The following is a 71,394-nucleotide window of genomic DNA, read 5'->3' as shown; positions in this document are numbered from 1 at the left end:
AGACCCTTGACCTCTGTCATCATTGTCTACTTCTCTCCCGTGAGAGCTTGCTCAGCCTGTGTCCAGGGCATCTGGGACGACGCCAGGGAGTCAAACTTCCAGCGAAGCAGGATGGGCCGCTCCGTATCCCTCAGATGGACGACACTGGGGTGTGTCGACCCTGCCCCTCGGAGCACCGCAGGTGGAGTGAACCGCAGGTACCCCTGGGTGACCAGCCATCGGCACGCCCTTTACTGACTTTTCCTGCTCCACTGTCCCATTATCCCCACTCCCTCACTTGTGCTTCTTGGGATCACCTCTCCAATAAGGGACTTGTCCTCAGGATCTTGCCTCAGATTCTGCCCTTGGGGACCTAAGCCACCCAGGGAGCAACACGAGCTAGGAATGCAGCTGGTATTAGAACCCAGGCCCCTTTGACCCCTCTGCCGGTTGCAGTGATTAGAGCAAATACATGCAGTGAGCTTCTCACAATCCGTCTCTGCAACCAACCGAACAACCAACAAGCCAGCTAAACAAGAAAGCGGGGGGCACCTGGCTGGCTCAGTCCATACAGCGTGCAACTCTTGACCTTGGGGTCATGAGGTCAAGCCCCGTGCTGGGCATTGAGTTCACTTTAAAAAAAAAACAAACGAATCTGGGCGCCTGGGTGGCTCAGTCGGTTGAGCATCTGACTTCGGCTCAGGTCATGATCTCACAGTTCGTGAGTTCGAGCCCCGCGTCGGGCTCTGTGCTGATGGCTCAGAGCCTGGGGCCTGCTTCAGATTCTGTGTCTCCCTCTCTCTGCCCCTCCCCTGCTCATGCTCTGTCTTTCTCTCTGTCTCAAAAATAAATAAAACACTAAAAAAAAATAAAACAAAAAACCAAAAAAAACAAATCAAATCAAAAACAAACAAGAACAGCAGTGTAATCTGAATCCATCAGAGTTTCCATGTGGAAAACTGTAGGGATTGAACTCATGACTTCCAAGTTCAGGAACATCAAATCCAACAAAACAGAGCGCACAAACCTGTTACAGCTGAGCGTGTGCTCTCTCCTTGTAGGGAGACCTACTATGTGCTTTGGGCCATGCCCCTGGCCAGGCAGTCCTTTGCATACAGTCTCCAAGGTTCAAAGTCCAGAGTCTCGGTTTAAAAGTCCAGAAATGTCCTTTTATCCTCCGCTTCGAGTTGGTGAACCTCTGGGGGACAGGCTCACTAGCCAAATTCACGTGCTCAGATTGGCAGGCCACTGCTGTCCTCAGAATGAGGGGTGTTCACAGATGGACAACGTGGGCAGCTCCTCCCTGGGACACTCCAAGGGGTGAATGGCTCAAGACGCCAGCTCCCAGCTCAGAAGCTGTGCTTTGAGCACAAAATTAAAGCAGGTGGAACAGACAGTTACCAAGGGACGTTTCTAGCCATTCCCAGCAGGCTGAAGACATGCCCTTCTCTCTCCCGGGGGCATTCTGGCTCAGGAACAAGAGTGTTCTGGAATTAGAACACCCTCCCCTTGCCTGGCAGAGGAGGACCCACATTCTGACACTCAGCCTCCCGATTTCTTTCATGTTCCACATGCAGATCACCCCTTTTCTTAGTATGTCTTGTATTCAGATCTGGAATCACCAAAATCAATTAGGACACATATTTGGCGTTATATTCCAGCCCTAAGGATATGAGCTGCTCATCGTATCGGATGTTCCTGTCTCTTCAGTGGCCTAGAAACTTCTCTCAGGGGGCACGTGGCTCCTGTATCATGGGTGTGTTGCCTTTTCACCTGTGTCTTTTCAAATGGTGGCCCTTTCTCCAAATCCTAAGAGCTTCTCCTTGTGGGGTCACCACAAATGTCTTTTGAAATATAGCACTGAGTAGGAACTATGTAAGAGAGAGGAACATCCTTGTTTGAGAACACTGTAATGAGAAAGAGTAAGTTTTTCTTTTATTTTAATGTTTATTTATTTTTGAGACAGAGAGAGAGAGAGAGAGAGAGAGGAACCAGGGAAGGGGCAGAGAGAGAGGGAGACACAGAATCCAAAGCAGGCTCTGAGCTGTCAGCACAGAGCCCAATGCAGGGCTCGAACCCACAAACTGTGTAATCATGACATGAGCTGAAGTTGGACGCTTAAACCGACTGAGCCACCCAGGTGCCCCATGAGAAAGACTATAAAATAACGAGATGGGTTGCCGAGAACTGGGAGGACCTTACTCTGTGTCCTCACATCTTTCTGATTCGAAAAGAAATGTCAAAAGGCTCCTGTGAAAGGCAAGGAGGAGGTCACTCAGAACCATTTGCTTTTATAAAATAGTTTCTTGAGGCAAACACCCGGACGAACTGGTCTGGTTGGCAGTGGCTGTGAGTCTAATGGTGGATTATTCACTGGATTATACAGATGCAACTTTCCTCGGCCTTCTTTTCGGCTGTAGCTGGGGACAAATGCAGGGTTGGACTTTGTCTGATGTCCCGTAGGACGAAGCTGTACTTTTTGTGCTTCTTGGAGGGGCAGGCACAGCAGTGAGCCTCTGGAGCTGGAGACATTCTGGGGGCATCTTGGAAATTTGCTAAACCTGTTTATTTCGAATATTAAAAATTTTTTAATGTTTATTCATTTTTGAGAGAGAGAGAGAGAGTGCAAGCAGAGAAGGTACAGAGAGAGAGGGAGACACAGAATCCAAAGCAGACTCCAGACTCTGAGCTGTCAGGATAGCCCGACGTGGGGCTCGAACCCACAAACCGCAAGATCATGACCTGAGCCAAAGTCAGATGCTTCACCAACTGAGCCACCCTGGTGCCCCTAAATCTGTTCATTTTGAAGAAGCTTTGATCCAAGGTAAAATTACGAATATGTGTGCTTTTGGCATGGAAAGGTCTGGATCACTCCTACGTCAAAAACTCAGAGATGTGAAATTTGCTTTGTTCCTTAACATGGGAGATCCCCCAAATTGAATTCAAATTAATTGAATTTCATTAAATTCAATATCTTTTGTATTTGAGAGGCATTTAGATTGTGTGAGGTACACACACATGAAAACACACACACACACACACACACACACACACACACACAGCGTGGAGTGATTTTCCAAGCTGCCTTTCCAAAGGAAATTGGGTTTTAAAAGGTCTCATCCGGACTCACATCAATCAAAATGCCACAGAGCAGCTGGGCCAATTCAGCCGGGCACAATACCTGCCAGCGAGGTCCCGTCTTCCAAGTGGGCGTCTAATGGGAATTTCTGGCTGAATGGGAGCCCAGGACCGAGGGCAGCTCGAGGTCACCAGCCCCACAGAGCAGTGTGGGGACACATGGAGCAGGCTCCATGTGCAGGAAGCTGGCAGAGCCTGGCAAAATAGGGAAGGAAGGAGAGAAGAGCAGGGATGTGTACATGACAGAGGCCCCGGTGAGTTGCTTGGATGGTTTTTCCCTTTAAGAATGTATGCATTCCCTCCTTCACCAACTGATGCCTTTTACGATGCCCTGACGGGACCAATGGTGATGTCTGCTACTCCAGTGCAAAATGCCCACCAATATTATTCTCCTGGAGGCCTTTTCCCCCTAGATCTGTGGGTCAGACCACTGAATTCGGAGGTTTTAAGGGTAGAAAGACAAAGGAAACCATGTGATGCTGGTAGCGATTTTTATTAATGCAGCACTTCCGTTCCAGGACCAGGGAGCAGACGAGTGAGAAACTGAGCCTCTAGGTTCTCAGGAGCCGAGCACCGTCCTTAATTAGAAAGCATCCAGAAATTCTTCTAGGAGGGAGGGTTTAACTGCCTTTATTTTGAAGGTGACCGGATAACTGGGCTCTTCAATTTCCGTGCCTTTGTAACACTCAGCTATTAATCCATACGGTGTGACCTAAATTGGGCTTTGTGCATTTTTTTTTTTTAAAGAAACACGTTCAAGAGATAAAGTTATTTCCCTTGGACGTTTATTTTCCTTCGTTTTGGCAGCTACACTTGGAATTGTGAAACAGATACCTGTGTTTATGTCTCTACATCATACCTCGATCTGACAAACGCTCCAATAATGATAACCATCAGTAATTGAACAACTGAACCGTGTTGGCTGTGTCTTCTCGTGGAGTTTCCACGATTGCAAATTAAGCATTCCTAACCTGATAACCTGATTTTATAGATGGGAAAAGCAAGGCAATCAGTGAACTGGGAAAAAAAAAACAACAACAAACAACAACCAAGGAGCAATTGAATAACTTACCATTGAATAGAACTAGCAACTGAGGACGTCAAAATTTGACCCCGGTGTACTCTCCTCCACCCCTTGCCTGTCACCTCCACAAAATCTGCAAGGTGTCTTTTCTGTATCACTGGGCTCACTCGTACCTACACTCCATTCCGTTTTAAATAAGATCCCTTCGTGATCCCAAATAGAGCGCAAATGTGTTCTCCAGCGATCCCAAAGCGGAGCGGTCTTTGTTTTAGAGGAGGCGGAATCTGCCTGGAATCTCGTGGTGACCCCAGAGCCCGCGGGGGGGACGTGACACCCCCACCTCCCCATGCACCCGGACATCCAAGCAGAGACCACTGACAAGCCCGTGCTCGCTGCGCTTCCAGGAGAGCGGATTTCACAGACACTGAACACAAAGACCGGTCACCGCTACAGAAGAGCAGGCGACGATTTTTGTTTGCATCCGGGTGGGTGATAACCTGACACCCAGCAGGGCCCAGGTGGGGCTCTGTGGGGACCGGGGGGGGGGGGCTGCACAGTGTTGGGACCAACCTCAGACCACTAGAGTTCAGGAAGGGCAGGTGCTCAGCTTGAGCATTTGTGGGTCCATCCTGGCTCCTCCCGTGGGGGTGGAATTCACACACGGGATTTATTTCTCAGCCCTGCTTCCTCCCCAGCAGCACCTACCTCACAACATTGATCCAAGGGTGGCGTGAAATAATAGTGTCCAGCGCAACGCCTGCATAACTACTCAACACAGTGAGTACTGCATCACTAGCGAATGTCGTTTTCAAAACAGACATAAAAAAAAAAAAAATTCTCCAAGGAGAAAGAAACAGAGAAGAACCACAGCCCCACTCTACGCGCACGCAATACGGAGTAAAATTTGGCTTAGAAAACAGTGTTGCTCACCTACCCTGCTTCCGAAGCTCTATGTCACTGTCACGGCTGCCAGCCGTGGTCCTCAGGGTAGCTCGGCTCACCCCAGTGTGGTCGGAGAAGAGGTCCTTCCAGCCTTCCACGGTAGTCACTGATGTGCAAGATGTAAATGGTGTGTAGGTAAATTGTAGCTTCCCCCTGTTTTCACAGGCTCCTTTTGAAAACTCTTTCTCTACTGTGAGAAGTGTTTCAAACTAAGATGAGTGGGTGTCCATACCATAGCAGGGGCATCCTAAGAGCTGGGGTTCTGGAAACTGACTGCTTGGGTCTGAATCCTCCTCGAGCTATCCACCTGCCTGCCTGTGTGAACTTGGGCAAGTTCCTTAACTTCTCTGTTCCTCTGTAGTTTATTACATGGACAATAAAACTATCTATCTTATGGGGGTGTCTGGGTGGCTCAGTCGGTTGAGCATCCAACTTTGGCTCAGGTCACGATCTTACGGTTCGTGGGTTCAAGCCCCGCGTCGGGCTCTGTGCTGACAGATGGAGCCTGGAGCCTGCTTTGGGTTCTCTGTCTCCCTCTCTCTCTGCCCCTCCCCTGCTCGAGCTCTCACCCCCTTCCTCTCAAAAATAAATACACATTAAAAAATTGTAAAAACATGTATCTATCTTATAGCTCTAAAAGTTAGATGAGACGATGTGCAAGAAACCAAAGACAGTGCCTGGCACACGTCTGTTATTATGTATTCCACAAATACTCTATGCCAGGCACCGGAAGAGATCAGTATCTGAAAAAATCATCATCACACAGTGTGGCAGGTGCTGCTTCGCATACAGCATTGGATTTAGGCGAGAAAAGTGGGTTATATACCTAGTGCTATAGGATCACATAGGAAGAAGCAGGCAGACGTGTCTGGGGGAGTGGAGGAACGTGCCACAGAAGTTGACATTTGAGCTTTGTCTTAAAGACATGTAGGAATTCCCAGGCAGAGAAGGCGGTTATCTTAGGCAACCGTTATTGGAGCAGAAATGGATTGGAATAAACGCAGGTGAAATTGCAAAGTGAAACGGGAAGGGTGGAAGGAGCGCAGGCAAACCTGGGGGTTGCATCGGGGCCTCGGAAGCTGGGAGACAGTATCTGCCTCTTGGCTCCGCGGTCTTCGCGTCTGGACAGCCTCGCAGTGGAAATGCCCTCACTGTCCTTTGTCTTCAGCCCCCCGCCGGCTCATTTCCGCCCTGCCTCCCCATGTGCCACTGACACTGTTCTCACTAATCTGTGTCCTCTCTGCGCCAACTCCAAGGAACACTTTTCAGTCGGGGTAGTGTAGCAAGTGGGGGTGAAGGCGTGTTTCCAATTTATCTGAAAGCAATGTCAGATGCTTATTATAGATGTAATGAATTGGCTTATCCATGTGGAAAATCACATTAATTAGATTTCTCATTTTAAAACAAGCTTGCATTCCTGGGAGAAGAATACATAGATGTAGTTAAGCTCATGGCTGGATTTTGTTTGCTAATATTTACTTTTGCCATTTTCATTTCATGAATGAGAACCATCTGTAATATTCTTTCTCTGGACTGTCTTTGTCTAATTTCAGGATCAAGGTTTTGCTGCTGTCACAACACGATGTGAGAAATGTTCTCTCCTTTTTTTGTGTGTAAGATTGACATACCCTGTCTGTCTTTAAATGAGAAAATTTGCCTATAAATATCTGGGTCTGTAATGGATTTTTTAACTACAGTTTTAGTCCTTTCCTGATAATGGCACAATAAAGATTTTCTATTCCTTTTTGAGTCATACTTGGTAATTTGCATTTTCCTTGGCATTTATCTATTTCATCTGAGTTTTAAAATTTATTGGCATGAAATTACTCATATTGTATTTTAAATCTATGCTGCATTTATTGTCATAACCCCTCTTTATCACTAATATAACTTATTTGTACTTTCTTCTTTATTTCCTTGATTAATATTGTCAGTTTGATCTATTTTATTAGTGTTTTAAAGAACAAATTCTTAGCCTCATTAATTCTTTCTATTTGTGTAATTGTTATGTTTTATGTAAATCTCTGCTACCGTTATTATTTTCTCTTCTTTTTAAATGTTTATTTATTTATTTTGGGAGAGAGTGTGTGTGTGTGTGTGTGAGAGTGAGGGAGGGGCAGAGAGAGAGAGGGGGAGACATAATCCCAACGCGGAGCTCAATCCCACAGCCTCGAGGTCATGACCTGAGCCGAAATCAAGAGTTAGACACTTAACCCACTGAGCCACCCAGGCGCCCCTATTTTCTTTCTTATTCTTGGGGTTTTTTTCTACTATTCTTTTTTTACACTTCTTATTTGGACGTTTAGCTCAGTCGATTTGGGCTTTTCTTCTTTTCTTTTGGAAACATTTAAGACTAAATGTCCTTCAAAGTATGGTTTCTGTGACTCCATCGAGTTCTTATGTGTGCTATTCAGCACTAATTTTTAAATTTTCAATTATGACTGCCTTTTTGACATTTGAACTGTGTGTTCTTTTTTGGGGGGGGGGGGGACAGAGAAAGACAGAGCATGGGGGAGGGGCAAAGAGAGAGGGAGAGGGAGACACAGAATCGGAAACAGGCTCCAGGCTCCCAGCCATCAGCCTAGAGCCTGACGCGGGGCTCGAACTCCCGGACCGCGAGATCGTGACCTGGCTGAAGTCGGACGCTTAACCGACTGCGCCACCCAGGCGCCCCTGAACTGTGTGTTCTTTGCTCTCCTTTATAGACTGGAGATTTTTTCTTGGGATCTTTTCTGTCATGGATTTAACTGAACTGTTGGTACACCTGATCTGTATGAGTCTAGTGTTTTGAAATTAGTTGAACTTTGCTCTATGACCTAGCCCGTGGCCAGTTTTTGAGAAATGTGTGCTTGAAAATAACTTATATCCTCTAGTTATTGTGCGTAATGTTCTTTATATATTCATTAGGTTTATTAATGTGCCTGCTCAAATCTCCTATATCCTTATAGATTTTTTTGTCTGCCTCATCTGCCAATCATTTAAAAAACATTTTTTTTAATGCTTATTTTTGAGAGCGAGAGAAACAGAACGTTAGCGGGGCTGGGGCAGAGACAGAGGGAGACGCAGAATCCGAAGCAGGCTCCAGGCTCTGAGCTGTCAGCACAGAGCCCGACGCGGGGCTCGAACTCACAAGTCGTGTGAGCTCATGACCTGAGCCTAAGTCGGACACCTACCGAGTGAGCCACCCAGGCACCCCTAATCTGTCAATTATTAAGAGATATAGTTTCCCGTTTTTCATGACAGATTTGAAGTTTTCTCCCTACTGTTCTGTTAATTATTGCTTCACAAATTGTAGTGTGATTTTAAAATTCACACGTGTTTTAGGATTGTTATATCTTCCCGATGAGTTCAATCCTTTATTATTATGTTGTTTCCTTTTGTATGTCCACTAATGTCTATTTTGTCCTTATATTTTTAGGTCTATTTTGGTTAGAATTTGCCTAGTATATACTTCTATGTCTTTTTACTTTCAGGATTTCCTTCTGAATTTTAAATAAGTCTCTGGAAAACAGCATACAATATATAGCGGGATTTTCAAAATTTAATCAATGTTTGCCTTTTAATTTCATAGTCTAATCCATTTTCATTTATTGTGATTATTGATATATTTAAATTTATTCATGCTATTTTTCCTTATTTTATTTATTTATTTATTTATTTTTGGGACAGAGAGAGACAGAGCATGAACGGGGGAGGGGCAGAGAGAGAGGGAGACACAGAATCGGAAACAGGCTCCAGGCTCTGAGCCATCAGCCCAGAGCCCGATGCGGGGCTCGAACTCACGGACCACGAGATCCTGACCAGGCTGAAGTCGGACGCTTAACGGACTGCGCCACCCAGGCGCCCCTATTTTTCCTTATTTTTAAACTTCCTTTTTGTTTTTTTTTTCTTGCCTTCTTTTGCATCAAATGGCCTCCTCTATCTTTCCTTTTCTTTTTATTATTGTATTTATTTTTACTCTAACGGTTTAGAAATTTGCCGTAATAATATCATTAAAGTCGAATTGCCTAATTAAGTAGCCAGTAGCCACATGTAATTATTAAGCACTTGAAATATCCAGTCCAAACTGAGATGTTCGGTAAGTATAAAATACACATTAGGGTTTGAAGACAAAAGAATATAAAAGTTTTAATAATAGTTTTTATTTTAATTACATGTCAAAATGATAATATTTTAAATATATGGGGTTAAATAAAAGATATTATTAAAATTAGTTGTACCTGTTTTCTTGTTTCCTTTTTTAATGTGGCTACTGAAAATTTTTAAATTATGTGAATATTTGTATTTGTGGCTAACATATTTCTGTTGGACACCACTGGTTTAGAGACTACACAGAATTATTGGACATACGCATTTCACTTAACAAAGTCTAAAGTAAACAAAAATCCTTACTTCTTCCTCAAAACAGAAAGGCCAGACTGATTTAACTCAGCACGGACCTTCCCAAGCGTATGCTGAGGTAGGCCTGTATTTTAGTTCTATTTTATTTATTAATATCATATATATTAGGTATTATTGTTGTGGCTTTATGGAGATCAAAGGAAAAAGTATATAATGATCTCAATAGATACAGCCAAATTATTTTATAATATTCATACTCATTCATGATTAAAAAAAAAAAAACATGGTAGCAAGCAAGGAGTCAAAGCATCTTCCTTAGATTGATTTTGTTTTGTAAGAAAGTAGTTAAAGACACAGCAAACATTGTACTTAAAAGTGACATGTTAAAATGATCTTGTTAAGACCAGGAACAAGATGCAGTTAACTTCTTTGCCCGTGCGGTGAGGCCAGCCTGGGTGTGCAGGGACACAGGGACTGGACAGGGAAAAGCAAGCTGTCATTGTGTGAACCTGCTACGATCGCCTATATCGAAAACCCCAAAGAATCTACAGGTACTAATCTAAAATTAGTAAGAGGTTTAAAACGATGTGCTTCCTGCAAAATCTTAAAATGTGATTTCCCCTCAAATCAATCTCTGTTTTAACACAATTCCAATAAAAACTGCAACATGGTTTCCTTTCTCGCTGCTTCTCTCTCTTCTTTACCTTCTTCACTCCTCCTCCCCCTCCTTCCAACTCCCTTTTCTACCTCCCGCCCTCCTCTTTCTTCTCTTCTTTCTTATTTAAGAAAAGCTGACAATCTTATTCTAAAATCTATATGGATGAACAAGGGTCAGGAGTAGCCACAGCTCTCCTTAAAAGGAACAAGGTAAGGAGACCTACCTACCAAGTATCATAATTAAGCTATAATTTTCTAAGCTAGAATAATTAAGACTGTAGTACTGACTCTGAATATACCATGAAAAACGATGTTTTGAAGAATATAATATTCAAAACAACAAATAATCCAGTCAGACAATGGGCAGAAGACATGAATAGTGCAAAGTAGACCTCCAGATGGCCAACAGACACATGAAGAGATGTTCAATATCACTGACCATCAGGGAAATGTACATGAAAACCACAATGAGATATCACCTCACACCCGACATAAAGAGTAAAATAAAAAACACAAGAAACAGCAACTATTGATGACGATGTGGAGAGAAAGGAATCTCATACACTGTTGGTAGGAATGCAAATTGGTGCATCCACTGTGGAAAACAATATGGAGTTTCCTCAAAAAGTTAGAACTGCCATATGACCCACTAATTCCATATTGGGTATTTACCCAAAAAATACAAAAGCACTGGGGATCCTGGGTGGCTCGGTCGGTTAAGCATCCGACTTCAGCTCAGGTCATGATCTCACAGTTTATGGGTTCGAGCCCCACATCGGGCTCTGTGCTGATAGCTCAGAGCCTGGAGCCTGCTTCAGATTCTGTGTCTCCCTCTCTCTCTCTGCCCCTCGCCCACTTGCAGTCTGCCTTTCTCTTTCTCAAAAGTAAACATTAAATAAATTTAAAATAATAAGAATACAAAAGCACTAATTTGAAAAGACATATGCATTCCTAAGTTTATTGCAGCATTACTTATAATAGCCAAATTATAGAAGCAGACCAAGTGTCCGCTGATCAATGAATGGACAAAGAAGAAATACACACACACACACACACACACACGTATGTGTGTGTGTATATATGTGTATGTGTGGATATATATAATGTACATGCATGTGTATACATAATGTATATATTATACATATATGCACACATGTATAATATGTACATGTACATAATGTGCATGTATATATAATGTATATGTGTGTATATAATATATACACACCTATAGACACAATGGAATATTACTCAGCCATAAAAAAGAATGAAATCTTGCCATTTACAATGACATGGATGGAGCTAGGGGGTATAATGCTGAACAAAATAAGTTAGTCAGATAAAGACAGACACCATACAATTTCACTCATAGGTGGAATTTAAGAAACAAATCAAACGAAGAAGAAAGAGACAAACAAACAAAAAAAGACTCTGAACTGTAGAGAACAAACTGATGGTAACTGGGGGTGGGGGGGGTGGGGGGGGAGATGGGTGAAATGGATGAAGGGGGTTAATCATGATGAACACTGAGTTAGGTACGGAAGTGTTGAATCCTTTATTATACATCTGAAACTAATATAACAACGTATGTTAACTATACTGGAATTAATTTTTTAATGTTTTTTAAATTTATTTTGAGAGAGAGAGAGAGAGAGAGCACAAGCAGGGGAGGGGCAGAGAGAGAGGGATAGAGAGACAATGCCAAGCAGGCTCCACGCTCAGCATAGAGCATGACTCAGGGCTCGATCTCATGACTGTGAGATCAGGATCATGACCTGAGCCAGATCAAGGGTCAGACGCTTAACTGACTGAGCCACCCAGGCACCCCTAAAATGTTTTTAGAAGGAAAAAAGGTTTTAAAAAAGAATATAATGTCAAGTTAAAACGGCTAAATAAAAACTAAATAGCAGTGTAATCTTAGTTTTATATAAAAATATATAAGTGCCTCCATATATGGACACAGTGTGCACATTTAAATGTATGTGCATCCATGTATGCTCACAAACTTAGGGCACTAACATGACTTCTGAAAAAAGACTGGAAGGAAATACACCAAAATGTTAATAGCTATGTCTGAATGGTGAGATCATGATTGGTTTCATTCTCTTTCTTCAAACTTTTCTGCAACTAATATGTTTTTATTTTTACTGATTTATATTGTGTAAAATACACAGAGCATAAAATTTACCATCTTGACTCCTTTTATTTTTTTATCTCATTTATTTTTTATTTGAATTCCAGTTGGTTAACATACAGTGTTGTATTAGTTTCAGGTGTACAATATAGTGATTCAACACTTCCATACATCCTGACTATTTTTCAATGCACAGTTCAGGAGCATTAAGCACATTCACACTGTTGTGCTCACAAACCTAAACTGTATCCCCACTAAACAACAGAGCCCCAAAACCCCTTCTCCCAGCCCTTGGCAACCACCATTCTGCCTTCTGTCTCTGTGAGTTTGACTCTTCCGGGTTCTTCGTAGAAATGGAGTCATATGGTATTTGTCTTTCCGTGACTGGCTTATTTCACTCAGCATGATGTCCTTCAGGTTCATCCATGCTGTATCGTATGTCATCATTTCCTTCCTTCTTTTTTAAAATGTTTTAATGTTTATTTATTTTTGAGAAAGAGAGAGAGAGAGAAAGACACAGTGAGAGCAGGGGAGGGGCAGAGAGAGAGGGAGACACAGAATCCGAAGCACGCTCCAGGCTCTGAGCTATCAGCACAGAGCCCGATGTCGGGCTCGAACTCACAAATTGTGAAATCATGACCTGAGCCAAAGTCGGACACTTAACCCTCAGCACAGAGGCTCGAACTCGTGAACCATGAGATCATGAGCTGAGCTGCAGTCGGACACTCAACCGACTGAGCCACCCAGGCACCCCATAATTTCCTTCCTTCTTAGGGAACAACTTATCTTTGGACTTTCCGCTTTATGAAGAGACCTACTAAGGACCATGCTGTTTGCAGTTTTCACCATCTTTTCAAAAAAGTAATGAGTTTTTGGCACTAAAAACAATACACGGAGCTTCCCTTGTGAAAAACAGTATGGCAGTTCCTGAAAAGATTAAACACAGCATTACCATGTGACCCAGCAATTTCACTGCTGGAAAATATCCACAAAAGAATAGAGACACTGTTAGCCAGGATGCAACGGGGAGTTACTTAAGAGGGCTGAAAGCTATCGGCAAAAGGGTGCGGGGGAAGGGACAAAAGCAGGGGAGGGCTGTTCTGCTTTGCAGAATCAACGGTTCCAGCCGAGAAGCTCAACTAGGTATTTCACCTGATAGCCCTTACATGAGCCAGTTGGAGCCAGACGGGAGCAGAGGACCTGTGCAGAAGCCCCCTGAGTTGTCCTAAAGCTACCTTTAGCTCATTATAATACTAAGATCTCCTCCTATGGGCAGAGTTTTCCACTAATTTATGAACATACGTGTATGCATTAGCACAGGGACGTGTTAGGCATGAGCAACTAAACGAACCAAAAGTTCCTATACAAGCTCCTTGCCCCTGCTCCCTAATACACTGAATAAAAGTGGGGCGCCTGGAGGGCTCAGTCGGTTGAGCATCCGACTTGGACTCAGGTCATGATCTCTAGGTTTGTGGGTTCGAGCCCTGCATAGGAGCTCTCTGCTGTCAGCGCAGAGCTCGCTTTGGATCCTGTCTCCCTCTCTCTTTGCCCCTCCCCAGCTTGCTCTCTCTCTTTCTCTCTCTCTCAAAAATAAATAAACATTAAAAAAATTAAAAGCTTCTGTACTAACCCCATGGGGAGACAGTGCTTTGAGAGCTATCATCCTGTCTCCTTACTTGTGACAAGTAATAAAAAATGCTTTGCATCCAACCTTTCCTCGGGTTGTGCTCAGTTTGATGTGCCCCAAGCAGCGAACCTCTTGAGTTCAGTTACAACGTGAGTTCTTAGCACATAAAGGGGAAAGTGGGCGTCAAATTTTGACAAACCACCCAGCAAACCAGTGACTCTGAATTATTCATGTCTTGAAAGCCTGGTGCTAAAGACTCAAAGAGAAGACTTTGTCTAAATGGAGCTCACATTCCCCTGGGACTTTGGTGGAGAGAGATTGTCTGCTTTGAAAATGGGATCAGATATGCCTGTGTCTGAGAGGGTTATATGGACGGAGGTAATTAAAGTGAATGAAGGGTTAAGGATTTGGGTCTACCAAGGAGAAAAGACTGAACAGTTTGACAACCAAAAGAAGAGGTTTTTTTTTTTTTTTTTTTTTTTTTTTTTGCCATCTTCTCTTTAGAAAATTGATCCACTGAATTATGGTGAGAGAAATTATTGGATCCGAGCCAAAGAGACAGGCATGGGCTGTACATTCTGAGGGCGGTGCCCTGTGCTGTAAAGTTTGGGAAGTAAGTTTCCTAGACATCAATGAGAACCTCACATTCCTACAGCCTCCTAATTCAGGCCTCTGTCATTCAAAGTCCACCCTCCTCTGTCCTTATCACCCTCCAGCCTTGTTGTGACATATACACGAAAGAATTAGTCCACCCTCACCAGGGGAGAGTTCATGCAGATAGTAATGACATAGTATTTACTCCCATTAATCCTCATAGAGTTATACGCTGTTTATTTGCTAAATTTGTAAGTGGCCAGATCCCAGATTGAATCCTGCAGGGAAGACCCAGGGTCTGACAGCCTCATTTTTGACGTTGCTTCTGCCAGCTCACAGCTGCATTCATCTGTCTCAGCCTCTGGGTGCCTAGGTCCCGGCCGCAGAGGTTCTGACAGGAGGGGTCTGGGGGAGGTCTGGGCATGGGGGGGGGGGGGGTTAGGGCCTTCCAGGAGGTTCTAGTGTGTAGCCAGGGTTGACAGCCACCACTTTTGTCTTTCCAGGAAATCAGTCACCCACAGGCTGCTGTCTTGATTCTGACAAAACTCATGTGTGGTCATCGCATACTTTCAAACTGTATTTACTCAGTATGAGTGGCCTACGCTGTGTAACATTGCTTTCTCTTTCTCCTTCGTGATCAGAAAATGTGGTTTGCTTTTTATAACCCTAACTGACGTCTAAGGAGGAATCAGGAGACGACAAACACAAGTCCTTCGTTCTGCTAAGCCGCTCGATGGCTTCGTGAACGCCAATTCGAGGGTGAAAGCCAGAGAACTGAATGTGCACGTGTTAGCAATAACTCTGAAGGTTTTTGAGCCAAGTTGGACTCTGGGCAGGAGAAAGAGAAATCTGGGGCCTGGTTTGGGGGAACGACCACAAAGAATAACCTTCATTAATCAATTTATTCAGCTTGAATAAATTGAGCTCAATTGAGCTGTTGTCATATCCAGGAGCTGGGGCTATGGCAGTGTTGAGAAAGAGAACCCCAGGCCCAAAATGGCTTCGTTCACGCCATCTTGCGGAACAAGGCCTGAACGCCTCACCTAAATCGCAGTTTCAACTTCCCCCAGAAACGTGAAGTCTTAACTGGTCAGTCAGGAATTTCCTGGTCAGCACCAGGGAGGCAATCCGTCGCTGGAGTGCTCTCCAGTCCCCCCAAGGAAGATGAGGTCATCCACTTAATAAGACCCCCTTGCCTGGAACAATCCTTTGTTTTTCATTTGTTTGTAACTTTCTCTCCGCCCCCCCACCCCCCCCCGCTTCCTTCCTATAAAAACCTTCCATTTTGTACAACTCTTTGGAGCAGCCTCCAAGGATGAGATGCTGCCCCATTCATGAATCGCTTAATAAGACCAATTAGACCTTCATGTTTACTCAGTTGGATTTTTTGTTCTTTAACAAAAGGTAGTGAATCCCAATAGGACTTTAGGAGAACAGAAATATCCACTACCATATAGATTTTAAGCCCCCTGTCATCTCCTCTTCTAAATCGTCTGTGAAATCTACGTTCTACTTTTTTTTTTAATTTTTAATGTTTTTTTTTTTTTGAGAGAGAGAGAGACAGAGCACAAGTGGGGGAGGGGCAGAGAGGAGAGGGAGACACAAAATCGAGCCTGCTTCAGATTCTGGGTCTCCCTCTTCTCTCTGCCCCTCTCCCACTCTCTCTTTCTCAAAAATAAATAAGCATTCAAAAAAAAAGAAGCTGAAGCAGGCTCCAGGCTCTGAGCTGTCAGCACAGAGGGTGACACGGGGCTCAAACCCATGGACCCTGAGAGCATGACCTGAGCCGAAGTGGGACTTTTAACCGACTGAGCCACCAAATCCATGCTGTCATTACTCCTCCTGGTCTAGAGCTGGGAACGGGAAGTGCTGAGTCTCCCAGTCCAGTGACAGTGATCAAGGGGGCCACCTCCGGGACGAGCCAGGTGCAGCCAGGACAGAGGTAGTCCCTGGAAGCTTGTAGAAGGCGGACCGAGCACAGGAATCCGAAGGGTGGGGTTGAAAGCAATCCTGTCTAGATCTCTAAGGCCAGGGAGTACCCCAAATCCAGGTTATTTGTTATTTCCCACCACTCCCCTCTTTATTTGTATTCAGCAGAGTTCTCACCTCACCCCTCTTTGCTCAGCCTCCGTGTTTTTCCAAGGAAATATCCTCCAGACCTGCAGCTTCCGCAAGCACATCTCTAATGTGAGAGCCCATTGGTTCCTGCCTCACTTCCGAGTTCAGTCCCTTATTTTTCAATTCAGTATGGAACATGGTATGCTCAAAATACACGGAACCAGGTGTGGTCAAAATACACAAAACCTTCATCCTCGGCTGTGTTGGTCTGAGTTCCCCGCCTTGGCTGGTATCTCCACACACTGCTGAGAACTCCTAATTCTTCCACTAGCCAGGCTCCGAGTCCTGTTAATTCTATCTCTTACACATTTCCTGAATTGATCTCTGCACCCTCTTTGTGATCACCGTTTGTATTCAGCTTACCCTGTCAGTTACAAAGGGTCCCGCCTGGGACCTCAAGGGACGGTGACCCACACCCTCCCCCACCCTGGTCCCAGGAATTGGGATCATACAAGGAGCATCCCATCTCCATTGTCAGTGACTCGGTAGGAATGGGCGTGTGGCTGATTCTGCCCAAGGAAGCCATGAGAGAGACTTGCTGGAAGCCTCTAGGAAACTGCTTCTTTTTCTTCTTAAAGGGCCGTGGGAAACCACCCAGCAGATGTGAACAAGGGAGCATTGAGTCCCAACTGGTACTGGTAGGCATTCTTCAACCACGAAAAGAGCCAGCTCTACAATGAAGCCAACTGTGGATGGCAGAGGGAAGAGACAGAAAGGGCGTCTTCGGCAGGATTCACAGACCTCTGTCACCTCTGGACGTCTTACCGCGCGAGGCGGCAGATTTCCTACGAGTTTAAGCCAATTTTAGTTGGTTTCTGTGTTACTTGCAGCCAAATGGACTCCATCAGAGACACAGCAGGAGTTAAACTAAAAACCCGGTTCTGTAAATCTCCCACTTACAGCCTCTCCACTCTTGGAGACAGAATCACTCCTCAGTGCAGACCGCGCTGGAGCCCGGCTGCATGGCCCGTGAGAACGATGGCGCCCACCCTCCCCCGTTCTGTTCAGGGACATCAGGGTAGCAGTTTGAAAACAGTCGCGCGGGAGCATTTGCACGCAGAAAACCAGCAAATGCTACAAATCAGAGCCTTTTCTCCTGCCGACACCAGTTGTGAAGCATTAACCGGTACACTGCTGTGTAGCGTTCTAGACCTTTCCCAGCTGGCCCAGGTTGGCCTCTCCAGCTTCTCCTCCTTCCCTTAGCTCCCCTGTAGCCCTAGCCACAATGAAATTGCAATTCGACAAGTGTGCTGTACTGTCTCCTGGCCCTGAGTTCTTAACAGAAAAATGCCTTTTCCCTCACCTCGAAGGCTGACTTCCACATCAGGGCAGAGTCACAATGCCTAGAATCCATAGTATCTTTCGGGTACTCTTTCAATTTCTTTAAAAATTGTTTTAAATGCTTTTATTTATTTTTGAGAGAGAGAGACAGAGACAGAGCGTGAGTGGGGGAGGGGCAGAGAGAGAGGGAGACCCAGAATCCAAAGCAGGCTCCAGGCTCCGAGCGGTCAGCACAGAGCCCGACGCGGGGCTCGAACTCACGGACCGCGAGATCATGACCTGAGCCGAAGTCGGACGCTTAACCGACTGAGCCACCCAGGGGCCCCTGTTTTAACTTCTTTCAAAATCAAGAAAAAATGATCAAAGAAAATGTTTTAATATGTAATATGTGTCTTTACCAGTTCCATTAGTGAAACATAACAAAAAATTTTTGTGTGTGGAGAAAGGAGCCCATAAAGGCACAAGCGCTTAGAGCCCGTTAAACTTATAAGGTGGCCCTAGCTCATCTGTCTATGAAATTCATCTCTGTGAAGATTTCTAAACTCCTCTGGGTTCATCGTCCTAGTCTCCACAATACTGTTTATACTTTTGAAATAATTTTCAGAACGACGTGGGGTGTAAATAAACAAGGTATTGGCTCCTCCTGGGGCCTCTCTCCTTGGCGTGCCAGAGGGCCGTCCTCTCTCTGGGCCCTCACACGGTCTTCCTTCTGTGTGTCTGTCTAATCCTAATCCCTTCTCGGAAGGACACCTCATTTTGACCGGATTGCTTCCTTAAAAGCACTTTCTCATCCAGTCACATTCTGTCTGAGTGACTGGGGGTTAGGACTTCGGCACATCAGTTTGAGAGGGACACAAAGTTCAGCCCACAGCTATGCTGTCATGCGTCGTGGTATTTATTTGTCATCCAGCTCCCACGCTGGGCTAGACTGTGAAGTCCTGAAGGGCAGAAACTCTGGTTCTTGGTGTCTCCATCGCCCAGGGGAGGAACACAGCTTTTGCTGAGCGGACGTGTTAGAAGAGCTGTGGAAGAATACACGTGCTCAGGAAGGAGGCCAGGGTCCTGTGGCAAACCCATGGGGCTCCAGAGACTTCTAATGAGCAGTCAGCAGCGCCGCGGGGGGGGCGGGGGGGGTGCTGGTGAGGGGTGGCTTAGCAGCTCTGCCTCTAGATGGAGTAGCTTGTGTTGAACTGCTTTCTTCTTGAGTTTGACAGCAGCTTCAGAGACGAGAGTTAGAAAAGCAAATATTCAAAGGGGTTCAGGCTCTTTAAAAGTGTATTTATTAGCAGTGACTTGCATAAAATCACCTTTTTAAGGGGGGAGGCAGCTGTTTTCTTTTTTCCAACGTGTTTATTGGGACATAATGAATCGCAGAAATGCTCTCTGCTTGCATCATCTCAAAAGGGCGATGTATATACATCTGGTGGGAATAAGAAGGTTTTTGTTTTTTGTTTTTTGTTTTGATTGGAGGATGGGATAGAGTCCCAAGCCATGTATTTCTATACAGCTCCACTTCTGTCCCTTGGAAAAATTGGAAACCAGTCTAAGGTTCCAGGATGCCAAGATGCCCTGCAGTGGGGTACAGATTTCTCAGTTCATACCCCATTTTTTTAAACCCTTGTCATTTTGGCTTCGTATCTCAAAGCATTGAATATTAGAGCTGGAAATGCAAATTCCTCGTTTTCTAGCTGAGCAGGTCACACAGTGGTGAGTGGTTAGACTACACGCTGAGTTTCTTTTCTTTTTTTTTTTTTAACCTTTCAAAAATTTATTTGAGTAATCTCTACACCCAAGGTGGGGCTCGAACTCAGGACTCTAAGATTAAGAGTAGCATGCTCGGGGGGGCGCCTGGGTGGCTCAGTTGGTTGGGCGTCTGACTTCGGCTCAGGTCACGATCTTGCAGTCCGTGAGTTCGAGCCCCGCATCGGGCTCTGGGCTGATGGCTCAGAGCCTGGAGCCTGCTTCCGATTCTGTGTCTCCCTCTCTCTCTGCCCCTCCCCCGTTCATGCTCTGTCTCTCTCTGTCTCAAAAATGAATAAAACGTTAAAAAAAATTTTAATAAAAATAAAAAAATAAAAAAAAAAGAGTAGCATGCTCGGGCACCTGGGTGGCTCAGTCTGCTAAGCATCCAACTTCAGCTCAGGTCATGATCTTACAGTTCATGAGTTCTAGCCCCGCATCTGACTCTGTGCTGACAGCTCAGAGCCTGGAGCCTGCTTCGGATCCTGTGTCTCCCTCTCTCTCTGGCCCTCCCCCACTTGTGCTCTGTCACTCTCTCTCTCTCAAAAATAAAGAAAAACATTTTTAAAAAAATTAAAAAAAAAAAAAAAGAGTCACACGCTTTTCCAACTGAACCAGCCAGGCAACCCTATACTCTGAGTTTCTAAATCTCGGTCTGGGATTAGTTCCACTACTTTCAACTTCCCCTATGACCCCATTCTCAGCCATCGCTTTAAATCCTTCCTGGAACAGAGTGGAATGTGAGCAAGTAAGTAGAAGTCAAATAGGCAATAGAGAGCGAAATGGTTAAAATACCCCAGTCTATCGACAATCAGGCCTCCGGGGAGACCAGTGTGAGTTGTATCAGTGAGAGAAGGCTAAAGGCAAAAGCAGGAATTGATGCGGTCTTGCCTCCATTCGAGAGAGCGGCTGCAGTTAAACTCTCCTCAGTGGGACGAAGGTGCACCTAAACGTTTGCCCCTTTTCGAAATTCAGAGAAGCTTTTAAGGAAGACCTCATCTGACCTCGCAAGGAAAGATACAATTAAACCCGGTTACTGGAGCTTTCTATTGCTTGCGCGCCCAGGGCAAATGAGCTAGGATGGCCCTGGGGAGCATGGTTTCTGATGTTTCGGGCCTGGCACTGGGGGGCGGGAGGTTAATACACACTCACATGAGACACTCACCACCACTGAGGCCTCTACACAAATCTGAATGGGCCAGCAAGAGGTTCTAGAGGATTCCAGAAATCGGGGAGCCCCTGAACTGGATCCCGAAGCTCCATCCTCTCTACCCTCCAGGTGATAGAACACCTGTAGAGACGTCCAATGACTCTTGGTAAAGCTTCATTTAGGAGTCAGCAGTCAAGAGAAAGGAGGTTATAGTCACGACAAAGGGGCTACGGGTAATGCTGAGTTTTTCTTCTTATTTCATTAGAAGGAGGCGAATTCTGCGTACAGCCTTCCCAGCTTGTCTCTGGAAGGATTTGACCTGACAGCAGTCTATCTCATTGCAGGCTTACAGTGCGTGTTCCTAATGTTTTTTTAAAAAAAAATTTTAATGTTTACTTGGGGAGAGGGTGAGGGGCTGAGAGAGAGGGGCCAGAGGATCCGAAGCAAGCTCTGTGCTGACAGCAAAGAGCCCAATGTGGGGCTCAGACCCACGAACCACGAGATCGTGACCTGAGCTAAAATCGAAGGTCAGATGTTTAACCGAATGAGCCACCCAGGCACCCCCAGTGAATGTTCCTTTTTTTTTTTTTAATTTTTAAATGTTTATTTATTTTTGAGAGAGACAGAGCGTGAACAGGGGAGGGGCAGAGAAAGAGGGAGACGCAGAATCGAAGCAGGCTCCGACATGGGGCTCGAACCCACCAACTGTGAGATCGTGACCTGAGACGAAGTCAGATGCTTAACCGACTGAGCCACCATCCCAGTGAATGTTCTTGAACGCACCCCTGGCATTCTGCACAGCTGGCTCAGTCTTGACAGCCATCTGGCTCTTTCTTGCCCTCTGTGGGGCATAGCCACACCTTCAGGGAAGCCAGGGTCACACTTTTGCCTTTTGTAAGTGAAAGACACTTTCTGCAGCGGGTGGTGACGATATGTTTCCTTCCTCTACCCTCTGTCTCTTGTCCCCACGCTGTGCTATCTGTGCCCCCAGCCCCCTCCCCTTTCCCATGCTGCATCAGGAAAGCTTTTCAAGCATTCTGGTGTGGGATTGGTGGGGTTGGGAACAGTAGAGGTGACCGGTGGTTCCCTAAGGCAAGGCCTAGAAAGGCCTGGAGAGAGTCAATTTCCCTGTCAGCTAGGACACTGGCTTTCGCACCGCATCAGGGAAGCGGCAAGTCTCACACACACCTAGGGACAGCTGTCTTCTCCCATCTTGAGGGGGTCGGGGAGGTCAGAGGAGTGAGCAGGTGGCTGATTTTATGACCATTCTCTTCTAATCATGGTGATCTCCAAGGTGTTTGGCATGGTGCTTGTTATCTTTGACCCCCAGCTTCAACCCCGTGTGGCTCATGTGGTTTTGCTGTGGCCTCACACACCTGTGAGGGTGAGGTGGTGATGGAGCTTTGGTCTGAGTGCATCACCCTCAGCCGCAGAGACATGAACAAGCCCTCCTGCCGAGCCCTGCAGACGCTGCTTCTTGAGGTGAGACCCACACACCCCCAATAAATCCTGGCTTTGCTTAGCAGCCTGAGCGGGTTTCTGTAGCTTTCAACCAAACAACCTCTACTAAGGCCTTTATTGAAATAAAGTCTTATCTAGAGCCCAATACACATAAAGAAGAGATGGGGCACTTGGGTGGCTCAGGTCATGATCTCGTCGTGCGTGAGTTCGAGCCCCGCGTCCGGCTCTGGGCTGACAGCTCAGAGCCTGGAGCATGCTTCGGATTCTGCCTCTCCCCTGTTTTGTGCTCTCTCTTTCTCTCTCTCTCAAAAATAAACATTTTTTAAAAATTAAAAAAACAGAAAAGAAGAAATGACACTGTGGCTGTTCCGTTGAAGCCAGGGACATTCCATCAGCCCCTGTGTCCTCTGCTTGGGTGCCTTTGAGGGGTTCCCTTGGAAGCAGTTTAAAAACCACTGCAGAAGGCAGTGACTCTACCATCAAGGGGACTTGGTGTCCCAGGTAATCACTGGGCTCCTTCTGGCGGCTGAGCCACAAAAAGCAGACACAAGGGTTACAAGCGAGGGTGACAACATCAGCGTCACCAAGGGGGCACAGAGAGGTCTGGGGCTCTCCAATCCCACCAGCCTGAACTCAAAGGACCGGGACATCCTCTGGTTTGGTTCAGCGGTAAGTCAGCTGGGAGGTACCCAGTGATCCTGTTCTCTCTACCTGTGTGACGTTGACCATTAGCCTGTGCCAGATCGTATTTGGCTTGAGACTCTTCCTAACATACCTGGGCTAATACCTACCCGACTCAGTGGCGTCGTCGCCTGGAAAGCACTCTCACTCCATCCACCAGCCCCAGATATGTACACGCTGGCTGTGTACATAGTCGTATTTGCAGCTGGGCCCGGAAGACAGACTTCCAGGGGATGGCCGAGGTGGGGGAGGGGTGCCGTCTCCCTGGTGTTTGCGCACTCAGACCCTGCTCTTTGGTTAGGTGCTCACAGCGCCCTTGGGTCCAGATGCACGATGGTGGTGCGAAGGCTGTCACACGATACTTACCTCTACAGCAGGATTGTGGCTTCTGCTGTCAGATGAGATCCCCACGGTCTCACTGGTGGCAAGTGGCAGCACGAGGACTCAGACCCAGGACCTTGAATTCCAAGGAACGGCTCTTGGAGCCCAGCTCCTCCAGGAAAAGCACCCCTGGTCCCCGAGGCGCACCTTTTGCCATAGAACTTTCTGGAGCTGGGGGTGACTCAGTGTATTTGCTTTCTCCATCGTTTCTTGCCCCTTCGCTGTCTTCTCTGTGCCCCCAGCCTCCTCCCCTTTCCTGTCCTGCATCCGGAAGGCTCGGGAGCTGTTTTCCCTCCCTCTGGAGCTGTTTTCTTTGTTCTTAGGCACAATAGGTGACCCACAGCCTTTCCTCCTAGGTCCCCTCCCCAGTCTTGTGGGATTTCCTCTAACAGCTGGGTCTACATTTCCAATGCTTCGGGGAGGTTGGGGTGGGGCAGCCCCTGGGGCCACTTCCCCACCACTGGCCCTGTGCCTGGTTAAAGAACGTGATCAGAGCAGCAGACTTTCCAACGATCCCTGGGGGTGGCTCAGGCCCAGGCAGACAGGTCTGGGCCCAAACAGAAGAATCATTTGGCCTTAGACAACAGCATTGACGTCTACAGGCTACGGGCATTAGCTCAGATTAGACCAGAACACCACCCAGGACAGTAGCTGGTGAAGAATGTGGATAGAGGATGGTCAGAGCAAAAGCAAGGGGACACTCGATAGATATTCCTCGGTAGTCACTCCCTCCAATTCCCTCGTTCCTTACCATCCGTGGGTGAATGATTTCTGTGACTTTGGGGGGGCCCAGGAGACATCACATTTCAACCCTCCTGTGGGAGACCCCGCATCTGACAGTCTATGGGCAAGATTGGGGTTTACAGATAATGTGGCAAGAATCTGAACTATGCAGTGACTCTTGTGTCTTTTGATAAGCATGTTAAAGATAGCCCCTGTTTAAATGGTTTTTTTTTTTAAGTTTTACTTATTTATTTTGAGAGAGAGAGAGAGCATGAGCAGGGGAGGGGCAGAGACAGGGAGAGAGAATCCCAAGCAGGCTTCGCACTGTCAGCACAGAGCTCGACGCGGGACCTGAACCCACCAACCGTGAAATCATGACCTGAGCCAAAACCAGGAGTCACAGGCTCAACCCACTGAGCCACCCAAGATAGTCCCTGTTTAAAGAGAAGGGAAGGGATGGGGGAGGGAGAAAAGAAGGAGAAAAAGAAGAAAAAGGAAACCAGTCCACAATTACAACCCATAGAGAGAACACATGGTATAACCCAGAGAACCAAAACTACATACCTATCCATCTTTTTCAAAATCGGCTCACTACATTTGTCTGTAGGAAACAAATTCAAAGAGAGACGAGGCAGCAGATTAAAATTCCTTCCTGCCTACTCGTGAAAGGGCTTTAATCTTAGCACGGGCGGACGATAAACAGAGCTCTCTTTCAGCCAAGTCTGGTGAGAGAAATTGCCTCTTTTTCAAGCAAAGGCCTATGGACGGGGCCAAGCAGTGAGCATCTCGGACCCGTCCGTCATCCACCATCCTGCCCCCCCACCCCCTCACCTGTCTGGGATGTCTGCCTCTCCCTGTTGCCAGCAATTGCCCGTAAATGGCACACAGAGATTGTACCAAGTTACCAAGCTTTGACCAAAGAAAATTCAGGCAGAAGGCAAACCGTATTGCAGACACATCTGCTTTTATTTGTGGCCTTTGCACAGCCGGGGTTTCAGGTTCCCGCTTCCTGCCCGCCTCTGAAAGCGGCTTTGTCTTTTTTTTCCTGGACTGAAGCATTGCATTTGCAACAATCACACAAGCCTCAAAAGCTGCCATTTCTAAGGTGACATCCACTTCTACGGCTCGCGTCACAAAACCACTGCAGGCGGCCAGAATTCTTCACTTATGTCCAGCCCTTTGTTGCTTTTGTAGTTGTGTAGGGAAAAAAATAACTTTCTTTTTTTTTTTTTTTTTTTGGTGTATTCGTGTGCTGGGGGCTGTCGGCTGCCATAACAGAGTGCCACAGACTGAGCCACTTACACAACAGGAGCCTATTTCCTGACGGATCTGGAAACTAGAAGTCTGAGATCAGGGTATATCGGCGGGTTTGGTTTCTCCTGAGGCCTCTCTCTTTGGCTCGTGGATGGCTGTCTTCTTCCTGAGTCTTCACATGGTTCTCACATGGAATGTGTGTCTGTGCCCAAAGTTCCTTTCCTTTTTTTTTTTTTTTATAAGACAAAGAAAAGAGAGAGAGTAAGAAAAGGGGGGAGGAGCAGAGAGAGAGGGAAAGAGAATCCCAAGCAGGCTCCAAGCTGTCAGCAGAGCCCAACGTGGGGCTCGAACTCATGAACCGCGAGATCATGACCTGAGCTGAAATCAAGAGTCAATTGCTCAACTGACTGAGCCACCCAGGCGCCCCCCCCCAAATTTCATCTTCTTAGAAAGACCCCAGCCACATTGGATAAAGGCCCATCCCAATGACCTCATTTAAACTTAATGACTCCTTTAAAGACCTTTCTCCAAATACTGTTACATTCTTAGACACTAAGGGTTAGGGCTTCAACATATGAATTTTGGAGGGATGTAATTCAGCCTACAACTTTTGATAAAAATTGTACTGGTCTTTTGACTTTCACATTCCAGAACATTCCAGAGTGCTGGGAAAAAAAAACCCATCTGACCACCTCTACCTATGCCACTAGAGGACTCTTTGGCCTGTTTCCATGGGAAGTTGTTATCTTGCATAGCATATTATGGGAAACGCTGTGGTAAACCCTGAAATGCATTTTCTCTTTTGATGCTTACGTAATGACCTCATAGGACTTCATAAATTAATGCATGGAAGTGATGAATAAAGGCTAAAGAGATCCCTTAAGCACTTAAGACTTCTGTTAATAGACTTGCATATGGGGAAGACCATGTGATGGGCTTCTGGGTCAGAGGTTGCCATTTATGGGTCTGAATCGAATGTGTGTCTTGGAGCAGCTCATTCTTCCATGTCAGGGACTGTTAATTTTGTTTCTTTCTTGACGAGACTCTTCCATTGGGTTTTACGAGATCTTACAAACAAAGGCATTAAGATCATATAAAGCAGGATTATTCATTATACCATAAGAATTTCTTGTGTGGGGGCACCTAGGTGGCTCAGCCGGTTAAGCATCCAACTTCGCGTCAGGTCATGATCTCACGGTTTGTGGGTTCAAGCCCCACATTGGGCTCTGTGCTGACAGTTCGGAGCCTGGAGCCCGCTTTGGATTCTGTGTCTCCCTCTCTCTCTCTGCCCCTCCCCCGCTCGGGCTCTGTCTCTCTCTGTCTCTCTCTCTCAAAAATAAATAAACATTAAAAAAGAAAAGAATTTCTGTGTGACCCACTCTAGGAAGTAAGAAATTTGTAATCTCATTGAAGAAAAGACGTGCGGCTCACCTCTGCATATACTAATGGAAATTCAATTCCTTAGACCGTTGTCTAGGAAATCAACAACGCTAAGTATTTCTGCCTTGATGACAAGGCCCAAGTTTGTCACCAGCTTTCTCTTCGCATGCTATACCCCCCTCCCCATCTGGCTTCACCTCGCACACCCAAGCTCACATTTCCCTCATCTGCTTCTCTAGCTGGTGTCTCTCTTCTGAGCTTTGACCCCAAGCCTTCTGACTACAACACTTTCCACTTAATTTTCCCACAGGTAATTTGAACTCCACGTGACCCAAGCAGAAACCATCACCTTGCTCTAAATCCTGCTCCTCCTCCTCTCTAGTCCCTGTTGGTCAAATGGCACCATCGTCAATCTACCGTCCTCCCTTTCAATTTACCGATTCCTGCAGATTCTACTTCATTAGGACATCTTGAATACACTCCAGTCTCTCTTCCTTCGTTGGTACTGTACTGGACTCCACCCTCCAGTGTTCCCCCATGGGGTCCTGAAACCCATGGGTGCAGGGCAATATCGTGGCGAATATCATGGGTGAGAGATAAACAACATCGTGCTTTGGGCTCTGGAAGGTCTGGATTGAAATTCCAATTCTGCCGCTTAATAACTATGTGACTTTGGTCAAGGTGCTTCATCTCCACAAGTCTTGGTTTTCTCATTGGTAGAGTAGGGGAAAGGTCTAACTTTGGGAGGTAAAGTAACTTAAATAAGAGAACACATATAAAGTAGTGAGTACAGTGCCTGGAATACGGTACTCAGACATCTGATGATTTAATTGCTCTGATTGCAATATTTCAGTTACCCTCAATTTCCTTGGCAAGGCACACACGGCCAGCACCCTTGTTTCTCTGACCCCATCTCTTGACCCTGCTCACCCAACTTTCTTCGTCTCCACCATGCTGAACTCGTCAGCCGAGCCAGGCTTTCTCTGCTCACTGCTCCTTTATGTAAGCAAGATGGCTCCCACCACCTGACCTCATGCCTCCTCCTTCCCACCACCTCCCTCTGTACGATCCTAGGGCTCATCTTTCTGGGAAAACTCTAGTCCCTTCAGAGGTCTTCTTCTCCATCTAGCAGCTTCCTTCTATCATTGCACTGATCACACTCAATTGCATCCATTTGTCTACTTGTCCCCTTCCCTTTTCTTCCTAGAACTAACTTTATGCTTTGTATCGCTAATTCCTAGGCACCGAGCCTTACGTATGATGGGCATTCGGTGCCTATTGAATGAATGATAACAGCCAGCATTTATTTAGCCCTTGTTATGTGTCAGGATAATATTGGCTCTGATTTCTTTTTGTGGAGCTGCTGAGTTTGTTTTGTTTCCTATGAGTAAAAAACCCTTTTTAGAAGTAATCTTTGGTTATCTGGTCAGATTTGGAAAAACTTTAACCTTGGCAGAAATCTGCCTTATCACTAATAATGTTGCTATTTGTCTCTGTCTTTGGTGTTTGTCGCATGACCATAAGAAGAAAATTCAAAGGGAGGATAGATTCCAATACGTACATTTTTCAAGTCGGCCCTGAGACAGAGAAATTCAGAAGTCTTCAACTTATGCCGGCATCCTTTGGACAAACTGTCCTTGGTCACTCATCAAAACCTTATGAAATGAGACTCGAAAGCATTATGCAAAGTGAAAGACATCAGACACAAAGGGCCATATATTATATGATTCCATTTATATGAAATGTCCAGAATAGGTAAGTACACAGAGACAAAGGTAAATTTTTTTCTTAATTTGAGAGAGAGAGAGAGAGAGCCAGGGAGAGAGAGAATCTTAAACAGGCTCCATGCTCAGCACGGAGCCTGACATGGGACTCAATCCCATGACCCTAGGATCACAACCTGAGCCAAAACCAAGAGTCAGACACTCAAACAACTGAGTCACCCAGGTGCCCCAGACAGAAGGTAAATTAGTGATCACCTATGGCTGGGAGTGGGAACAGGAATTGACTGCAAATGGAAAAGAAGTTACTTAAAAAATAATAATAATAAATAAATTAATTAATTAATTAATTATTTTGAGAGACTGAGAGACAGAGACAGAGCGTGAACAGGAGAGGGACAGAGAGAGAATCAGGCTCCACACAGAATCTGAATCAGGCTCCAGGCTCTGAGCTGTCGGCACAGAGCCCGATGCGGGGCTTGAACTCACAAGCCATGAGGTCATGACCTGAACCGAAGTCAGAGAATTAACCGACTGAGCCACCCAGGCACTCCAAGAAGTTACTTTTCAGAGTGATGGAATGTTCTAAAATTGGACTGCATGGATGGTTGCACAATTTCGCAAATTTACTAAAAATATCAAGTTGTACCCTTATGATAGATAGACTTTGTAATATATCATCTGTACCTCAATAACACTGTTTATGAGAATCCTTATGAGAACTTTCCCGAGTCTTACCTTGTTTTCTCCATGACAGTCTGGTTCTGGGAGAGATTTCCTTTCCAAATCTTTCACCCTCTGGGAACTGCTGGGAATATGCTGGGATTGTCGTTTTATAGCTCGGCCCGTCGCCTGGAGAACCTGTGACAGATGTATAAGTGGTAATTTGGACCAGACTCTGCTGGGCTCAGCCTATGTGCCCATCCCCTCTAGGCCATATCTGTATTTGTGCTATAACTCAAATTCATGTACATATCATTCTAAATGGCATCATTTCACCAATAACTTAGCATTACGGGAGCCACTTTAGGGAATTTTGATAGTCACAAAATCATTTGAGAGATGAATGAGAAGGAAATCTTTCTAACTAACTACCCAATGTTTTATATATACATATATATATATATATATATATACATATTTTTTTTTTGATTGGTATGAGAGAGCATCTGAAAGAAATTTAGGTTTTAAAGCTGCTTCCTTAAGAGATTCCTTGGCCACAGGGGTGCCTGGGTGGATCAGTTGGTTGAGCTTCTGACTTCAGCTCAGGTTATGACCTCACTGTGGGTTCAAGTCCCACATCGGGCTCACTGCTGTCAGCCTGTCAGCCTGTCAGTGCGGAGCCCCCTTCAGGTACTCTGTCCCCCTTGCTCTTTGCTCCTCCCCCAATCATGTTCGCTCTCTCTCTCTCTCTCAAAAAAAAAAAAAATAAATAAAACATTTTAAAAAAGAGAGAGTCCTTGGCCATGGCGAAGAAAAATGTGAAAAACATAAAAACGTGTCTCTTTTTAATCCTTTAATCACAACTCATATCGAAGAGCCTTGATTCTTCCTATTCCTTTCTCCATTCTCTGTTCCATCTCCTTCTGCCCCTCCTTCTCCCCTGATCTGCCTGCTTCCCTCCTGAACCACCAGAAACTTTCAAGTTCAATTATCTTTTCTTTTTTAATTTTTTTTTTATTTATTTTTGAGACAGAGACAGAGCATGAACGGGGGGAGGGTCAGAGAGAGAGGGAGACACAGAATCTAAGCAGGCTCCAGGCTCCGAGCTGTCAGCACAGAGCCCGATGCGGGGCTCGAACCCACAAACTGTGAGATCATGACCTGAGCCGAAGTCAGACGCTTAACCGACTGAGCCACCCAGGCACCCCTATCTTTTCAAATTAAATCCTCCTTGGAACAGAGAAAATCCCTACAGTTGATGTTAAGCCCCGTTTTTTGCCCACGCTGAGAGCGTTGTCAAAATTTTCCCAAAGTCTTTGGAGAAATATGACTCGATGGATGCAAATTTACAGAGGAGTTTAGAACAGTCTATGAATATGTCATCCAGAACTCACTGTTCTATCCCAATTAGTTCAGACATTAGTAGGAACCTCCTTTGCCAGAACAGTGGGTCACCAAGGCCAGAACGGGAAGAACCGAGTGTGGCTTAAGACGGTGGAGGAAACCAGAGGGATTGAGAAAAGTTGTAGATGTTGGACAAGATCTTTTGGAAGCTATCCCCAGATCTTTCCAGTGAAACCACATGGGGATCTGAGTCGGCCCTTAGGCAAAGAGAGGATGAGGCCCCTTGCAGACTGCAACAGCGTTTGGAAGTAGATTGGTCAGCAGATGTGACTCCAGCTCTCTCCTGGCTTTTGGAAATGGCCTTAGTCCAGAAATAGGGGACTTAATATACAAGCAAAAGCTAGAGCAGGGAAGAGCCCATTGCCAGACCTCCGGCTCCTTGCTGAATGCTTTAAAAGAAACAACAAGGCTCGGAATAGATACATGAATTCACAAAAGTCAGATGGTGGGTATCTCTAAATAATCCTCAAACCCCGGGCACTTGTTGTGATGAGCACTGGGTGTTATGGGTAAGTGATGAATCACTACATTCTACATCTGAAACCAATTTTGACCATCTATGTTAACCAACTAGAATTTAAATAAAAACTGGAAATAAAAAAAACAACACCCTCAAACATTCCCAATGCTAATAACAGCCGTCCTCAGACCTTTAACCTAAGAACATTCCTTCCTTCTTGTGACACAACAGCACTAACTTGATAAGGAGGGGTTCGCACTGCCAATAAAAACACCAAGTTCCTTGTTCTCCTGAAGGTCTCTTCCTGGAAATCCCTGGAAATGCCCCTGTTCACAGTGAGACGATAGCTAATTTCCCCATTGATATACTATTACTCCAGTATCTGAGTCAAATCTAAATTGGTCAAGGAGACACAAAAACATTTTTCGACGCAGGCGGGATTTGGGAGTGAAAACAAGTAAGGTTCAGAGTGCTTTATCTAAGTCTCTATCCAAACTCTGCAGCATTCTGTTAAACTGGAAGCTAAAAAAGAACTAAAACTAAAGAACTTGGTGAAGGCCTCCCAGAGAAAATGCTTATCACTCATGGCTTGTACCAGTCCACATAACACTCCTACCGTCCCTCGTCGAAAAGTCCGAAAGCCAAGATACAGATGCATTCAGGACTTCAGGGCCACGAATGGGATAGACATCCCTTGCTTCGCTATTGTACCAAACCCAAATCTAATTTCACATGGGTGCCTCCTGCAGCTACGTATTTAACAGCCGATTTGCTTTCCTTAGTGTCCCTTTAGATCGAAGCGGTCAAAACTCATTTACGTTCCCCTGGGGAATTAGCAGTGTGCCTGGACAATTTACTCTTTCCACCTCTCAATCATCTTCAACCAGGGCCCCAAGAACCTTCCATTTCCCTATATCCTACGCTTACCCAATATATAATGAGCTTTTGCTTATTCTAGAGACTAGGTGAGATCCAAGACTGATTCCATCTTCCTCCTCAGAAAGGACATGGGTTTCCAAAGAGAAGTCACAATCTGGTCAAAGTGAGACTCATTTCCTGGGACGTGCTTTATCTTACGGAGGCAAATCCTTACTTCAGACATACTGCAGGACCTTCAAAACTTTCCCAGGCCAACAAATAAGAGACAAGTAAGAAGATTCCTGGGTCTCACTGGCTGCTGCCGACAATGACTTCCAGCTCCTGTGAAATTGCCAGGGCACCAAATGACTTAACCAACTCCTCGATAGCCGAACCTCTCCCCTCGGAGTCTAAACATGAAAGGGCCTTTCATGAGTTAAGATTAGCCCTCCAACAATCCTCCACATTGGCCTTCGCAATCATCATAAGCCTGTCTACATATTTGTACATGAGACGTAACTTCACGGGGATCACGAGACGCCAAGAACTTACTACCCTCTCTCGCGCGCGCGCGATCCAGTGGCTGCGCCATTTTACATTCTTGTCTGCAGTGTATGAGGGCTCCAATTTCTCTACATCTCTGCCAACACTTGCTATTGTCTGTTTTTTTGGTTTTTGTTTTTAATTACAGACACCCTCGCAGGTGTGAATTAGCAGCTCACTGCGGTTTTGATTTGCATTTTCTTAATAGCAACTCTGCCCAGCATTATCCCACATGCTTTTCCATTTGTGTATCTTCTTTGGAGAAATGTCTACTCAAGGCCTTTGCCCGTTTTTAAGTTGGTTTGTTTGTCTTTCTGTTGTTGACGTGAAGGAGCTCTTTATATATTCTAAATATTAAGCCTTGTCAGATGGATAGTTTGCAAATATTTTCTCCCATTCTGCGGGTTGTCTTTTAATTCTCTTGATGGTGTTGCTTGATGCACAAAAGTTTTCAGTTTTAACGAAGCCCAATTTATTTTGTCTTTGTCACCTATGCTTTTTGGTGTCGTGCCGGAGAACGCATCGCCAGATCCAAGGTCATGAAGGTTTCCCCTCTGTTTTCTTCTAAGAGTTTTCTAGTTTTAGCTCTTCCATTTAAGTCTTTGACCCATTTATTGCTGTCCTTGATCCACTGCAAGCTAATTCTTGCATACAGCACAAGGGAGCACACGTGGATGTTGCATGTGGATGTCCCATTTTCCCAGCACCACTCACTGAGGAGACCGTGCTTTCCTTCTTGAATGGTCTTGGCACCCTTGTGGAAAAGTCAATTGACCGTGGACATGAGGGTTTATTTCTGCCTTCTCCATTCTCTTTCATTGGTCCATATGTCTGTCTCTACAACAGTCCCACCATATTTTGTTTTGTGGAGCTTTGTAGTAGATTTTACAATTGGGAAGCCTAAGTCTTCCAGGTTGTTCTGCCAACCTGGTTTTAGGGTCTTCTTTAAATGTGCTGGCTTCCTCTGCTGGATGATCTTTGTTACACGTTGAAGATACACAACATTTCTCCTATGAAATCCTGTTACTTCCTCCCGTACATATCCCTACTCATCACTATAATACCTAGAGCCTTGGTATTCTTCTTCTATTACCTGAAGAAGGGGAAATTCATAACGATCTGACCTCTGTTCATGAATGATGTGTCAGAAACTTTAGAAAAACGCAGACTCGGCGTGCCTGGGTAGCTCAGTCACTTAAGTGTCTGGCTCTGCATTTTGGTTCAGGTCATGATCTCAAGGTTTGTGAGTTTGAGCCCCACATCAGGCTCTGCGCTGACAGTGCAGAGCCTGCTTGGGATTCTCTCTATCCCTTTCTCTCTCTGCCCCTCCCCCATTCTCTCTCTCTCTCAAAGATAAATAAACTTAAAAAAAATCTTTTGAAATAAAAAGAAAAACACAGACTTAATCCTACTGGTTGGTGGACAATATCTTCAGACTGAGGCAGGAAAATAATCTTGTAACAAACTCACTTTGCCTCTAGAACATGCTCTCTTGGCAGAGGCGAAATCCGCCCAGATGGCAAAATTAGCTGTGCTCACCAGGGCTTTCCAGGTAGCTCCAGATAAGAAAGTTAAATATACACACGGAGAGTAAATATGCATTTTGGGGAGTTCATAATTTTGGAATGCTTTGGAAACAAAGAGTCCTCCTACCCTCAACAGAAACCCCATTTAGGAATGGGAACCCAGTAGAAGAAGAGCAGAACGAGGCATGGGGACCCTGAACCAGGGTGGAGATCGCCCTCTCGTCCAAGTATTGGTGATCCACCCCGTGTCCCTCTTCAGGTGTAAACATCTGACCCAGTGTAAAGCTGATGGTCATTTGCCTGTTGGCTTGTTTTCTGGTTAAGCAGAAAATTTCTCTTAAAATAGGGATTGCAAGGAGGGTGAGGAGGAAGCTGAAGACAAAACTTTTTGTCTCCTGTGTGCATTTGATTGACTCCGCTACTAACTCCCTCTGGCTAGAAGGGCAACCTTGTAATTCGAGAAAGGGTTTTAGGCTCTGAGTACCTAAAAGGACAAGCCAACGTCTGGGAAGGAGCTAGTCTGCATAGAATTTCCCATGCTGCTTTAAAAGGCAAGGAAGACCAAAATACAACTGGAAGAATAATTCTAAGAAGGGCAGACTCGCTGAAGAATCCTGTTTTAAAAAAAATAGCGGATTTGGGAAATAGGAGAATGCTTTATTCTTCTTAGAGTCACAAAATGACAATTTAAATTTCAGATGTCCCCTTCCCCCACTTCCTTATGCATCCTGAAATTATCTCAGTATAAATCTTGATCTGGGCCACTTTGCTCTCTCACCCACTGGAAATCTACTTGGTCAGAGTGTGGCGTAGAAACTAGGAAGCCCTCCTCTTTCTCTTAAAATCTTCTACCCCAGGGGCACCTGGGTGCCTCAGTCGGTTAAGCATCCGACTTTGGCTCAGATCATGATCTCGCGATTTGTGAGTTCGAGCCCCGCATCGGGCTCTGTGCTGACCGCTCAGAGCCTGGAGCCTGCTTCGGATTCTGTGTCTCCCTCTCTCTCTGCCCCTCCCCTGCTCACGCTCTGTCTTTGAATAATAAATAAATGTTAAAAAAAAAAAATCTTCTATCCAAAAGTGAAATGAAACCCAGCTTCTTCCTTTGACTCAAGGAAAGATGACTTCTTTTGAATACGTTTCCCTTTGTTTTCCCAAAAGGTGCCTCTTAACTCTTTAAGCCTAAAATGTGTATTTGCTAGCTACAGTTGAACTGTTTTCGTGGCCTCATTTCTACTTTATTGGAAAAGCTAAGTGAAGGCTGGGGAACAGTTCCTTGAGAAGTATAGGTCCCAGAGCCTAGAAGCATCTACAGTCGGAATATCTGAGCCCAGATCTGGCTTCCTGGCCATTAAGCCGTGGGTCCTTAGGCAAGCCACTTAATGACATCCATAAACTGGGGATAATATGCACTCTGTGTGCCTAATTGGTTGTTGTGATGACCAAACAAGATAATGTATGAGAAAGTGTTCTTTAAAAAGACACAGTACAAAGAATGGTTATCTGCAAGTGACAGGATTATAGGCCAACTTTCGTTTCTCCCACGTGTTTTCTTCTCTCTGTTATATAATTTATACTTTAAAGAATAACTTTTAAGGGGCGCCTGTGGGGCACAGTCAGTTGGGTGTCTGGCTTTTAATTTGGGCTCAGGTCAGGATCTCCCAGTTTGTGGGATCAAACCCTGCATCGGTCTCTAAGCCGATGGCGCGAGCCTGCTTGGGATTCTCTCTCTCTCTCTCTCTCTCTCTCTCTGCCCATCCCCCACTCGCACACGAGTGCGCGCACTCTCTCTCAAAATAAATACTTTTTTAAAAATAGCGTTTAATTTCCTTTTTTATTAAATGTCATATATGTTTTCTGTTTTCTGTTTTCTTTTTCAAGTAGGCTCCACGCCCAACGTGGGGCTCAAACTCACTACCCTGAGATCAAGAGTCATATGCTCCGCTGACCGAGACAGCCAGGCGCCCCCCCAAATGTCATTGATTTTAAAATGAAAGGATGCAGAGGTGCATGAATACAAATAAAAATTAACCTTCTTTTGATGTTGCTCTAATTTTATAGCATTTCCTAATAAAATGCACAAATTTCTAACTTGTAAATTTCAAACCAGTGGTGTCAGGGTGTTGCTGGGCGATCTGAGCACGTAGAAAACAGCTAAGCTGTATATTTAAACACTAAGAAAAACAGAAATAGGGGGCACCTGGACGGCTCGCTTGACAGAGAAGGCGACTCTAGATCTCGGGGTTGTGAGTTCGAGCCCCATGTTGGGCGTAGAGTTTACTTTAAAAATTTTTTTTAAAAATAAAGAAAAATAGAAACAGGAAAATAAGACTTTTCTTGGTCCTAAGGACAAAGCCAGTTCTTGGAAATTTGGTTAATTAAAATACAACAAATGTCTTAATGTAAAGCTAGTAGTAGAGTCCTACAGCTAAGAAGTGAGCCTCCGGTTTCTGCATCGGATGTACAGGTTCAAGAGCATCTGTCCCCTCTGGCCGGTGGGAACACAGCGTCTCCTAGCCCCGTGACGGTTCTGGCAACAGTTCAGCAGACAGCTCCTCGTGGTGGCTCTTTGGTGTCACACCCCATGCACGCACGGCTGAGTGTTCAGCTGACTTCAAGGTCGCCCCTTGTTGATTTGGGGACCACTCTGCACAGCTCTCTCCTCTCCAGTGTCCTGCCCATACCAGCTGCCTCTGTCTCTCCAAATGTCCATCCTGACTTCTCCGGCGTCTCCACCTCCCATCCTGCGTGGCTTCTGGAATGTGCCTCTGGACAGAAAACCAGGGAAATTATAAGACTCTCCCTATTTGGATTGCTCTCTCTCTCAGGGACCAGTCATCTGTCGCCTGTTGCCTAAGATCTGAAACCATCCGGTTCCTAGGGTTTGTCCAGTTTGCCAGCTGTTTAAGGCTGGAGAGCAACTCTGGAACCAGTGACCCCCATATGGCCACAGTCAGAAAGCCCTTAAATTTTGGAAGCTAGAGCCTTCATTCCCTAAAAGAGACTGTTCCCACTCTGGATTAGAAATTTGGTGACTGCGGAATGGACACATAGTGCTTTTTGTATCTCTTCTAACACCAATGGTTAAGTTACAGAGCAAAATGGAGGGATAACTGATTCAGCCGAGAATTATCGAGTGCCCACTATATGCCAGGTTTTCATTTGGCCCCGGGGCCACAGGAGGGAAGAAGATGTCAAAGTCCCTGCTTCCTGGTAAAAATCAGTAGTGACCTAGAGCGTACAATTTAAGCGATACCTCTCACCCTACCACCTGCCCTCACATCACCCTTCCTTCTTCTCGACTTGAAACTCCCCACTTTTAGGATTGAGTCTACACATCTTTTTCCACCAGCTACTGAGTCCTTTGCACTGCGCCAGATGCTGAGGATGATTCCAATCAGGAGCAAAGCACAACTTCTACCACCAAGCAGCTTAAAACTGGCGGAGGAGATGAGGTGCGGATACGAACAATTAATAAATTCAACTCCCGCGGCCACTCGTTCCCCCAAAAGCATTAGTTTAAAAGACAGACTTACACCTAGAGGTCCAGAGCCTCTACAGTTCTCCTCCAATGGGTTCCAAGAATCAGGAAAGCTCTGAGAGGTCTTTTTGTACTTCACAGTTTTGCCTGGAGTCCATCTTGGGAGGGGCAAGAGAAGAGACTGCTTTCTCCGCCTCCAGGCCCGTATATTTACCCGCCACTGGGCTTTGTTTTTTAAGGTCATTTATTTATTTTCAGAGAAAGAGAGAGCATGCGGGAGGCACAGAAAGAGAGGGGGGGAGAGAGAGAATCCCAAGCGGGCTCTATGCTGTCAGCGCGAGCCTGACGCAAGGCTCGATCTCACGACTGTGAGATCATGACCTGAGCCGAAATCAAGAGTCAGATGCTCAACCAAGTCACCTAGGCCCCCCGCCCCGGCCACTGGACTTCTGATTGGACCTTCCCCCATTACCTCAAAAAACTTGATATGTACCCAACTGACTTCTCCATTGCGTCCTCCTTACCTTCCTTCTCTTCAAGAGAATCAGCACCATTCACCCTGCTGCCCGAAACAGAAATCTGGGCTCACCCTGGACCTCTTCTCTCTCTTCTCTCATACCTGATCCCTCACTGATATCTGTCAGTCAGACCCCTTCTTTTCACCCTCCCAAGTGAGCTTCATGATTCAGTGGTTTTGCCTGCCTTGTGCTCAGCTATATCCCCCATAGAGCAGGTGCTCAAGAGATAGTTACCGAATGAATGAGTGAATCTTCATTCTTACTACTCTCTTGCTCTAGGCCCTCATCTTATCAAATGAACTGTTATGCTAGTCTAACTAGATTCAAGGATGGCAAGCAGAAAACGCTCAAATCCATTGACGACAACGCTGCCACAGGGATCTTCCCAAAACACATCCAATATTTGTTATTCATTATGTTCTACGAGGTTGCCGCGGATGCTGAATTAGTGAATGCTGAACTGTTCCTTGCGTTTTTTAATTCTTCAAACATTTTTTTTAATGCTCATCTATTTTTGAGAGAGAGACAGACAGACAGAGTGCAAGCAGGGGAGGACAGAGAGAGAGGGAGACACGGAATCGGAAGTAGGTTCCAGGCTCGAAGCTGTCCACACAGAGCCAACTCATGAACCATGAGATCATGACCTGAGGCAAAGTCAGGTGCTTAACCGACTGAGCCACCTCGGTGCCCCTGAACCATTCTTTCTAAGGGGAGATACAGGATCGGGTTCCTGAGAGTCTTTCGGTCACAACATTTTCCTCAACCTGTTAATGCATAGCCTTGCTTTATGGGTGTTTCTGTTCAAAGATGCTTTATTTGCTGTATATATATCACTGATTCATTAACATTGAACTCACCAGCACTGCTACTCGTGCCCAAATGGACCTCATCTAACGCAAGTATTTTCTCCATACAGCACATCACAGCCTCCTTGCATTAGGAACATTAGACAACATTTCAGCACGGAGCTTGGGGGCTGTGTTAAACAATGAAATCACCAACAGAAACCAAAAGAAATGCAAACTACATGGCACTAAATAGACCACAAAAGGGACACTGGTTTACAGTGTTTACAGTGTGACCTAAAACAGGAAGACAGAGCATCCTGTTTGACCTCAGCTGAGAGCCTGTGCACTGAGAGACTCAAAATTTTCAGCTCTCTGTACATGCCCACAAATGACTATGGAAGTGCCACAGTGTTGATTTTGAGGTCACAAATAAATTTTAGCAAGTAGGCAAATTCGCACATCCGGAATCCCCAAATACAGAACCCTTGAATAGTGAGGATGAACCCTAACACTCAATCACGTCACCTCCCTCCCCCCACCAAGCCTTCAATGACTTACCATTGCCCCCAGGGAACTTGGTTTCCTCTTCAATCGCAGGACCCGGAATTTCTATTTAACTTCTGAGTTTATATGCCAGTCTCTGGTGATTCTTGGGCGAAGAAACCATTTGCTTATATTCTTACCACCTAACACAGTGGCTGGCACATGGTAGGTGTTTAATAAATAGCACATTTGAAAAAAAAAAAAGTGAACAAACCCACAAAGTGAAAAAACAAATGAACAATGGTGGATCATGGCATCTGGGATAGATGACAGGTGGGCCATGATTTTAAAAGTTATTTTCAATTTACTCTTAATAAATTGGCCTGCAGTGAGTGCATAAATCTATTTAACTGGTGATTAAGCTCTGGTACTACCCACCAGAAGGATAAGAAAAGGACCATACCACTCGTTGCCATTCGGTTTGGTTAACTTGTAGAGTTGAATAAAGCCCAGTTGGCTTGCACTCTGCTGCGTCGGATACTGATGACTTTGTCTAAATTCTGTCTGATGCTCCCATTCTATTTACATTCCGATTCCCCTTTGCTCTTTGTGCGGATTCCCGGCCAGTGTGTACTGAGAGCTTTTGGTCCTTCCTCCACTCTCTTGTGCAGTGAGTTTTAACCCCGTTATCTGATATTCATTTAAAGACCGAGCAATGCCACGTGGGGAAACCCCATGGTTTTTGGTTTCAGTTAAGCTGTTATCTGCAAATAAGTGTTCCCACCAAAGGATTCTTGGAAATGCTGGCCACTATCAAGGGAGCTTTTGAATGGCTTGTTTCAACTTGAATCATGTCAGCTGAATGGCGTTTATTGTGTGTGACAGTCCCACTGACTGCGATAAGTCATTCTCTCAACTCTCATTTATTCAGGATAAAAAAAGAAAGGGTGCATACATAGCCTCTGAGGCTAATTCTCAACTCCACACAGAAAGTCACCAAGCACTACAGGTCCCAGCTTTGGTTGTTTTGGTTATTATTATTATTTTTTTTAATAATGTCCCTTATACCTCCTCTCCACTCTATACTCACAGCCAGGCCCTTGGTCTAGGGGCCAGCTTTAACCTCTGCATGGACCAAAACATTATCTTCTTAATTGTTCTTTCCTTCTTTCAGTGGGTCAGCTCCTCCCCTCTCTCCCACTAATCCATCCCGTACCTCTGCCTTGTCAGGGCTCAAAGTCAGATTTCCTTCTCTCCCTTTCTCCACCACCGTGGTGTGTGCGGTTGACTCTGTTCCCTGGGGCTTCTCACAAGACTTTTCAGGATCATGAGATTCCTGGCCAAGAAACAAAAGCAGAATTGTCCCAAAAAACTGGTAATAGAATCAGGTCCAACTATAAGAAGAGACAGTGGAGAAGAACCAAGCTGGGTCTATAAGGAATCCCACATGAGATGCACCTGTATTTGTTTTTTTCTTGTTTAAGTTTATTTATTTTGAGAGAGAGAGAGAGAGAGAGAGAGAGAGAAAGGGGCAGAAGAGAGAGAATCCCAAGCTGCCAGCACAGAGCCCAATGTGGGGTTTGAGCCCACGAACTGTGAGGTCATGACCTGAGCCGAAGTTGGACACTTAACTAACTGAGCCATCCAGGCGTCCCGAGATGCATTTGTGCCATGTCAAGGTCACTAGTGTCTTACCATATGAAGCAGAAAGCATCACCATCTCTGGTCAATTGGCCATGTTTTCTTAGGAAGATTTTTCTCTTTGTTTCTACGCTTCTCCCTAGTAGTCGTTTGGTTCAGTGATGAATATGTGAGATCTTCTGGGGGAAAAACACGCCACAGATTTCATCATTCCTGCATGAATATCCATGCTTCCTCTCTGCTGAAAAACAAGTCCAAGGACCCTATCCCTTACTTCACGGTTAATGATCCCACCTGGTCTCTGCAGGGTCCCCGGCTTTATTACCTGCTCTGTTCAGATCATCATCTTCACTATTGCTCACAGGCCCACTGCCCATCTCCACGTTGTGCCTCATGGTGGACCCTGTCCTGGAAAACCAGCCTCTGTTCCTCCTTAAAGGTCCAGAAAAGTTCAACTCCCTCCCCTCGGCCCTTTTCTAGTGAGGGTCCCTCCTTTGGGAACTCCTGGAGCCTGTAGCACTCTGGCTTGGTACTTATATTCATAATATAATGCTTGTTATTGTTTTTAACCTTTTCATGTATGTATGTATGAATTGTAAGCCCTTGGGAGCCCAGCACCAGTTTTAGGCCAGTGTTGGCCAACAGAAAAATAATGTGAGCCACAAATGCCAGCCTCATCTGTAATTACAAATTTTCTAGTAGCCACATATTAAAATAAACAGGTGAGATTAATTTTTAATGATATATTTTCTTTAACCAAATATACCTCAACTATTACCTCTTTAACATGCAATCAACGTGACCAACTGTCACTGAGATGTCTTAAGTTCTTCATTTCATACTGTCTTTGGAGTCCGGTGTGCATTTTATACCTACGGCACACCTCACTTTGGACTAGCCACATTTCAGGTGATCAGTAGCCCTTTGGGGCGAGTGGCTTTCATGTTGGACTTTGATATTGGCTTTAAGTCCTCATAGGGCCTGCTACCGCGCACAGTTGAGTGACAGTGAAATGTACACAAACACTGTGAGTCAACACACTGCTGTCGCACTGGAGGAGGAGGAGGGTCTCTAGAGGCACAAGTTTCCGTCCTTGACCCTGTTCTGTTCATCGCTTTCATTGACGGCGTGGATACTACAGCGGTTAAGAACAGCCACTGCGTAATGGGCACATAGCCAACAATACTGTACTGTGCCCTTAAACACTTGTTACAAGGATGGACTTCAGAGGAGAGCTGAGAAATGCATAGAATTGTTAAATCGTTATATCGTACGCGTGAAGCTAACAGAACCCTGTAGGTTAATGACGCTTTAAGAAAAAAAAAAAGAGGGTGGATTCACGTTATGTATTTTTCATCACAATTAAAAAAAAAAAAGAATACTTGGTCTGAGTCAGAGAGAGCTTAATTGCAAATCTTGGCCCCACCAAGATATACACGGGTGAATATGAGCAAGTTAATTTTCTTCTCTTAACTTTGGTTTCGTCATCCATAAATGGGGATAATTACACCAACCTCAAAGGACCTTTGTGGAGAGTAAATTAGACCCCGCCTGTAAAATGCTTACCCCAGTACACAGAATATATTAAGCCCTTCAAAATGTTAGGTTTTACTGCCATTATTATTACCATAAATGGTATTTTTATTAATTTGGCAGATGAGGTAACTCGGGGAAAGCTAGGTCTTTAAGTTAGATTGAAAAATCAAGATCCAAGGGGTGCCTGGGTGGCTCAGTCGGGTAAGTGTTGGACTTTGGCTCAGGTCACGATTTTGCAGTTCCTGAGTCCGAGCCCTACATCGGGCTCTCTGCCGTCAGCACGGAGCCTGCTCTGTCTCCCTTTTTCTCCGTCCTTCCGCCACTCAATGCCCCCCCCCCCACCTCCTCAAAAATAAAGACACATTAAAAAAAAAATCAAGATTCAAAAGGCTTTTCCCAGATAGGATTCCATAGGCTGAATAAAATAAAATGAAATCTAATATAGATTAGTTGAAGTGTTGCATTTGGGTTAAAAAGTCCAGCTACACAGGGGCGGCCTGGCTGGCTCAGTCGGTGGAGAGTGCAACTCTTCATCTCAGGGTTGTGAGTTTGAGCCCCATGTTGGGTGTAGAGATTACTTAAATAAATTTTAAAAAAATAAATAATTTTAAAAAAAATTTTTAAAAATCCAGCTACACAAAAATAAGCTTTCAGATTCACCGTAGCCCATACAAAAAGAGTCATGTGATTATTCATTGACAAAATATAGTTAAGAATAAAATTATGATTATACTTTTTATTTTATTAAATATTTCATGTACGATGCAAACAGTACAAAAGAATGTAAAGCGAAAGGTTAAAAATCCCCCTCTCAGAATCCCCCTTTTCCCACTCCTGCTTTGGTACATGTCCTTCCAGAAACGTCCTCTGCCTAAATAAACATATACTCGTTTATCTTTTCTTAATGCTAACACTTACGGGGACAGACTCTCTTTGCAACTTATTTGAAAAGGAGTTAAAATGTAAGTTGAGATGCATGATGAGGTCACTATTTTTCAGAAATGTGATGTGTCAACTCCGACTTTGATTTTAAGCTTCAAACAAAGGAGGCTAACAGTAAAATGAAGGAAACACTCCAGAGCTATTTAGAAGTCGCCCAACACATCTGGAAGCTTTCACTCACAGAGGGACACTACCTTTTAAGAAAAACACAGACAAAGTGCTCCGTGTCTGGCAGAGAGTGATTAAGGGGGCAAAGTAATTCAAAACCATATCTTCACAGGCGGCCAGCTGTAGGGCCTAAGGATGTTATCCCCAAGGAAAGGGTATCTCAGAGGAGTGTGTTCGCCATTCAATGGGAGTGAAAATAGCCATCCAGACAACCTCAGCGAGCAGGGTGTAACCAGGGTTTGAACTCTTGGGAAGGCATATTTTGACTAAGTAGGGGCTTTGGTGGAGATAAGTGAGCAGGAAAGGGGCTTTTTAAAATTAGAAGCCGCCAGGGAGGAATATTATTTCTAAAAATCAGAAGGGTCTGAAGTGTGGATGCGTGACCAAGTGTAGTCCCCCCACTCATCTCAGATTTTAAGGAGAGGCTCGTACTCCATTCGCGAAAATAACTGCCATGTTCTTCAATGCATTTCATTCATTATGTCAGAGGAATTTATTTGTGTCTTTGAGCCTGGCTCCTTGCCAGGTGCAAAATAGATTAAAATAGAAGAAAGGAAGGAGAGAGGGCGAGAGGGAGGGAGAGAAGGAGGGAGAGGAAGGGAGGGAGAGAGGAGGGGGAGGGAGAGGGAGGAAGGGAGGGAGGGAGGGAGAGAGGGAGGGAGGGAGGGAGGAATGAGTGATATTAACTCCAGCATCCCACCAGCTTGCCCGTTCTAATTTCACAGTCTCCTTTTGCCTTGATTTTTCACGTCTACCACTGTATTCCTCTACCCCACTTTTCCGTTCTCCTCTTCCACTAGGTTCAGTTACTGCTGAAAACTCTTACGATCCTTCTTCTCCTCTCCCAAGGGGCATTTTATCATCTGGGGAAGCCTCCTGGGCTAGGCTCTTTGCCTTGCACTCCAGAAAAGCCAACTTGGGGCAGGTCCTTCCCAAATGCTGTAATTCACTTGCTGCACTTTCTAGGTTTCTGCACCCTCCTCGGCCTTCCTCTGTAACTTCAAAGGGCTAGTATTGAATGAAAGGGTTTCTAAGTCCTGGTTGGGCTTGCTCTCCCTGTGATGTACCTCTTCTAGGTATTGTGACCATCACTCGTTAGTGCAGACCCTCCAGGCCCTTCCACAACCAAATAGCTCCCTGGATTCTGCCTCAGGCACCTCCCCAGTAAGAAGACGGTGGCCCCGCGGGGAGGTCCCACTGCTTATTAGCTAAGCAAATACCTTTGATGAACCCCTTTCTCCCTCATTCCTTAGAGGGAACTCTGGGAAGTACCTCCCAGGGATTTCTTGGCTCACACGAGAAAGTGCTTTACAACGAACCAAGCTCTGGTTATTTTTATTTCTTTTTCCTATCCCTTGCTTTCTGCCACCTAGTTGGGACCTTCCTTGCCTCTCGATTCAAAGATGTGTTAACCTCTCAACTACTCTCCCTGCCTCTAAGCTCTGTATCTACCTCCAATCTATTGGATGTGAAAGTGCCTGAATGATCTTTATTTTAAGAACCTTTAAAAAAAAATTAGAGAAAGAGAGAGCAGGGGAGAGGGGCGGAGGGAGAGGGAGAAAGAACCTCAAGCAGGCTCCACCCCCAGCACAGACCCTGATGCAGGGCTTGATCCCAGGACGCTGGCTGGGAGCACGCCTGAGCGGAAATCAAGAGTGGGACGCTCAACTGACTGAGCCATCCAGGCGCCCCCTGACTGATCCCTCCAAAGCTCAGATTTTAGTCCTTTGAAGTGCTCAATATAATTAAAACAAAAACTTAAAATAAAAAAACATAAATGACTAAAGCGCTCAATAGCTTCCCATTACCTAGGAGACAGAATCCAAACGTCACAGCATGCACTTTGAAACCCTCCAGCCTGGTACGAAAACCAGTGTTCCGGCCTCTCTACCTTTTGATCCCCAAAGCACCCCCCCTTCCAACTGACCAGCACGCTCCCTGCCCCTCGCCAATCTCACCTCCCTTGTTCAAAGTCAAGCCCAATTTAAGTGAACACACATCAAGTAAGTTTTTTAAACTAGTTATATTCCAGGAGCTTTGCGAATGAAAAAGTGTTAAAATTAAGAACAAATAATGGAGTCATTTTTTCACCGATCCTCATCCAAATTTCAGGAAAATCATTTCCCCAAAGCAGCAATTCTGTCTGATAAATCTTTCTGTGTCGAAAGAGAAACTGAAACAAAAAAAGTGAAATTATGGGAAACCTATGATAGTTTACTAGATATTGTGTGCTTTTAATAGCTCAACACTGGTAATACTTGATAATCAAGAGTAAATTAACAGGCTAACATTTAAAAATGCATACTTTATGGGGCACCTGGGCGGCTCAGTCGGTTGAATGACTGACTTAGGCTCGGGTCACGATCTCTCGGTTTGTGAGTTCGAGCCCCGCGTCGGGCTCTGTGCTGACAGCTCGGAGCCTGGAGCCTGCTTCGGATTCTGTGTCTCCCTTTCTCTCTGCCCCTCCCCTACTCATGCTCTGTCTCTCTCTGTCTCAGAAATAAACATAAAAAAAACTAGAAAAAATAAAAATGTATACTTTAGAAAGTATATAAGCAATTAGGTGAGCTTGTAGGGAAGCTGACCAAGATACATACATCAGGAGATGCAAATGCCCGTCCAAATTGTCTGTTTCCTTTTTTTTTTTTTACAGTGATGATATATTTATAGTAATGATTTTTTTTCAAAGAATTTTTATATCACTAAGTGCCTAGCATTGTGCTGGGTGCTATAGCAGCTACAAGAAAAGCCTGGAGGCGCACCTGGCTGGCTGCGTCAGTAAAGCATGCAATCCTTAATTTTGGGGTTGTGTGTTCACACCCCACATTGGGCATAGAGCTTACTTAAAAAAAAAAAACGAAAAACCAAATACCCTTAAAAATAGAACTACCCCATCATCCAGCAATTGTACCAGTATTTACCCAAAGAATACAAAAACACTAATTCAAAGGGATGTGTGCACCACTTTGTTTCGAGCAGCATTATCTACAATTGCCAAATTATGGAAACAGCCCAAATGCTCATGGACTGATGAGTGGATAAAGAAGATGTGATATGCGCGCGCGCACACACACACACACACACACACACACACAGTGGAATGTTACTCAGCCATAAAAAAGAATGGAATCTTACCATTTGGAACAATCTGGATGGAGCCAGAGAGTATTATACAGAGCAAACCAAGTCAGTCAGAGAAAGACAAATACCATATGATTTCACTCATACGTGGAATTTAAGAAACAAATGATTATAGGAAAAACAAGAGAGGCAAACCAAGAAACAGACTCTTCATTACAGAGAATATACTGAAAGTTGAAGGGGGAGAGAGGTGGGGGATGGGTTAAATAGGTGGCAGGGATTAGGGAGCGCACTTGTGACAAACGCCACGTGATGTACAGAAGGGTTGTTGAATCACTATATTGTACACCTGAAACTAACGTTACACTGTATGCTCACTAAGTGGGATTTAAACAAAAGCTTCAAAGAAACACAACCAAATACCTTTGCCTCCCTCAATAAACTTCCAAAAAAAAAAAAAAAAAAAGCCATGCCCTTATTCCAGACTACATGAACTTCAGGGTTCGTAAAAGGAGATCTCAACATGGAGCGAGTCTAGCTCAGAGTCTCTTCTCTCTCTCTCTCTCTTTTTTTCCCATAAATTTCCTTTAATGTTCATTTATTTTTGAGAGAGAGAGAGACAGAGACAGAGAGTGAGTGGGGGAGAGAGAGGGAGACATAGAATCGGAAACAGGCTCCAGGCTCTGAGCTGGCAGCACAGAGCCCGAAGAGGGGCTCAAACCCACGAACCGGGAGACTGGAGCCGAAATTGGACACTAAACCGACTGAGCCACTCAGGTGCCATTCTGCCTCCCTCACTGTCTTCTTCAGAGCACAAGTCAGGTTGCTACCTGAATCTGTGTCTCCCAAATTGCAACCCTAATTGCTCAAACGAATGTCCGCGTGCTTTAATTTTCATCGAAGAGTCTAGAATTAAATACATGTGCTAAAGTTTTGGCCAAATACATTGCACAACTGGTCTCAAAGTATTCTAATTTTAGGTTCTGCCACAAAGGGACAAGAAGGTACACTTCTCAATGGCTGGCAGAATTTAAGGTCATTAAATTCTCAAAAAAGAAAGCTCAGGGATGCCTGGGTAGCTCAGTCGGTTAAGCGACCCACTCTTGATTTTGGCTCAAGTCATGATCTCATGGTTCATGGGTTCAAGCCCTGAGTCAGACTCCACACTGACAATATGGAGCCTGCTTGGGATTCTCTCTCTCTCTCTCTCTCTCTCTCTCTGTCTACCCCTCTTGCATGCTCTCTCTCTGTCTCTCTCAAAATAATTAAATAAACTTAAAAAAAAAAATCTCAATCAGACTTAATGTGCTTTTCAGCTTCCTTCTATTCTATCCACAACCTAAGTTATTCAGGTTTTAGAATTATGAAGAAAAGCACAGAAAGATTCTGTGACGTTCCAGAAAGCACATGCCAAGTGGGTAGGAATTCAGGGTGGGAATGAAGAAGTGGTTGGATTAGAGGAAGGACAGAATGCAGGGAAGAGACTGCCTCTTGGTGAATGGTGTCAGATGTCAGTGACTTTGAGGTCTGTGTTGCAAGGCCCAGGTCCCAGACCTTGACCTACAAAATCGAAGAAGAGGTGTGGGTTACTGAATAAAGCACTAGATTAAAAGTCTGCGTTCCCCGACCTCCAGGAACTTGTGAATAACAAAACAAAAACAAAAACAAACAGATATGAAAAAAAGGTTGATTTAGCTGAATAGGAGATGGCCGGGCCTCATTCTGGCTTCACGTCAGAATACCAGTGTTTCAGAATTGAATAAAAGCAAAAAAACCAAAAAACAAACAAACCAAAAAACCAAATAACCCCATACAGTCAGCCTTGAACAACACAGGTTTGAACTTCACGAGTCCACTCAGATGCAGATTTTTTTTTCTAGAACTACAGTACAGTACTATAAATGTATTTTCTCTTCTTTGTGATTTTCATGACATTTTCTTTTCTCTAGCTTTATTGTAAGACTACAGTATAGAACACATAAACATACAAAATATGTGTTCAGTGACTGTTTATGTTATTGGCATGGCCTCCAGTCAATAGTAGACTAGTAGTAATTAAGTTTTGGAGGAATCAAAAGTTATACACAGATTTTTGCCGTGGTTGGCGCGCCTAACCCCCATGTTGTTCAAGGGTTAACTGTATTTTCAGAAGTTATTTATTACTTCATTCCTGAACTTTAAAAGGTACCTCATATTGGCGGAATATGCAGGCACTGACTGACATTTTCCAGGGTGTTAAAACATTGGGTGGGCTCTTGCATAATTACGTTTTGGGTTTATACAAATAAAGTCTTAGCATCATAGACATTCTATAGAAATTTCTGTTCACGCTGGGATGTTATTTCTGATGTAAGGGGGGCCTATTTCAATATGTTCACCTCACTGAGCATATGCCAGAACACAGAGCCTGCCTTTAAAACTGGGGGGTTGGCATCATCCGAGCTGCCCCTATGACCTGGTGACGAACTACTGGGGGTGATGGTGGGGGGTCCGGAGCTGATGGCCAAGAAAGAATTCTTGAAGATGTCTTTGGTGCAAAAAGGTGATTTTATTAAGGCATGGGGACAGGACCCGTGGGCAGAAAGAGCTGCACTGGAGTTGTGAAGAGTGGCTCCTTATATACTATGGGGCTGGGGGAGGTAAAATCAAAAAGGAAGTTTCCAAAGAGATTTTCATATGCTAAAGACTCACAGATTACCGGTGGCCTAGCTATTGTCAAGCTAAGGTTGTTTTCCCCTCTAGCAAAGCCTTATTAACATTAAGACAGTAGAGAGAAATGTTAGGCTCTGTATTTGCCTCAAGTATTTGTCAATGGGCTGCAGGTTGCAAGGAAATTGGACTTTACCTGTTTTTTTCTTCTTGCCTTTGTTCCCAATATCACTATGGAAGGGAAGAGGATGTTGGGGCTCCAGGAAACTGAGTCTGGAGGCTTCTGGAGATTAGGCTATTGATAGATAAGATTGCCTTTTTCTCGTAATTTACTAAGATATTTGTAAACTGATAGAGACTCACATCCTGTATGACTGTGATCTCTATCAGTTAACCATCTGTTTTCTTTCCTTTCCTTTGTCCTCGGGCAGCCAGGAGTGCCTGAGGAATACAACTTACCCCTCTGCTAGGCCCTGTAGGACAGATAGCAATGCGACACATGAAATTAAAGGAATTCATGCCAGGGTGTGACCCAAGATCAAAACGTTTCCCACCCTCTCCTCTCCCTTAGTCCCCCCACACCAGTAATTTGTAACTTTCCCAAAGAGGCCCTCTGTTTAAACAGGCTAATGAATGAATACCTGAAATCCGGAAATGTGACTAGGTAATCAGTGGAAGGTGAGGCACAGTGAGGAGATGGAAAATTCTGGGCAGTGGGTGGGGTGGGAAGCCTTCCTGATGCTCTCAAATCACACTGCCTGCCCTGAGGCTTCTTAGGGTCACTATCAACCTGTGGCAAGGGTCCAGCAGAGAACATCTGCCAATGTTAAACACACTGATCACGGGGCGCACTCTACAGGGTGGCAGATTAAAGGGGAAAAGACCTCCCAAAATGCAGGCCTCTTTTACGTTGGGTGTCTGAAGCACTCAGAACACTTTATAATTATGTTCCTATTGGGTATTTAGAACAATTAAATCTCTTTGATAATTAAAACCAATACTCAGCGGGCATTAAATTTATCCGCTCTATATGCACTGCATTGGCTTTTAGTCCGTGGAGGGGCTGTTGTCTGCTAATCGGTCCTTACTTCCTTACCTTTCTATTTCTAATCTGGTTATAACTGTCATTTTCATTCTGCCTAGAAAGGATACAGCTTGTTTCTCTCTCCCTTTTCTCTCCCAGAGGTGTGAGTCGTGTTTCTTTTCGCCTCAGAGCTGACGGATAGTTTCTGAGATTTAAGTTTTCCCTACTTTTGTCAACATTTCCATCGAGAATTACTCTTGTGTTCACGGCCAGGCCGAAAGGCGTGTTTGTTTGCGGTTTGAAGTTCCAAAAGTGGACCTAGAGCTCTTCTTGGCTGCTGTCCGTAGGGCTGGACATTGTCACTGACTGAGGCCAGCGTGCCCTGGAGGGAATAAGCGACTCGCTCAGGTCTGGGTGTCCCAACCCTCCAGGCAGCGAGCTGGACTTAAAAGGAGGTCCCGATTCAGGCCTGGGGGAGGGGCAGGGGTCCTGTGGCCAGAGCCCCGCCTCCCCCACCTCATTTGGCCGGGACTCTTGTCTGTAGGGCCCTGGCCTCTGGGGACGAAGACCGCGGGCGGGGGGTCCTCCAGCACTGCCTGACCTTCTCTCCGAGCGGGAGCCTTTGTCCCCCACCCCCTCACGAGCCGTCCGTCGGGTTGCATCTGACGTGGGGGCTCCCTCGGTAATTACAAGCAGCTTTGGCGGCCGGTGGGAAGGCCACCTCGCCAATGGAGCCGTCCCCCAGGCAGGTGAGGGGGGAGTCCAGGGAGGGGCCTGAGGTGAGGCGGGGCGCGGGGCGGTGCTCGGGAGTGGGGGCGGGGCGAGAAGTAAGGGGGCAAAGTTGGAAGTGAGCAGGGACGCGGGGGCGGACACAGGCGTAGGGGGCCTGGGGGCAAATGGGCGGGGCTGGGGGGGTGAGCCGGGCAGGGGCGGGGGCCGCCAGGGGGGTTCCGGGCGTGAGGCGGGGAGGCGGGGCGGGGGCGGGGGCGGAGGCGGAGGCCGGGAGGCGGGGAGGGGAAGTGGGTGGGGCGCCACTGGGAAGGGGGCGGGCCCGAGGAGGCTTGGGGCCCGGGCGGCTGCGGCGGCGGCGGGACAGGCGCGTGGCCGGGTGCAGCGCGATGAGTGGGGCCGGAGCCGCTCCGGGGGCGGCGGGCGCGGTCCGGGGGCTGCGGGTGGACGGACTGCCCCCGCTGCCCAAGAGCCTGAGCGGGCTGCTGCACTCGGCGTCGGGCGGCGGCGCGTCGGGGGGCTGGCGACACCTGGAGCGTCTGTACGCGCAGAAGTCGCGCATCCAGGACGAGCTGAGCCGCGGGGGCGCGGGCGGCGGCGGGGCCCGGGCCGCGGGGCTGCCCGCCAAGCCTCCCAACCTGGACGCCGCGTTGGCCCTGCTCCGCAAGGAGATGGTAAGGGGGGCTCCGCGGGTCGGGGCGAGGAGGGGGTGTCCCCGTCCGGGCTCGCCGTCCCGGGAAAGTTCGCCGGGACCCGCGCTCTGCTCCGGAAGTCCGCGCGCCCACCCGCCCCTTTCTGGCTCTTTTGCTCCTGGAGCCGGCGCCGAGTGAGGGACCCTGTCCTCTCTGCCCACGGTGCAACCCTCACCCGGGGAGGGTCCCCACTCAAAAGGCAGTTTTCGGAGCCCGGGCGACCCAGGTCCGGCCCCAGCTGGCTCGGAAACGGGAGGCGCGTTGTGGGGTTCGCTCGTGGCCTCTGGGCGGACGCGGCGCGCCGCGGTCACCCCTCTCCCGAGTGAAACAGACCTCCGGGGTCAGTGAAGGGCTTTCACTTCGGCTGCGGGGTGAAGGGCTGTGTGCGACTGTGTTTTGCTGCCTGGGAGAGGACAGTTTTTTCCGCGCGAGTGTAGACAGCAGATTGGAACAGCCCTCGCCCCCCTCCCCCGCTCCCCAGGCGGCGCGTGCAGAATCCGATTACTTCGGGATGGCTCCAGCCTCGGATGGCTCCAGCCTCAGATGGCTGTGAAGGCGAGCGCTCGGCCCATCCCCTCTCAGTGTGGTGGAACCGAATCCCCCAACCCACTTCCCCGTCTGGGTGAAGCCCGTGTGGGTTCTTCGGGTCGTGTCTGGGCGCCAGACAATGGGGCTTAGCTTTTTTTCAGTCCTTTGGAAGTACATTTGGTGATGTGGACCGGGACACAGGATTTCAGGTGACGCCAAAACAGGGCAAGGGCTGGGATTTAGGTGACCTCGAGCCTTTCTCCAGCTTTCTTCAACAGGCTTAGGCTAGGCCAGCGGAGAACAAACTTCCCTCCTTTCTAACTTCCCGCTGGGCCCTGATCACCTACCCCTGGCCACCGGGCTTTCATCTTGGAATCGGCCCCTTCCTTTCACTTAGTGCAGGTTCTTATCCTCTTTTAAGTACAGGTAGAAACTTTATTAAGGAAATCTAATACATGAAAGCTGCTTTTTTCCTAAGACTCAACTTGCCAAAAAACTTATCACAGAAATCCTTTGTAGATGCATCTAGTACGTTAAGATACTGTTTAGAAACAACTTATGCCTTTCTTTTTTTCTTTCTTCTTTTTTTTTTTTTTCAGGAGCATATCCATTCTGAAAAGTGAGACTTAATTAAATCTGGAAAAGCAGCCTTGTTTTTTAATCAATTAGATATTGTCTTCCCACTCTGGCTGGCACTGAAATTGTGATTTCCAGTTCTCTCTGAATAGATTTTCTAAGCTTCTTACAGAATGACTCAAATTCCAAGACAACCATTTTTGATTTATTAATAAACATTAATTGAAACCAGCATTGCACAGCTAGTGAGCTGCATTTTAAGTAGATAAATCTACACCTAGGATGTTTACAGTCGGGATTTAGATGTGGCACAAATATGGGGGTGAAATGGGAGTACTCATCCCGGGTTAAGTTCGACACTGGAACAGACAGGAAAACCTCAGGGCCACTCCTTTTCTGAAGCTCTGGTTCATAAACACACTCTAGTGGCTTGGGAGTCGATGTGCTATTCCCAGAAGTATTTTTCCAGGTCCCTCCTGGTGCAGCTGGAGAACAGCCACAACCTTATAATTATGCCTTGGACCAGAGCTCTAAGTATTTGAAATGCAAGGAAAAATAAACTGCTATCTTTGGTCAGTCTGATATTTAGCTGAGATAAAGATAAGATATGGCTACAGGCCTTGACAAGTTCTTTCACGGAATGCCCCAAGGTCTTTAAAAGTACTCTAGGTGTTTGGCCTTTTTTTTTTTTTTTTGAATGTTTATTTATTTTTGAGAGAGAGAGAGAGACAGTGTGAGCGGGGAAGGGGCAGAGTGAAAGGGAGACACAGAATCCGAAGCAGGCTCAGGCTCCCGGCTGTCAGCACAGAGCCTGACGCGGGGCTCGAACCCATGAACTGTGAGATCATGACCTGAGCTGGAGGCTGAAGCTTAACCAGCTGAGCCACCCAGGTGCCCCTCTGGGTGTTTGGGCTTTAAGGATTTACTAGCCTGGGGCAGTGGGGTCCAAGTAGTAACTTAAACGGAGTTCATTCCTGAATTATCTGGAATAATTTGTGTTGATCTATTCCATTGGAAGGCCCCGAGGTCAAATCTGTGTCGAGGGATGTACTAGAAGTCCTGGCAGAATGTGATTAATCCCTTTTTGAAAAAGTCCTGTGCAGTCACAGATTCATGTGATTAATCCTTTCTTTTTTTTCTTTTTCGAAAGTCCTGTGCAAGCCAGTGGTGGTGGTGTCGAAAGGCCTCTCTGATAATCAACAAGGGAATAGCCCAGATTGTACCTTAAAGAGGGAGCGGGCACTGGGAAGGTGGGTTCCAGAGAGCCTCAATAGCGTGGGAAGGGTTGAAGTGGAAGACTGGCACAGAATCGGACTTTGAGGAATTAATTTGATAGCAGGGTGCAGAGGAAGCAGGAAGTCGGGGGTGCTAGAGGTGTGCTTGGAGAAGGTGAGATCCTCCAGCGGGGTGGAGGCCAGTGACCGGGAAACAAGAAGCAAATGGGAGACACTTCTCTGAAGCAGAAAATGCAGGAGTTGCCAGTTAACTATTAGAGTCTGGGAGGAGACGTTAAGCTTTTTCCTTCCTTCTTTCCTTCCTTCCTTCTTTCCTTCCTCCCTCCCTCCCTCCCTCCTTCCTTCTTCCTTCCTTCCTTCTTCCCTCCCTCCTTCTTTCCCTCCCTCCTTCTTTCCCTCCTTCCTTCCTTCCTTCCTTCCTTCCCTCCTTCCTTCCTTCCTTCTTCCCTCCCTCCTTCTTTCCTTCCTTCCTTCCTTCCTTCCTTCCTTCCTTCCTTCCTCTCCCTCCTCCTTCCTTCTTCCCTCCCTCCTTCCTTCCTAACTTCTTCCTTCCTTCCTTCCTTCCTCCTTCCTTCCTTCCTTCCTCCTCCTTCCTTCCCTCCTTCCTTCCTTCCTTCCTCCTTCCTTCCTAACTCTTCCTTCCTTCCTTCCCTCCTTCCTTCCTTCCTTCCTTCCTTCCTCCTTCCTTCCTTCCTTCCCTCCTTCCTTCCTTCCTTCCTCCTCCCTTCCCTCCCTCCTTCCTTCCTTCCTTCCTTCCTTCCTTCCTTCCTTCTTCCTTCTTTCCTTCCTTCCCTCCTTCCTTCCTTCCCTCCTTCCTTCCTTCCCTCCTTCCTTCCTTCCTTCCTTCCTTCCTTCCCTCCTTCCTTCCTTCCTCCTTCCTTCCTTCCTTCCCTCCTTCCTTCCTTCCTTCTTCCCTCCCTCCTTCCTTCCTTCTTCCCTCCCTCCTTCCTTCGTACTTCCTCCTTCCTTCTTCTTCCTTCCTTCCTTCTTCCTTCCTCCTTCCTTCCTTCCTTCCTTCCCTCCCTCCCTCCCTCCTTCCTTCCCTCCCTCTTCCTTCCTTCCCTCCTTCCTTCCTTCCTTCTTCCTTCCTTTCTTCCTTCCTTCCTTCCTTCCCTCCTTCCTTCTTCCCTCCCTCCTTCTTTCCTTCCTTCCTTCCTTCCTTCCTTCCTTCCTTCCTTCCTTCCTTCTTCCCTCCCTCCTTCCTTCCTTCTTCCCTCCCTCCTTCCTTCCTAACTCCTTCCTTCCTTCCTTCCTTCCTTCCCTCCTTCCTTCCTTCCCTCCTTCCTTCCTTCCTTCCTTCCTTCCCTCCTTCCTTCCTTCCCTCCTTCCTTCCTTCCCTCCTTCCTTCCTTCCTTCTTCCCTCCCTCCTTCCTTCCTTCTTCCCTCCCTCCTTCCTTCCTTCTTCCCTCCCTCCTTCCTTCCTAACTTCTTCCTTCCTTCCTTCCTTCCTTCCTTCCTTCCCTCCCTCCTTCCTTCCTTCCCTCCTTCCTTCCTTCCCTCCTTCCTTCCTTCCCTCCTTCCTTCCTTCCTTCCTTCCTCCCTCCCTCCCTCCCTCCCTCCCTCCTTCCTTCCTTTCTTCCTTCCTTCCTTCCTAACTTCCTCCTTCCTTTCTTCTTCCTTCCTTCCTTCTTCCTTTCTCCTTCCTTCCTTCCTTCCTTCCTCCCTATCTCCCTCCCTCCCTTCCTGTATGCTTTCCTGTTTCTGCTTTTGGTTAGTTTGTGCATGTTTTGCCTTTTAGATTCCACATGTAAGTGCAATCATATGGTATTTGTCGTTCTGTGTCTGACTTACTTCACTTCGCATAATCCTCTCTAAGGTCCATCCTATTTCCATATATTTTAAAAAATCACTCAGAATTTAATTCCCCTAAGATCACAGATTCAACCAGATGTGTCCCAAAGCTTTGTTTTAACCCTTGCATTGTACTGCTCTCAGGCACAGGCACTCCCACCGATGTAATGTTTGTCATTACATCAGTGGAGGAGTATGTTACACATTTAAAAATGAGAAGCTGGAGGCTGGAAAAGAGGCTTGGACCTGGTGATAAGACAGTGAGGGGTGGGGGGGATGGGTCCGGGGCAGTCTGGTCTCTGAGGGCAGGGGAGCTGTGTGGACTTGGTGGTTCCCTGCTCCGCATGGTGCCCGCTGTACCGCCTGAGTTAGCACTTCCTGTTCTAGGAACCTTCCTCGGTGAAGCTTTGTCCTGCTGCTGTGGTCCCCACCCTGCCCCGGGGCGGGTGGGGGGAGTGGGGCCATTTGGGATGTGGGGAGGGTCACACATAATACTGCGCTCTATAGCTTACCTGCTCTATAGACTGGAAAAAGTCCTTTAAGACAAGAAGCTGAGTTAGTTTTTTTGTTTTTTTTGTTTTTTTTTAAACATCAGAGGATCTTTTAAAATCACATTCAACAGATGTTCGTTGGGTGTGTGTTAGGTGTAAAATGCTATGGAGGTCCAAGGAAACTCTCTAGCCATTTCAGGAGCGTTATACCATCTGGGAGATGTGGTCATCTTTACGCAATAGGCGTGCTGCCGCGTAGATCACCTCTCAAGTTTCATGCCTGGGCTCTCCGTGTGAGTGATAGTAACTCGGTCTGAACCAGCTCTTGCTGAAGAAAACTCTCGAAGGGCTGGATATATACAGAGACAGACTGGAACCAGGGCCGATGGGGCATCCGGGAAGCCCACCGTATTCTCCTCCCCCCCCCCCCCCCCCCCCCCCGCATCATTTTATTTTTTTCCCACGTTTTGGACCGTGGCTGTTAACAGGGTCCACACTCAGTTTCGGCCATGCTTCTTAGTTCCAGTTGGTAAATACTGTGTGGAAGGATGCCAGCGGGCCCAGCTTGGGTGGTCTGGCCAGCGTGGGCCAGCCAGTAGTGACTGAGGACAGGATCGCATTTTACTAAGATAGTGTGACCATGTGGATGGGGTGGGGGTGGGGTGGGGGTGCTGGAGTTCCCCCCCAAAGAAAGGCCAGTTAGCAGAAATAGAGCAGGGGGCTGCTGGACAAACTATGTATCCCAGACCTCTTTCTACATAAAAATACTTTGCCCTGCAGGGCCCCCCCAGTTTAATAGACTCTTACCTGCTAAGCGGATAAAGCCATATTTGCTCACTGGATCTGGGTTGGCTTTTCAAATCCTTGTGTGTGGCTGCAGGACACCCTGGACTCTCAGTGTCAGCCGGGACCCCCGACACACACTTCCCTTGATGTTTGTACACAGACCACCCATCCAGCGGCTCCGTGACATTAGCTCATCAAGTTTGAACACCCCAGAGAGTCACACGAAAGTGTGGACAGCAGATTCTCAGATATGGGGGCAGGACATCTTTGAGGGGCTGCCGTCCTAGGGATTCTTGGGGTCCACCTCTTACACCATCAGGGGCAGGTTCTAGCAGCTTTGACTTGGAACCTCTTTTTTTTTCATGTTCCTAACCCCCCCCCGCCCAAAACTGTCAAATAGCTATTTTGGTCACCAGCCTGGGTGTGAGTGGGAAGTCATCCACACAGAACCTTTGAGTGCCTGGGCTGTGGTGGTTTAGGCGAAGAATTTAATCTGATTCAATAAAGCTAGATTTCTGAGACCAGCAATGCTTCCAATGCTTCTCTTCCCTGCGTTTTAGTTGAGAGAACAAGTACATGTCCAATGAGTTTGTTCAGTGAACTGTATTCCAGGAGACGTGCGTTAGCTTGAATAGCCCGCATTCCCGTGGATTTCAGCTCTTATCCTGCACGTAAAGCCGGTGTGTTAGGGGATTTTAGTCTTTAAAAGGGTTTATGGTTGGGGCGCCTGGGTGGCTCAGTCAGTTAAGCGTCCGACTTCGGTTCAGGTCACGATCTCACACTCCGTGGGTTCGAGCCCCGCGTCGGGCTCTGTGCTGACAGCTCAGAGCCTGGAGCCTGTTTCAGATTCTGTGTCTCCCTCTCTCTCTGACCCTCCCCCGTTCATGCTCTGTCTCTCCCTGTCTCAAAAATAAATAAACGTTAAAAAAAAATTTTTTTAAATAAAATAAAATTAAAAAAAAAAAAGGGTTTATGGTAAAGGTCCAGTCCCAAGTCAGGCCTGTGAAATGCCATCTGGAATAACAGCATTAGCCTCCGGTTATGCATTAGCATTCTTGATTGATGTTGATCACAGGAGAGTGGCATGTCTGGTGACCTTTAATACCGTCTTTGTGTATTGTGTTCCCCGAAAAATGGACCACCAGCCCCAGAATCCTCTGGGCTGCTTGCTAAAATGCTAATTCCCGGGCCTCTTCCTATACCAGCAGTATCAGACTAGGAGAAGACAGAATCTGCATTTTGAACAAGCTGTTTAAGAATTGGGTAGCTCCTGGGGCACCTGGGTGGTGCAGTCAGTTACATCCTACCTGTGATTTCGGCTCAGGTCATGATCTCACGGTTGATGGGATTGAGCCCTGAGTCAGGCTCCGTGCTGACAGCGTGGAGCCTGCTTGGGATTCTCTCTCTTTCTCTCCCTCTCTCTCTCTCTCTCTCTGCCCCTCCCCTGCTCCCGTGCTCTCTCACTCTCTCAAAATAAATAAACTTAAAAAAATATATTAAAAAAAAGAAAGATTTGGGAAGCTCCTGAACCAGGCATCAAGAGCTCCACTTCTGTTATTAGATTATGTGGTATACTTGAAGCAAGCATTTTGCTATTTTCAGCTAGAGATCCCTTATGGGGAAAATGAGAATTAAATGCCATATAGGCTCCTTTTGGCTATAACAATATAATTCTTTCCCCCTCCTGCCTATATGGGTCTTGATGGTGCCTGCAGAAGTTTACTGTGTCATAAAATAGTGTAGGCACAAGTGCAGGACCTGCCTATTGCCATGTGCTTGGTGTCCCTGAGGACACCACGTGGTATCTGTAAATTCTACAAAGAAAAGGAAGAGCAGCACAAGGTTGTTGTTCTTGGACCGTGTTCATCAAAAATTAAGCTGTCTAGGGGCGCCTGGGCGGCTCAGTCGGCTAAACGTTGGACTTCAGCTCAGGTCATGATCTCGCAGTTGGGAGGTCGAGCCCCGCGTCGGGCTCTGTGCTGACAGCTCGCGGAGCCTGGAGCCTGCTTCCGATTCTGTGTCTCCCTCTCGCTCTCTGCCTCTTCCTGCCCCAACCCCGCCACACACGCGTGCTCTCTCTCTCAAAAAATGAATAAACATTAAAAAAAAATTTTTTTTTTAAATTAGGCTGTTTAGGCTGTAATTACTCTGTATAGTTCTTGTCCCCACCCCAGGATCCACCCAATAAAAGCACAACTAGAAAGGTGTATATGTATCATAGTTTGTGGGGTTGGGGCTGGTACAGCAGGGGCGGGCTGTGGGCTCACTGGTCTGGTTTCATTCGCTTTTGAGGTTATCTCTAAGTGAGGTTACACTTCTGGTCCCAAGATGTGACAGTATAGAGATTGAAAGATATTTTTTTCATACCACGTTAACTTTTATGTATTACCTGCCCCCCCACCCCCAACCTGTAGAGATCAGAAATGGATATCTTGCCGGGAGCACAGCCCTTCTGCTTTTCCCCCACTTCCAGTTAAAGGCATTCTGGGAATGCGAAAGTGCCCCAGTTGTTGGCACTTTGGGCACCTGGTCACATGCAGAGGGCCTCGAGCCACCAAGTGCTGGAGCATTTCTGTGTCGCTCTGGGCCAGCGTGTCTGTAGATCTTGGAGGCTGCACGGCCAAGGAGGTTCAGGGAGGGAGTTCAGGGAGGGCTCAAAGAGAGGACATTGGCCCTTGTGCATGCACTTCCCGCCCACCAAGCAGCATTTGGAGGCTTTGCGGCCTTGCTCCTGGAATGCCCACCTGAACTCCACGGAGACTTCAGACCTCGGCTTGAAAAGCTGCATTTTTCACGATCCCGTGTGTGAAACCCTACAGGCGGACACAGACTGCACGAACAGGAAACCAGCCGTGAGACTGGCTGGGTCAGATATTTGCCCCCCAATTACCCAGTGTCTTTCTCCAGAGCCCCGACCTTCTATTCATCTCATTCATTGCCCACGGGCTCCAGATGTTTCCAGGTGATTAGTAGGCAGGGCTCATAGAGGTTGTTCTTTTCTTTCCTGTTGCTCGTTCCCTCATAGACCCTTAACCCAGAGATGTACGTCCTCCTCCAGGAGCTTTAGAGAAGAAAAACCCTTAGGCCTCCTTATGGTTCTACTGAAATTCATTCAGGCATGTGGCCTTTTCTGTTTTTGAGTGCTTTCTGCTCACTTCCCTGATTGGCCCTAAGAGCCATGCACTGGCCTGATTTTATACAGTCTCGTCTGCAAGGATTCTGGCAGGAAGCACTGCCCTTGACCTGAGAAGGAGGGGTGGGGAGGGAGAGCCTCTGTCCTCTGACCAATGCTCTCCAGGGGAGAGGCAGCCTCTGGGGGACCCCAGGCCTGTCGCAGCCTAGAGAGGCTGGACTGAGGATTACCGAAATACATTTGAAAGAGGATGTTTGGTATGTTCTTAGGTTGTTGACTGCACTTAGAGTTAGAGATAAAATAGCCAAGGTCATTGCAGTTAAAGAGAAATGGCAAGGTGTTTAACAACTCTCATAACCACAGATAGGCGAAGTAAAACAATAAGGTGTCATGTTTTATCTAAAAGACCAGCAGAGGGACACCTGGGTGGCTCAGTTGGTTGAGCGTCCAACTCTTGATTTCATTTCAGGTCGTGATCCCAAGGTCATGGGATCGAGCCCCATGTTACCATGTTAGGTTATGCACTGAGAGTGGAGCCTGCTTAAGAGTCTCTGTCTCCCTCTGCCCCTCTAACCTGCTTGTGCTCTCTCTGTCTCAAAAAAAAAAAAAAAGACTAGCAGAGATTGAAAAAAATGATTATAGTCATGGTGAGGATTTGGAGATATAAACACCATAAAAACCGAATCTCTTTTGCTTTTTATGTCAGTTGTCTGAAAAACTCTGGCTACTGACATGAGGCTTTCTATATATTGTCCAAGAACTTGGTTTTGATTTTAGCTTCAGATTTGCTCCCCAAACTGCATCTACGCTTGCAGAGGGGGAGTTCCAGTTAACTGGATATCATTCAAGAAAATGACAACACAAACCAACCTTCAGATGCATGTTGAGTTCCAGTGTGTTGTCAGGGGCCCTTGGATCATGTTTTTTCCTCCAGTCCACCTGATTTCAACATCAGTTGTGTCCATGTTTCACTCATTATCTTGGGCAGTGGCCTTTTTTTAGGCTTTGGATACAAACCCTTGAGGAATGGTCTCCTGTTTGCAGGCCCAGGACTGGGGAGGGATTGGAAGGAAAGCGTCCTTTTCCTTTCTCAACCCCTTCTGCAATTTCATTTTTATAAATTTTTCTTACAGTAATAGTCACACAGTGGGTAATGGTACTTGTACTCAGATGTGTCTTGCAGTGATATAGAATGGTGATCGAAACTCACTGAAAAGCGTGTGATAACTATATGAACCTAGATGTTCACAGTACGAAAAAGTAAGTTGCACAGACGTGTGTATACGTGATATCTAGCTAAACAGCTTGCATAAACATGGTGTCTCGAGGGATACATACTAAACTGCTAAAAGTGGGTATCTTTAAAACAGTTCTTTTTTTTTTTTAATTTTTTTAACATTTTATTTATTTTTGAGAGACATAGAGACAGAGCACGAGCAGAGGAGGAGCAGGGAGTGAGAGGGAGACACAGAATCGGAAGCAGGCTCCAGGCTCTGAGCCGTCAGCACAGAGCCCGATGCGGGGCTTGAACTCACGAACTGTGAGATCATGACCTGAGCTGACGTCAGATGCTTAACTGAATGAGCCACCCAGGCGCCCCCTATAACTGCTCTTAAAGTGTGGGCTGGGGGACGTTCAGGGGTCCCTAGATCCTTTTCAGTGTCCATAATTATGTGGTTGTCATATTGATAAGTGAGTTGTTTTAAAATATTACCTAAGGAGGGGACACTTGGGTGGCTTAGTCGGTTAAGTATTGACTCCATCCCAGCAGAGGTCTTGGTCTCAGGGTCATGAGTTTAAGGCCCGGGCTGGGTGTGGAGCCTATTTAAAAAAAAAAAAAAAAGAAAAAATTACCTAGGGAAATGTATCAACATTTGGAAGGTCTGCATAATTCAGTGAGTCAATTTTTCACAGTTTTCATAGCACTAATGCTTTGCTGTTACAAAATCACACCTGGTTAAAAGATCCATTCAAAGTGCAAGACTGATGGTTTTAATGTAACAGTATAAAAAGTCCATTGGCATAGCCAACTGAAGGGTAGTGTCCAAGAAGAAAACCCACTGTTTTCTAAAAGGCTATTACATGTCTGTGTGAGGCCAGATTTTCTTCATTTACTTCAACCAAAGCAACGTGTCACAAAGGATCAAATGCAGAAGGAGATAAGCCAGGCATTAAAAAGATGTACAAAGTGGTGGCGTTCATAAAAACGTTATGTTGGGGCGCCTGGGGGGCTCAGTCGGTTGAGCGTCCGACTTTGGCTCAGGTCATGCCCTTGCGGTCCGTGGGTTCGAGCCCCGCATCTGGCTCTGTGCTGACAGCTCGAAGCCTGGAGCCTGCTTCGGATTCTGTGTCTCCCACTCTGTCCCTCCCCCACTCATGCTCTGTCTCTCTCTCTCTCTCTCTCTCTGTCAAAAGTAAATAAACATTAAAAAAAAGTTATGTTAACATGTAATGGGTATATTATTTATGTTTAAATGGATCAATATGAAAACTCAGTCTCAATTCCTAATAAGGTAAATGTTGACAGGTATAATACACATAAATAACAGCTCTTAGGGGCCCTCAATAGTTAGAGGTCCCAAGACCAAAACATCTGGAGACAGCTGCTTTAGAACATGGGATGAGGGAATTATGGTTCACATAATTATGAACCATTGACGTTTTAATATGACTAGAACGTTTTATTTTTATAATGGGGAAAAAGTAAAAGAATGTGCAAAGCCATCACTTCATTGGTACCAATATTAGTTTAGGTTCGAGGGAAGCCAGTGTGGCCTGGAAGAGGTTGCAGAATGGGCTCCGTCAGTGTGGACGCCTTTAGCTGTGAGCAGTAAACACACTGAAACCACCTTACGTGGTAGAGAGGGCGTATGGGCGAGTAGAGAGCTGCAGGAACTGTGGGTGTGGCTTAATCTGGGGTGCAGCCACGCAGCCTGGTCTGTTTTCTGTCTCTGAATCACCCCGACTCTTCAGAGTGTAGTTCTCAGCCCGGTGAGCCTAGGGCACGCACAGGAGACGAAGGAGACCAAGTAACCCAAATGCTTTTCCACCCAGGAGAGGACAGTGCCACGTAGGGGCCACATGATGGACTGGAAGCTTGCTTAGTGAGCACAGAATTACGGGCCACCGGGGAGTTTAGAAGTCCTTCAGGAGCCGGGCGCCTGGGTGGCTCAGTCGGTTCAGCGTCTGACTTTGGCTCAGGTCATGATCTCACGGTTCGTGGGTTCGAGCCCTGCGTCGGGCTTGTGTGCCGACAGCTCGGAGCCTGGAGCCTGCTTCCTATTCTGTCTCTGTGCCCCTCCCCTACTCGCTCTCTGTCTCTCAAATATAAAAAATAAAACAAAAAAAGTCCTTCAGGGGGATCTCAGTCCAGCCTGAGCTGCCAAGTTAATAGCCCCTTCTCCTACTGGATCAACACCAAAGAAGTCTTTCTCTTCGGTTTTCCTTTGCAAAAGGGTATGCAGGTCAGCGTCCTTCGGTCACCGCGTCCTTTTTTCAAAAATCAGGTTACGATCCATCAGGTCACTGCTTTATTGCATTCCAGCCACGCAGATACCCACTGGACACCTGGATCAGACTTGGGGGCATTTCCCAGGTCTTCTGTAAAATAAATTCGTTCACAAGCCATCCGTGTGTGCTTAGTCATTCATTCCGTTTTTGAAAGGTAACTTTGAAAATGGTCTCATTGTAAGTTAATACATATTCATAGTAGAAAATCCAGAAAGTTCAGAAAAGCCAAATACAAGTCACCTGTGATGTTAGCAGCTTGCTCCCTATCGCAGCTGACACGGCGACACCTCTTTGCCCGGGTCAGCTGTGTGGGCAGTACGGGCTGGTGGTCAAAGCGCCGACCTTGGAGTCCTAAACACGGGTGCCGCTCCCTGCCCTCCTACCGTATGCCCTCAATCAAGAGCCTTCATCTTTCTGGGCCCCAATTTCCTCATCATAACAGAATCGGCACCTACCACACAGAACAAGAAGGAGATTATTTATTTGTGCACCACCGAGATTTTCTTCTCTCCGGTCAATCCCTAGAAGGGAACAGTTAGCTGGTTAAAAGTTGTGTGCTATTTTAAGGCTTTTGTTGCTGTTACCAGTCAGACTGCCGCGCAGGTTTCACAGGCATGCAGCCCTGTGTGGTGTTGCCTACATGATATGCTTTTTTATTGTTACTAGTTTTTTTTTAACGTTTATAATTTTTGAGAGAGCGTGAGAGCACCTGCAAGCAGGGGAGGGACAGCGAGAAAGGGAGACAGAGAATCGTAGCAGGCTCCGGGCTCTGAGTTGTCAGCACCTACCCGACGCTGGGCTCGAACCCACGAACCGTGAGAGCATGAGCCAAAGCCAGACGCTTACCTGAGCCACCCAGGCACCCGTTAATTCTTAGGTTTTAAAATTGAGAGCATCGTGCTCGTTGAGAAAAAAATTAAGCAGTGCAGAAGGCTATAAATTCCCAGTCCCACTTTCTAGAGGTTAAGTTCTGCTAACAGACCTTTTCTCTTCCGGTCAGAAGCTTGCACATGTGTGCTTATGCATATAAAGTGAATTTCTACCGTGTACTGTTTGGTAACCTGAGCTTTTGTGCTCAGCAGCACACGTGGGTCACTGTTGTGGGTCACTTGTACCCAGCTGCTCACCCTTTGAAATGACTGTCTAGTTTTTATTGTATGACTTTACCCTACTTTTTAAAACCAAGTCCCTACCACTTTATGTTTCAATGTGAATTTTCATCCAACAAACCTTTTTTTGCATCTGTCCCCGTATTTCACAACCCCCCGTCCCCACCTATATTATAGCTCATGGTTCTTTAGTTTCACTTGGAATCTGTGCAACCCTGCCCATCTGTGAAACCCTGCCCATCTTAGGTTGAGGAATGCGGTGGGGAGATAATGGTCTGGTGTGACAGTGGGGGGGTCATTTCAGAGCTGGTCCCAGTATGATTTACTGAACTAACCCATCCCCCGACGTTGACCTGCTTCTCCCCAACCCCACGCACAGAGCCCGGCTGAGGCTATGGAGCAAACACAAATAAAACCGATTCTTTTTGTCTCTGTTGTGTTTCCTACTTATTGCTGGATTTGGGAAGAAGTTGCTTTTGTTTACGTACTGGTGAGTCACCCCAGCTTGTAGTTTCTTAAAACTATTTTTCTTAACTACCACTTATTTCTAAAAAAAAAAAATACCCTAAAGTTTTTTGTGATGCTTTGTTTTCAGTCATCAAAAGCTTCCTTTTAAAAAGTTCCTTTCATCTTCCGAGCCTTGTATCCGAATGGTCACGTACCTGCTGGAATTGTGTGAAAGTTGGGAACAACACTCTGACCCGCGGCACCTTCCAAAGGTAGAAACTTAGCACCCCGAAACCCGGCTGGGAACCAGTACCCTGTCCGATGTGACGTGTATTCATGTGGCCAGTCTGTTGGGCGTCTTTGAGACCATTTCGAGGGTGATTCAGGATTGTTGGGCCCCATTGTTGGAGATGTGGGTTGCTGAGCCACTTGTGCGTTGCAGCAGGGGTGGGGGGTGGTGGGGAGCTCTGTTCAGGGGAAAAGAGAAGAACATGACCAGGAAGTTAAGCAGGAAGCCCAGACAGAGAGAGGAAGGAATGGCATTAGCAGTTTAAAGCAATGGAAGCTAGCTGATTGTTCTTAATTGTCTTGAAGGTCTAGAATAAGGGCTACAGATTACACGGTCTTAGAATATTCTGTAGTTTTCTTCATTTATCTGAAGTTTTGCAATCTCCTTTCACAAAAGAGCTGTATTTTCTGAATCCAGCCATGAATTAGATCAACTGGCCTTCAGGGACCTGTGGGAACAGATCACTAAGGTGACAGGCTTCCCCTGCTTGTAGTATGGGGAGGGGGGTGGGTATTGGGCTTGCTGAGGGCTTGCCCCCACCCCAGTCCTTTTTTCTGGAAGGACAGGTTCCTGTTCGTGGGTGATTTAATCACGTTCTGAAACCACTGTGCAGTTGAGTTCTCTTGCATGGTCCCTCTCTCCCCTTCCATATTCTCAGACACCCATCCCTTCCCCCTAGTCTTCAGGGTTGAGAGTTTGATTTCTGGAGCTGTCCTGAGTCTTTCTCCCTGATGCAGACAGTAGCTGGGTCACTGCATGTGGGCTTGTCCTACATTAGAAGAAAGCAGACCCATGTGCTTACTGGCAGCACAAGGCAGGCAGAGAACATGGGGGGAACTGGGGAGCACCGGTGCCTCAGCCAAGGTCCAAAGAGCGGAGGAGAAGCTGGCGTTGGGCCGGGCAAGCAAAGAGGCTTTAACACAGTGGGGACAGGTCTGGGACAGTCTGGGGAAGAAGGGACCTCCGGCCAACCGTTGCATGAGGTGCAGGTAGGAGAGCGCAGATTCAGACCAGATTATAGAACGCTGCCTAGGGATTTTCAGTTTGCCTCTAGAAAATGTAAGTTAAAGTGTTGAATCAGCCACCTCCAAGGGAGAGGCGCCCGGCCGGGAAACTGACTTGCTCATGTAGCTACTTCCCTCCTGCCCGCCGAGTTCATTTGGAGGATGGCTGGTAACTCAGAGGAGTTTGGTCTGGTGCCTGCAGAAGGCACTGAGAAACCGGGGTGTGTATAGGCATGTGCGTGCACGTGTGTGTGCTTAAATCCCTGTTAACTTAGTCTAAGCACTTGGCGTCTGTTCAGCAGGGTAATAGGTGTGTGCAGGACGGAGCTGTATTCCTAGGCGGGTCCGACCCTCCGTTTCTAGGCCAGCGTTCCACCCGATGACAGGGCAACTTGGTGCGTCATTCCAGCTGCTGCCGCCCAGAAAGGTCCAGGACATGATCCTGACTCGGGGCCTGGAAGACCTTGGACAGGGCACCTGAAGAGAAAAGCCTGGGACCACAGGTCTTTGAGTTGTGCGGAGTCAGAGGAAGTTAGAGCCTCAGAAACCCGGTTAGCGGTTGTTAGGGCTATAGAGCCCCGTGTTCCCCTGTGCCCCCCTGGGCCCACGCCCACCCTGCCCAGAAGAGGAAGGCCAGGCCTGGTCTGGTACTGCTCCTTCTGGTTTTTCCTCATTCATTTCCAGGGTGGGAAACAGTTTTGGGATTGCCCAGCCCTACTGGTATTAGAGTGACTCGGTAGAAATCGCTTCAGGATTCCAGATGAATCTTCTCTATGACTTTTTTATTTTTATTTTTTTTTTTTATAATTCCAGGCTAGTTAACATCCAGGGTTGTATTAGTTTATGACTTTTTTAAAAACGTTGGTTTAGGGGCGCCTGGGTGGCTCAGTCGGTTAAGCGTCCGACTTCAGCTCAGGTCACGATCTCACGGTCCGTGAGTTCGAGCCCCGCGTCGGGCTCTGGGCTGATGGCTCAGAGCCCGGAGCCTGCTTCCGATTCTGTGTCTCCCTCTCTCTCTGCCCCTCCCCCGTTCATGCTCTGTCTCTCTCTGTCTCAAAAATAAAAAATAAACGCTAAAAAAAATTTAAAAAAAAATGTTGGTTTATTTTTGAGAGAGACGGAGTGTGAGCGGGGGAGGGGCAGAGAGAAAGAGAGAGACAGAATCCAAAGCAGGCTGCGGGCTCCAGGCTGCAAGCTGTCGGCACAGAGCCCGACGGGCTTGAACCCACAAACCATGAGATCGTGACCTGAGCTGAAGTCAGATGCCCAACTGACTGAGCCACCCAGGCGCCCCTAGTTTATGACTTTTTAAGCAAATACTACTAAGACTCTAAGAGGGTGTGGCTTTCTTTATTAGAGTTTCCATTCCTTGTATTAAATCCTAGCGCAGACAGTAGGTATGTGTGAACTTGCCAAGTCAGAGTCTTGCAGTTCGGTTACTGTATTCAGACCCGGACACTATGGAGGAGCCCCGGGAAAAAAGGAGCGAGTCCCTGGGGAAGGGACTAGTTGGTTAACGGACCAGGACATCATTGCGAATAGTTGAAAGACCCGAAGCTACTGGCTGGAGAAAACAAATCGTTTTTTTCAGGTGGCAGACCGAAAATTACCTTCAAGTATTTAAAAGGTGGTTAAGAGAAATGAGATTTGTGTGCGTTGCATGATGGTCACACCTAGCATCAGGGGACCTAGAACCTAAAGGCTGGGAGATTTTGACTTGGCATGCTGAAGAATTATGGCTGTTGGAAAATGAATGAACTGGCCTGGAAGGTCCTCCTTTGGAGGGTTTGAAGTAAGACATTTGAGGTCCTTTCCTGTTCGAGAGTCTGCAGTGAGCACCCTGGTCCTCAAGAAGCAGGTTTGCTGGTTAATTTTCAGCTGGCTTGTGACTGCCCTGGCAGGTGACCATCTTCCACCAAAGATGGTCAGGTGGTTGCTGCTCCGTCTGCGGGATTGAGTTGGGGCAGGAGGAATATGGCTCCACACGGGCTGCCTGGTACGTCCTGTTCCTGCCGTTCCTTTCCAAGATGGCATTCTGCAGGCTGGCAGAGTGGAAAGAATCATGAACATAGTAACAACAGTAGCAGCTGTCACCCTTGCCGGAAGTTGAACAGGATGTCCCTGGTCTCACAGCTAGGGAGTGGCAGAGCCAGCATTTGAACCCAAGCAGGCAGGCTCCAGAACCCGTGCTCTGCTCCATGCTCTTCTGCCTGGCTGGCCTGAAAGTCAGTGCTCACAGGAGAATAAATACAAGGGGCCCAGGGAAGACAGATACTTGTGTCAAGAACACTGGCTTCGGCGCCAGAACTGGACGTCCAGATCGTCTGGGTAATTTTCCAAACGCAAAGGTCGGGAGCCCGCTTTTCCTCATGACGACATGTGCACAAGCTAATCAGGAACAAGAGTGTTGGTGTCCGACGCTAGGATGTGGCCCGGTGGCCTGGGCGTCTTTTGGCTTACCCACGACTTACCTAGTCAGGTTGGACTTCTGACAGTGGATGCCATCCAGCCACCTCTGCCCTCTCAGACCCTCTCTCCTGAAGTCTTCCCTGAACGTCTTGGCAAAATATGCTAAGTCAAGGTGCCTTGGTCCCATTTCTGTGGTCTACTCAGCTAGAGCAGGGAGATAGCCAGTGTTTCCTCGGCAGTTTAGCGTGGTTGGAGGGTGTGAAGAAAAATCTGGGACTTAACACCCAGTCTTAGTCATGAGATGAATGCTGCTTTCTGGACCCCAGCTTCCCTTGTGTGAAAGTCGGACCATCTTCTATGGCGGGTCTCGTCGCTGGGTAATTAGGCTGGAGACCTTGTCTTTCTCGGTTTTCTGCGTGCACATTCCCATGCCTCTTCGGTGCTTTAGCCCTTGCTTGCACAGGAGACATTTGATGACTGTTTATTAAAATGGATGGGTAGCTCATTGAAGCCCTCCCGGTAGCCCCATGAGAGAAATGATTATTCCCTTTTGTCATCAGCCAAGGCTTAGAGCTGATGCATGGCTTGCAAAAGGGCCAAGAAGCAGGAGGCAGGTCTCCTAGCTAGCATCTATGTAGAGTTTCTCCCCTTACGACTCGCAGGGAGGTCTACAGCTCAGCAGCTCTGTCACCAGCGGCCCCACACCCGCTGGACCCGAGGCCGCACCGATAACAATCACCGCAGGTGATTCCCATGCAGTGGCGTCGGATGCACTGGGCTGGGCTGCATTTCCAACTGGATTAACCCTTCTGTCTTTGGGACTGATGGAAACACTCCATTTCCCGGGCTGACTTGTGCTCTTTCCCTTGGGACAAGGCCGTGGGAAGAAGGGAACTTGAAGGTGAACACATAGGTGACTTTCAACTGTTCCTTGATTCGCCACCAGTGGTGAAAGTGGTTCCCAGGAGAATCCGTGGAGACCCCCAGGTCTCACTAGACTTACTCAGTCGCCTGCTCTGGGGAGTGATCCCACAACCATCTTTGGGTAAGACTGACCTTGTCCGAAGAGAGGGAGTCGGAACACTTCTCTTGTGGGCCCGGAGGCTGAGCCGGTCAGAGGGTGGGTGCTCCAGGGCGCAGTGTGTGACACTGACAGGCAAACCGCTGTCACTGGCAAGGGGACTCTTGTCCCAGAGAGTTGAGAATGATTTTGGTATCAGGGAGGGCACACGCGGGTCCCCTCTGAATCTGATCATGAGGAAAGGACACACTTGTATCTTGGCGTCCAAAGGGAAACCAGTTGGGGCCACCAGAAGGCGTAGCACTGTTCCTTCCCAGGGCACGCCCGGGTGCCAGGGTGAATTCCACAGGCTGGGGCCCGCCGCCCCGACGGTGCGATCCTGCCCTGACACACTGAGTAACGTCTGAGGTGTGGGCATCCCACAATTAAGGCTTTCTCCAAATTGGAAAATCCAAAGCATCCGAGTGATGCCCTGCGTCGTCCACGGTACGGAAAGAATGTGCTGGCACGAGCAGATTGCTGGCTGAGCGTTCGACTAAAACTCCAGTGCTGACTTCTTGTTTTTCCCTCCCCCCCCCCACCCCCCGCTCCCCTCAAGGTTGGCCTCCGCCAGCTGGACATGTCCTTGCTCTGCCAACTCTACAGCCTGTACGAGTCCATTCAGGAATATAAGGGAGCGTGCCAGGCAGCCTCCAGCCCGGACTGCACCTACGGCCTGGAGAATGGCTTCTTCGAGGAGGAGGAGGACTATTTCCAGGAGCAGAACGCCCTCCACGATGGGAGGGAGCGGGGCCCTCCACGGGACCTGCCGCTGCCCGTCTCCCCGCTCTCCAGCAGCGACTGGATTCTCGAATCCATCTAGAAAGGGCTCTCCGCCGAGAGGCCACTGCTGCTCTCGGACCACCAGCATTTATTTGCCTCTCCTCTTGAAGAAAGCTCCTCTCCTCCATCATGGGCGATCGTCGGGCACCAGCGGCCGGTGCTGTCAGTTTAATCTGGAGGACACACGCGGCGGGGTGTTCTGGTGGCCGGAGTTTGTGTCTGGGCGATCCAGAGGTGCCCAGCCACATCCTCGGCTCCGTGGTACTCAGGCACACCTGCCTCCATCCTTTCCCCCGGGGGACACCTTTCGGGGCGTTTTGCGCAAGGCGACTTTTACTGGTTCGTTACTTCCTTACGGGTGGTGGGCGATTTGCACCCTCTGTGTTGTAGGAACTGCGTCCAGTTTGCAACGCAGGGAAACTAGCATTTCGCGGCTCCCCTGCCTCTATGCATTCGGCAGCCTTTCTCGTTTCTGTCTTGTGAGCGTTTAAGGCCCTGGGTTGGGCTTTATTTCTCTGTAAGTCGCACTGCTAGCTGCCCAGGTGACTCAGTGGAAGCTTTTTACCAAAAAAGTAAACATTTCAGGTCCTACCCATCGACTGCATTCTCTTCACCTGTCGAAACAACTCCTATCGTTCTTTGTCTACTCTATGGAGGAGGGAGGGAGCTAATACGGAGATGTGTGAACATGGGAAGCTGGGGCAAGCTCGTGTTTTGTGTCATTCACTGAAAGGTGG

The 71,394-nt window shown here is 46.8% G+C and overlaps 1 protein-coding gene across 1 annotated transcript; it reads left to right on the top strand.

Annotated features, from left to right (window-relative positions):
- The first annotated feature begins 51,141 nt into the window (after positions 1-51,141).
- FAM89A (family with sequence similarity 89 member A) lies at positions 51,142-70,931 on the top strand. Its single transcript, XM_027046886.2, has 2 exons — positions 51,142-51,488; positions 70,434-70,931. The coding sequence occupies exons 1-2, from the start codon at positions 51,204-51,206 to the stop codon at positions 70,695-70,697; spliced, it is 549 nt and encodes a 182-aa protein (XP_026902687.1). The 5' UTR covers positions 51,142-51,203; the 3' UTR covers positions 70,698-70,931.
- Positions 70,932-71,394: the final 463 nt, after the last annotated feature.

This window comes from Acinonyx jubatus, chromosome D2, assembly GCF_027475565.1.
Source record: "Acinonyx jubatus isolate Ajub_Pintada_27869175 chromosome D2, VMU_Ajub_asm_v1.0, whole genome shotgun sequence".
Lineage (NCBI taxonomy): Eukaryota > Metazoa > Chordata > Mammalia > Carnivora > Felidae > Acinonyx > Acinonyx jubatus.
This window is presented reverse-complemented; position numbering and strand designations above follow the sequence as displayed.

Bases quoted from the DNA above. Each gene is read 5' to 3' on its own strand.
- FAM89A (XM_027046886.2), top strand. From the start codon at position 51,204: ATGAGTGGGGCCGGAGCCGCTCCGGGGGCGGCGGGCGCGGTCCGGGGG. The intron at 51,489-70,433 runs GTAAGGGGGGCT...GCTCCCCTCAAG, and splicing joins CCCTGCTCCGCAAGGAGATG to GTTGGCCTCCGCCAGCTGGA.